The 72,089-nt window shown below is 40.6% G+C and overlaps 1 protein-coding gene and 2 pseudogenes across 1 annotated transcript; 2 read left to right on the top strand and 1 right to left on the bottom strand.

Moving 5' to 3' along the window:
• The first annotated feature begins 8,260 nt into the window (after positions 1–8,260).
• LOC114089843 (vomeronasal type-1 receptor 48-like) lies at positions 8,261–9,213 on the top strand (annotated as a pseudogene).
• Positions 9,214–36,517: 27,304 nt separating this feature from the next.
• On the bottom strand, positions 36,518–37,430 carry LOC139701607 (vomeronasal type-1 receptor 90-like; annotated as a pseudogene).
• Positions 37,431–51,438: 14,008 nt separating this feature from the next.
• Positions 51,439–52,341, top strand: LOC139701606 (vomeronasal type-1 receptor 90-like). The gene has a single exon (XM_071600762.1). The coding sequence runs from the start codon at positions 51,439–51,441 to the stop codon at positions 52,339–52,341; it is 903 nt and encodes a 300-aa protein (XP_071456863.1).
• Positions 52,342–72,089: the final 19,748 nt, after the last annotated feature.

Raw genomic sequence — 72,089 nt, 5'->3', positions numbered from 1 at the left:
ATAATTTCATTTTTTTATTGGTTGTTCAAAACATTACAAAGCTCTTGACATATTATATTTCATACATTAGATTCAAGTAGGTTATTAACTCCCATTTTTACTCCAAATACAGATTGCAGAATCACATCGGTTACACATCCACATTTTTACATAATGCCATATTAGTAACTGTTGTATTCTGCTACCTTTCCTATCTTCTACTATCCCCCCTCCCCTCCCCTCCCATCTTCTCTCTCTACCCCATCTACTGTAATTCATTTCTCTCCTTGTTTTTTTATCCCCATTCCCCTCACAACCTCTTATATGTAATTTTGTATAACAATGAGGGTCTCCTTCCATTTCCATGCAGTTTCCCTTTTCTCTCCCTTTCCCTCCCACCTCATGTCTCTGTTTAATGTTAATCTTTTCCTCTTGCTCTTCCTCCCTCCTCTGTTCTTAGTTGCTCTCAGTATATCAAAGAAGACATTTGGCATTTGTTTTTTAGGGATTGGCTAGCTTCACTTAGCAAAATCTGCTCTAATGCCATCCATTTCCCTGCAAATTCCATGATTTTGTCATTTTTAGTGCTGCGTAATACTCCATTGTGTGTAAATGCCACATTTTTTTTTATCCATTCATCTATTGAAGGGCATCTGGGTTGGTTCCACAGTCTAGCTATTGTGAATTGTGCTGCTATGAACATCAATGTGGCAGTATCCCTGTACGCTCTTTTAAGGTCTTCAGGGAATAGTCTGAGAAGGGCAATAGCTGGGTCAAATGGTGGTTCCATTCCCAGCTTTCCCAGGAATCTCCATACTGCTTTCCCAATTGGCCGCACCAATTTGCAGTCCCACCAGCAGTGTACAAGAGTACACTTTTCCCCACATCCTTGCCAGCACTTGTTGTTGTTTGACTTCATAATGGCTGCCAATCTTACTGGAGTGAGATGGTATCTTAGGGTGGTTTTGATTTGCATTTCTCTGACTACTAGAGATGGTGAGCATTTTTTTCATGTACTTGTTGATTGATTGTATGTCCTCCTCTGTGAAGTGTCTGTTCAGGTCCTTGGCCCATTTGTTGATTGGGTTATTTGTTATCTTATTGTTTAATTTTTTGAGTTCTTTGTATATTCTGGATAATAGGGCTCTATCTGAAGTGTGAGGGATAAAAATTTGGTCCCAGGATGTAGGCTCTCTATTTACCTCTCTTATTGTTTCCCTTGCTGAGAAAAAACTTTTTAGTTTAAGTAAGTCCCTTTTGTTTATTCTTGTTATTAACTCTTGGGCTATGGGTGTCCTATTAAGGAATTTGGAGCCCAACCCCACAGTATGTAGATTGGAGCCAACATTTTCTTCTATCAGACGCTGTGTCTCTGATTTGATATCTAGCTCCTTGATCCATTTTGAGTTAACTTTTGTGCATGGCGAGAGAAAGGGATTCAGTTTCATTTTGTTGCATATGGATTTCCAATTTTCCCAGTACCATTTGTTGAAGATCCTATCCTTCCTCCATTGCATGTTTTTGGCCCCTTTATCAAATATAAGAAAGTTGTAATTTTGTGGATTGGTTTCTGTGTCCTCTATTCTGTACCATTGGTCCACCTGCCTGTTTTGGTACCAGTACCATGCTGTTTTTGTTACTATTGCTTTGTAGTACAGTTTGAACTCTGGTATCGCTATACCTCCAGATTCACACTTCCTGCTTAGAATTGCTTTTGCTATTCTGGGTCTTTTATTTTTCCATATGAATTTCATGATTGCTTTATCTATTTCTACAAGAAATGCCGTTGGGATTTTGATTGGCATTGCATTGAACCTGTAGAGAACTTTGGGTAATATCACCATTTTGATGATGTTAGTTCTGCCTATCCATGAACAGGGTACATTTTTCCATCTTCTAAGATCTTCTTCTATCTCTCTCTTTAGGGTTCTGTAGTTTTCATTATATAAATCTTTCACCTCTTTTGTTAGGTTGATTCCCAAGTATCTTATTTTCTTTGAGGATATTGTGAATGGAGTGGTTTTCCTCATTTCCATTTCAAAAGTTTTGTTGCTGATATACAGGAATGCCTTTGATTTATGCATGTTGATTTTATGTCCTGCCACTTTGCTGAATTCATTTATTAACTCTAGAGTTTCTTTGTAGACCCTTTTGGGTCTGTTAAATATATTATCATGTCATCTGCAAATAGCGATAATTTAAGTTCTTCTTTTCCTATTTTTATGCCTTTAATTTCTTTTGTCTGTCTAATTGCTGTGGCAAGTATTTCAAGAACTAAATTGAATAGAAGTGGTGATAGAGGGCATTCCTGTCTTGTTCCAGATTTTAGAGGGAATGTCTTCAGTTTTTCTCCATTTAGGATGATGCTAGCCTGAGGTTTATCATATATAGCTTTTACAATGTTGAGGTAAGTTCCTGTTATCCCTAGTTTTTCTACTGTTTTGAACATAAAGGAATGCTGTACTTTGTCGAATGCTTTTTCTGCATCTATCGAGATGATCATATGGTTCTTGTCTTTAAGTCTATTGATGTGGTGAATAGCATTTATTGATTTCCGTATATTGAACCAGCCTTGCATCCCAGGGATGAATTCTACTTGATCATTGTGCACAATTTTTTTGATATGCTTTTGTATTCGATTCGCCAGGATTTTATTGAGAATTTTTGCATCCAAGTTCATTAGAGATATTGGTCTGTAGTTTTCTTTCTTTGAAGTGTCTTTGGTTTCGGGATCAGGGTGATGTTGGCCTCCTAGAATGAATTTGGAAGAGCTCCTTCTTTTTCTATTTCTTGAAATAGCTTGAAAAGTATTGATATTAATTCTTCTTTGAAGGTTTTGTAGAACTCCGCTGTATACCCATCCGGTCCAGGGCTTTTTTTGGTTGGTAGTCTTTTGATGGCTTCTTCTATTTCTTCCTTTGTTATTGGTCTGTTTAAATTGTGTGTGTCTTCCTGACTCAATCTGGGCAGATTGTATGACTTAAGAAATTTATCGATATCTTCACTATATTCTATTTTATTGGAATATAATGTTTCAAAATACTCTCTAGTTATCTTCTGTATTTCTGTAGTGTCTGTTGTGATATTGCCTTTTTCATCCCGTATGTTAGTAATTTGAGTTCTCTCTCTTCTTCTCTTCATTAGCATGGCTAAGGGCCTGTCGATCTTATTTATTTTTTCAAAGAACCAACTTTTAGTTTTATCAATTTTTTCAATTTCATTGATTTCTGCTCTAATTTTAATTATTTCTTGTCTTCTACTACATTTGCTGTTGTTTTGCTCTTCCTTTTCTAGGTTTTTGAGGTGTAGTGTGAGTTCATTTATTTGTTGTTTTTTTCTTTTTTTGAGGAAAGAACTCCAAGAAATAAATTTCCCTCTTAAAACTGCTTTCATTGTGTCCCATAGATTCTGGTATGTTGTGTCTGTATTGTCATTTGTCTCTAAGAATTTTTTTTATCTCCTCCTTTATGTCTTCTGTAACCCATTGATCATTCAGTAGCATATTGTTCATTTTCCATGTGATGTAGGATTTTTCCTTCCTTCTTTTATCATTGATTTCCAGTTTCATTCCATTATGATCAGATATGGTGCATGGTATTATCTACATGCCTTTATATTTACTAAGAGTTGCCCTATGGCATAATATATGGTCTATCTTTGAGTAGGATCCATGTGCTGCTGAGAAGAACATGGATCCACTTGATGATGGTTGATATATTCTATATATGTTGGTTAAGTGTAGGTTATTGATTGTGCTGTTGAGTTCTATAGTTTCTTTATTCAGTTTTTGTCTAGAGGATCTGTCTAATGGTGAGAGCGGTGTGTTGAAGTCACCCATAATTATTGTGTTGTAGTCTACTTGACTCTTGAACTTGAGGAGAGTTTGTTTTATGAACGTTGCAGCTCCATTGTTTGGTGCATACAAATTGATAATTGTTATGTCTTGTTGGTGGATGGTTCATTTTAACAGTATATAGTGTCCTTCTTTATCCCTTTTGATTAACTTAGGTTTGAAGTTGATTTTATTCGATATGAGTATGGCTACTTCTGCTTGCTTCCGAGGGCCATGTGAGTGGTATGATTTTTCCCAACCTTTTACCTTCAGCCTGTGTATGTCTTTTCCTATCATATGAGTCTCCTGAAGGCAGCATATTGTTGGATTTGTTTTTTTGATGCAGGTTACTAGCCTATGTCTCTTGATTGGTGAGTTTAGGCCATTAACATTTAAGGTTACAATTGAAATATGATTTGTACTTCCAGTCATGTTTATTTATTTATTTATTTTAGTTTGGCTAGTTTTTACTTTTTGGTTATTTTCCTCCCCCTTTACTGAGATACCTCCGGCTGTTAGTTTTGGGCACTATTTTTCAATTCCTCTTCTTGTAGTATTTTGCTCAAAATGCTTTGCAGTGCTGGTTTTCTGGCTGTCAATTCTTTTAGCTTTTGTTTATCGTGAAAGATTTTAATTTCATTGTCAAATCTGAAGCTTAATTTTGCTGGATACAGTATTCTTTGTTGGAATCCATTATTTTTCAGTGTTTGAAATACATTGTTCCAGGATCTTCTCCCTTTCAAAGTCTGTGATGAAAAATCAGTCGTTAACCTAATTGGTTTACTCCTGAATGTAATCTGCCTCCTTTCTCTTGTAGCTTTTATTATTCTCTCCTTGTTCTGTATGCTGGCTATCTTCATAATTATATGTCTTGGAGTTGGTCTATTATGGTTTTGAATGTTTGGGGTCCTGTAGGCTTCCAGGATTTGGCAATCCATTCCATCTTTCATCTCTGGGAAGTTTTCTAGAATTATTTCATTTAATATGTTGTCCATTCCTTTGGTTTGATTCTCTGTGCCTTCTTCTATCCCAATGACTCTCAGATTTGGTTTTTTTATGACATCCCATATCTCTTGAATAGATTGCTCGTGGGATTTAAGCATCTTTTCTGTGTTGACTATATTCTTTTCAAGTTGATAAACTTTGTCTTCATTATCTTATGTTCTGACTTCTACTTGATCTAGTCTACTTGTAATATTCTCGTTTGAGTTTTTAATTTGGTTTATAGTTTCCTGCATTTCTAGGATTACTGTTTGATTTTTTTTTTAAGATCTCTATCTCCTGGTAAAGCTCGTTCTTTGCCATTTGAATTTGTTTGTTTAATTCATTTTCAAAATATACTTTTATTGCTTGAACTTGCTGCCTCATGTCTTCTCTAATATTCCTTTCCATCTGAGTTAGGTATGCCTTGAGTTCTTTCCCTATCCCTGTTTCTGATGCTTCTAGGTCCTCCTGTAGAATTAAGTTGTCCTGCATTGTTTGTACTCCTTTTTTTCCCTTGTTTTTTCATGATGTTCAAGTTACTTACCAGCTCTATTTGATTGCTGTATTTCTGCTCTCTTCTATAGATTTGTTTTGGTTTTGTATATTTTTGTTGTCTCTCCTTTGTGTTGGTAGACTATGCCTGCTAAAGTGCCTTCCGCTGGGAAGGAATTCTGACGGCCGAGCTCCAGTGACGTCACCTCTCTGGAATGGCGGGCCCCAGGCTCCTTGCCGGGGTATCCGAATGGGGGGGTTTGGACTGGACTGTCTCTGGTTGGTTTCAGCTCCTGGTCGCTAGCGGGTGGGTGGTCTCTAGCCGTCCAGTCACGCGTGCAGCTTGTGGGCTGTCGCCGGGGGGCCGGCGATCTCTAGCCGTCTAGTCGTGCTGTCGTTCACCGGCGGTGGGCAGTCTCCAGCCGCCCAGTCGCGCAGGCAGTGGGTGGGTAATCAGTTGCCGGTGGGCGTGCAGTCTCCAGCCGCCCAGTCACAGGGGCAGCGGGTGGGCTGTTGCCAGCGGGCAGGCAGTCTCCAGCTGCCCAGTCGCGCGGGCAGCGGGTGCGCTGTCACCGGCGGGGCGGGCGATCTCTAGCCGCCCATTCGCGTGGTTGGTCGCCGGCGGGCGGGTGGTCTCCAGCCGCCCAGTCACGCGGGCAACGGGTGGACTGTTGCTGGCGGGCGTGCGGTCTCCAGCCGCCCAGTTGCGAGGGCCTGGCCTCTAGTCCCCTGGTTTCTCCTGCTAGACCAGATTTCCCCTGAGTGATGCCTCTCGGCAGTTCAAACTGTACTGTGGGCCTGCAGTTTGTTGGGTGTGGAGGGTGTCTATTGGGAACCCCGGCACTCTATTGTTTTGATTTTTTCCGCTTGCCCCTCCCCCAGCACTGGCTAGACAGGTTTTGTTTTCTCAGCTGATGAGAGGGGGAGTTGAAAGTCAGGTGTCTCTAGTTTTCCCTGCGTCTTTATGCAGGCTTGCTCTGATAATCCCTCCCCTGGAAAGCCTAGGAAAGATATTATGCGAATTCCCCGCTGTATGGGAAATGAGCTGCGTAACACACACCTGTTTTATTGTTGCAATCTGTCAGAGAGTGGCGGTGGTTACTTCAGCTCTCCAAGATGGTGGCTGCTGGTTCCCTTGGTGGAGTTTCCGTTGTGGGGGATAGAACTGTACCGCTTCCTTCCCCGTCTGAAATCCCGAACTCAGCCCAGGGCTCAGTGGGGGCTCAGCCGGAAGGATTCCACAGAATCCGCAGCAACGTTTCTCCCTGCTTGCTGGTCGCTTCTCGGTGGTGCCCTGCCGTCTGTAGCCGTGGGGCGGGCTGCGTGGATCAGTCAGCCCGGATCTCCAGTTGCACAGTTGGCTCGTGTTTGAGACTCAATTACCAGACCTTGGTGCTGGAAATCCTTCTTCTAGGTTTCGGTGCACCCCCATTTTGCTGTAAGTTCCTAACAAGATAGTTTTTTGTCGTTCTAACTCGTTATTCACCTGCGCAGTGGCGCGGTACACAGGGTGTGATGCACTCTATTCGCGGCCATCTTGGAGTCCCCATGATAACAACTTTAGAAGCCAACACTTCTAGGGAGTTTATTATGTGCCACAAACACTTCCAAGGTTGGTACGCACACTTTATTTATTTCACATATGATACCTAAAGTATTCACATGACTATGTTGATTGCTGAGATGACTGTATCTCAGCATCAGAGAGAGCTCAAGGGGAGGCTACTGTGAATGGAAGATAATACAAGTAAATTCAGCCACAGGAATTCAGAATTTACACCCCGTTTTCTTGTTTATATATCACAGATATTTGGTCTGGCAGGAAATAAACCAGAATTAACATGGTGCTGACATGAAATACCTCTGAGCATGTCTAATCTGTGACACTCTTGGCTTGGGAGGGGCTCATTCCAATTTCCTGCAAGCAACCCCACTCAAATCCTCCTAAAACTGGAGAGCTACTACTGTGTACCTGACAAACAATATCAGCAATGTGAAAATCAAGCAAGACTCTCTCTCGCTCCAGAAAACCTCACACATGTGGTGATAGGAAAGAAACATATTTTAAAATATGTGGTAATGCTTATTATTATTCTTTAAGAGGTACTAAACCCAAGGGTGCTTAACACTGAGCCACGTCATCAGACCTTTTTTTCTTTTTTTTTTTTTAATTTTCAGACAGGGTCTCACTCAGTTGCTTAGGGCCTTGCTAAGTTGCTGAGGCTGGCCTTCAATTTGTCATCCTCCTGCCTCAGTGTCCCACACTGCTGGAATCAGATGAGTGTGCCACCATGACTGGCTGGTAATTCTTTTTTTCTAAAGTTTGTCTTTTGTGGTTGTATATGGACAGAATGCCTTTCTTTTATTTGTTTTTATGTGGTGCTGAGGATTGAACCCAATGACTCACCCATGCTAGTCGAGTGATCTACCTGTAAGCCTAAACCCCAGCTTCATAATTCTTAATACACAAGAAAACTGGCATATTAAGTATGCCATTGTGGAGATCCCAATGGCACATGTAATCTAGCCAAGGCCGGGAGGTGTTGAGATGAGTCAGTGCATGGGGATTGGTTTTGGGGACAGGTTTTCGGGGATGTGAGGTAAAACACGGGGATCACTTATTTTACTATTTTTTGCTTGGGATTGCTTTGTGGGTAAGCACCAAGTTACACTCCGTCTTTTTTACTCTATATTTTGAAACAGGTTCTCCCCATGATGTCAAGACTGGCTTTACCCTTGTAATCCTCCTGCCTCTGCCTCTTAGGTCACTGGGATTTCAGGCAGACACCACTGTGCTCAGCACCAGAATTGAGTTTTCATGTGGCATAAAGATACATTTGGATGAATTTTCTTTTTTTTCCTCATGGCAGTAATTTTCGTTGAGATCCATGAAGATCATATTTCCAAAAAAGACATTTTCTTGTTTTTTTTTTTTCCCTAAGGTGTTAATAATATTTTTCTTTTCCCCATAAGATGGGCAAAGCCCACAAACTGTACAGTAACATTCACATAAGAAACACCGTGTACACTGAAATTGGCATTGGGGTCATAGCCAATGCCCTTCTTCTTCTCGTCCACGTCTCCTTGCACATTACCAGGCACAGACCTAAGCCCACTGACCTGGCCATTGGTCTCTTGGCACTAATTCACCTATCAATGCTGCTCATCAAGGGTTTCATAGATTCAGATATTTATACACCTCAGGGGGAAAGGTGGGGTCATGTGAAATGTAAATTGCTCATCTACCTGTACAGGTTAATGAGGGGCTTCTCCCTCTGCACCACCTGCCTGCTGAGTGTCCTCCAAGCCATCACCCTCAGCCCCAGGGGCTCCTGCTTGGCAAAGTTCAAACATAAATCCTCACATCACAGCCTGTATTTCCTTCTCTTCCTGTGGGTCATCTACTCATCCTTCAGTAGCCACCTCTTCATCTCCATTAATGCTACCCCCAATTTGACCTCAGACAACTTTATGTACGTCATAGAATCTTGCTCTCTTTGGCCCATGACCTCCCTCCTCCAACACACCTTTTCCACCCTGCTGACCTTCAGGGAAGGCTCCCTTAAAGGAATGATGGCCATCACAAATGGATACATGTGGCTCTCTTGTGCAGGCATAATAGGCAGTCCTATAATCTTCATGGCACCAGCCTGTCCCCAATATCATCCCCAGAACTGAGGGCTACGTGGACAATCCTGCTGCTCTTGAGTTGCTTTGTGGTCATGTCCATCTTGGACAGCATTATCTCCTACCCAAGACTCACAGTGAATGGTGATCCAATATTTTACTGTATCCAGATCCTCGTGGCCCATAGCTATGCCTCATTCAGCCCTTTGGTGTTCATTGCTACTGAAAAACGTATTATTAGTATTTTGAGATATATGTGGGGTAAGACACTACATATTTCAATAGTCGGTGATGGATAAATTGTGTTAAGATGAAAAAAATGTGCTGGCTTTCAAATAATTCATCATGGTGGAGGGTGTATGTTCTGTTTTAAATGCAATACAAATTTCTCCTTCTTCTCTCAAAATGATTTATTTGGAAACATGCGTATGGCAAATATATAAAAGAAAGTTAAACCACATGCCTCTCTGAGATATTACCAGGGATTCATTTTTCACATGGTGTCTGCAAGGGACCCTGTGAAGTGAATGTCACTTGTCAGGCCTTGTATATTCCATACTATTTTTTAGATACAATATTTCCAAGGCTTTTCAATAATTTCATTGTCTCAGTTATCTGTATTTTTTCCAAAGTAGATAATGTAAACTTTTACAACCATAAAATATCACCTGATCCAACGCACATACACACACACACACACACACACATACTCACACACATACACACACTCTGTGCAGGGATTCAAAACATTATTTCTATAAAATTGCTCATAAGTCCATGTTTTAAATATTCAAAGGTATAAACAACTCAGTACCTACATCCATAAGAAGATACAAACAATACATAGCTTCTACAGACACTGGAATATTAGGAACTTAGAAAACGGAAGAAGATTTGGGCACACAGTGCATCATACCTGAGGCTTCAAGTTACTCACTGAAGCAAGTGAGTCACAAAAGAACAAATATTATGTAAATTTACTTAAAGGAGGTGGAAGTTGGAGTAGCCAAATTGATAGGGATAGAAAAATAGAATGAAGTTCCAGGGACCCAACAAAGTGGACAGTGGAGAATTTTTATCTCTATTCCAAAAGAAGAAAAATGCAGAAAATTCACAGAGGGGACAGTTGTGCAATAATGTGAACACACAATGCAATGACAGTACACTGAAGGAAGAGTTACAATGTTTATTTTAAATATATCTGGTGTTTGTTTTATATATATATTTCACAATAAACGTGTGTTTAATTGTCATAAACCCGCTGTGGAAAATATTGGTTTGGAAATTAAAAAGTAAGTGGTAAGATTCTCAATGGGCCACAGTGTAATTTGGTGAGCTTTAAAACAGGTATGACTGGTTTGTCCCAGTTATTGGAAGACTCATTTTGAAAAGTGTGAATCCTTAAGTCTCTCCCAGGAAGAGTGTTCTTCCTATGGATTCTGCTAAGTACCCACTCTGTGCTGCTCAGCCTTTCAAAGACTTTAAGCACTGTAGTAGGTAGCTCCAATAGAAGGCTTTCAGGAGAAATGTATATGAAGTCAAAACAACAAATTGAATCGGTAGGTGACCCATGGAAAGTTTCCTAATCATGAGATTAGTATTGCAAAAATTGTGCACTTGTAATATAGTATATTTAAATGAGGGAAATCAACTAAATGTAAAATATTCTGAAAAAATACTGTAGAAAAAAATTGAAGAAGTAAAGGAAGCAGAGGATATGTGTATAGAACTTAAAAAACCCTGAGAACACATAACAGAATATTAAAGAAACCAAAGAATGACAGAAAAGAGACCAATGAGCAAAATGGAGATTTAAGTCATTATCAACACCTGTTAAGTGTGAATTAATAGATCTTCACTATCAAGTGACATAGGGTGTCTTCATAAACACACCCCCCAAAAAAAAAAACACACCCACCCAGTAATCTCTGTGAAATACAAGCCCTGGAGTTGTAAGGACACACAGAGAATAACAGGACAGGAAAATGATGCACCTTGCAAGAAGGAAACAAGCGAGCATGAATAAAGAATCTGGACTTTAGGTCACCCAGGGTCAGAGGAGAAGAAGCCCATCACATACAGGGAAAGAGCATAAGCTCACCAAGAAGGTGTCCTAGTGACAAATGTCTGACATAATGTCAGGAAAAAAATGAATAAAATATGGACAGAATGCAAGATAAATTAACAGCAATATAATAACAGCAAAAAACAATCATCACATCAAGGCGTAAACACTACTGGGACAGACAGGACCTAAGATATATGGAAAAGTTCCAACCAACAGCAGAATACACGACTGTGATGTGCTCAGAGCAGGAGGATAACACCAGGTCACCAAACAAGCCTCCTCCCTCCAAAGAACACTGAGGTCACATCTAGTATCTTTAGAAGCATGGTAGAATTAAAATAAAGAAGGACAACTGAAAAGAACGAATATGGGAGAGTTTAAACAATGCCTTTTAAGCAATAATGCAAAGAAGAACTCAAAAGTGGAATCAGAAAAGCTCTTGAGAAAAACAAGAATCAGAGGATCACACACTAGACCTCGGGGGACCCCATGCAGGGAATGTGAAGAGTTGTAGAGCAACACATTTCATTTTGTGAAAAGAAAACCTTTCCAAATTAGCTACCTAACTGGACCCTTTAAGGAACTGGAGGAACAACATTAAAAACCATTCTCCCAAATCTCCAGAACAAGGGCAAGAATAAAAATGAGAATAGAAATAAATGAAAAGCACTCAGAACAGTAGTAAAGATCAACCCAACAACCCAGGGGTCGTTCCTTGATAAGGAAAACAAAATTGACAATCTTCAATGCAGAATGGCTGAAAGAATGAAAGGGAAGACAAAGAACATCAAAAATGAAATCAGGAGCATTCCAACTGCAACCACTGGTGGCAGGGAGGACCATAGATGAGGGCTGAGAACAACTCCACACACACAAACAATAACCGGATAGAAACAGACAGACCCCTGGACATACACCATCTCCAAAAACTGAGGAATGAAAAAATAACAGACTTGAACTGAACAATATTGATTGAGAAGATGGAACCAGCAGCACACACATCCCCTCCCTCAAAAGAAGAGTCCAGGGACCCAGAACTTCATGGTGGAAGGTACCAAGGTTTTAAAACAGCTAATACCAAAGCCTCTTAATCTCCTCCAAACAAGGGAAGAAGAAGGATCTCCAAACACATTTTATAAGGTTGTGTACACAAATGCAAGCCAAGAAAAGCACAGGCCAAACCTCTCTGGTGAACACAGAGAGAGAATGCTTGAGAAAAATGTGAGCAGATTAGATTTAACATGTTGAAAGCATTATCATACATCACGAAGGCCTGGGATTTATCCATGGGATCCTGGTGGCTCAGATAAACATCCCCCCAACAATACCATTAGAAAATGCAAAAGACTGAGAAATAAACTTGACCAGGGTAGGGAAAGACCTGTGCCCTGAAAAATGATAAAGATGAATGAAATTAAATTAACTATGAGTAAGAGGGGAAAAGCATCATATTTATGGATACGAAGGATCAACATTAAAATGTCCATGTGATCAAATTATACACACATCAGACACAATATCCAATTCCAATCTCAGTGATATGTTTTACAGCAAGAGGCAATAAGAAAGCTAAAATCCATATGAAACCATAAAAATGCCCTAAATAGCTAAAGTAATCTTGATTTTAAAAAAGCTAAGCTAATAGAACCACATTCTGATTTTAAAGTATGTGATAATGTGATAGATTGAAACATGTGGTGGGACTGGGGATGGGTCTTGAAGATGTAGCATTCACCTAGCATGCACAAGGTTATGGGATTCATCACCAACACTTCATTACACACACACACACACACACACACACACACACACACACACAGAGAGAGAGAGAGAGAGAGAGAGAGAGAGAGAGAGAGAGAGAACAATATGGTAGTGGCATAAAAGTAAACATATAAACTAGTAGAACAGTACAGACTGCCTAGAGAAATGTCCAGATACATTCTCATTAAGACATCTTTAGAAGCACTGTCAAATATAGCCAATGTAGTAAGGAGGATCTGTTTAAAAAATACAGGCACAGAATCAAAGAGGACCCTTATCCTACAGCCATACACAAACATTAAACTCAAGACAGATTGAAGATTTACATGTGAGAACTGAATCTATAAATCTGTGAAAATCAAAAGGTTGAAAATCTTTAGGATACCGGAATAGAAAATGATGGCAGCTATTATGAAGACACAACAATAAGTGTTGGTGAGGATGTGGGGGAAAAGGCACACTCATACACTGCTGGTGGGACTGCAAGTTGGTGCAGCCAATATGGAAAGCAGTATGGAGATTCCTTGGAAATCTGGGAATGGAACCACCATTTGACCCAGCTATTCCTCTCCTCAGTCTAATCCCAAAGGACTTAAAAACAGCATACTAAAGGGACACAGCCACATCAATGTTTATAGCAGCACAATTCACAATAGCTAAATTGTGGAACCTACCTAGGTGCCTTTCAGGGGATGAATGGATTAAAAATGTGGCATATATACACAATGGAATATTACTCATCAATAAAAGAGAATGACATCATGGCATTTGCAGGTTAATGGATGGCATTGGAGAAGATAATGCTAAGTGAAGTTAGCCAATCCCAAAAATACATGCCGAATGTTTTCTCTGATACAAGGAGGCTGATTCATAGTGGGGTAGGGAGGGGGAACATGGGAGGAATAGAGGAACTCTAGATAGGGCAGAGGGGTTGGAGGGGAAGGGAGGGGATATGGGATTAGCAAGGATGGTGGAATGTGATGGTTATCATTATCCAAAGTATATGTATGAAGACAAAAATTGGTGTCAAGATATTTTATATAAGAAAATTGTGCTGTATACATGTAATAAGAATTATAATGCATTCAAAAATATTTTTTTTGAATCAATAAAAAATAAAAAAAGAAAAGAAAATGGTTTCTTGTATATTACACCAATAGAACCCACTCAGTCATACACAAGTGGTATGACATAAAATTAAAAACGCTTCTGTACAGATAAACAGTAATCAACAGACAACCCCCAGGGTGGAGAACACATTTTCAAATCACATAATGAAAAGAGGTTAATTTTCAACATTTATTAAAACCTCCTAGAATTTGGTGAAAATGTTCATAACCTTTTTCAAAATAACACAAGACTTGAACAGATACCCCATCCATGGAAAGACACAGATATGACTAAGAAGCAATAAAATGGTGTTCAACATCAACTAGTTCTCAAGGAAATACAAATCAAAACCACCATGAGATTTCCTCTCACATCAGTCTGGATGGCTATGTTGTGTTGTGAAAAGAAAGACGACCATTACTCTCAAATATATGCACTGTTGGGAGTGTATGATGGTTAATTTTCCATAGTGCTGAAACCGGTCTGGGTGGTGCTCCAGCAACAAGGGGCACGTCCTCCCTGTGCTCCAGCCACGCTCTGTGGGTATGCATGCCCATTAGTGGAAGTAAGCATTGCTAGGGGATTTGGTGCTCCCCTGTTGGTGGCAGTCTTGCTCACAGCAGCCAAGATGTGAAGGTACCTGATGCCACTCAAGGACAGATCGTCAGAGAAACTGTGACACCATGCTGAGTCTTTTAACAGCGGCAAATCCTGCCATTTAACCCAGTGTGGAGACTCTGAAGGACATTATGGTAACTGCTGTTGGCCAATTCTATTTATGTTGCATATCTCATTTGTGACCCTGAATTCCATAGTATTTATGTCACCCAATATGCTGTATCTGAAAATGTAACCTTATACTTCTCCCGTTTTTCCCAGTACAGTAAGGGGGCTTGGGATGCTGACTATGTTATGACAATGCATAACCTTACCAAGGCAATTGTCAAAACCAATGACACTAAGGTATCTATCTTGACAACCTCCTCTTTCCTCCAGGGATTGACCGAACATTGGAAAAACCTGATAGCCAAATTAACTAAGCCCTATAATGCTATCACCCTGGCCCTACTGTTTTAATAGTGATAATATTTTCTTGTGTTGTGTGACGCTTATGTAATCCTGTGAAGGCCAGGGAGTGGAAAACAGCAATGCTGGCTGAAATCCTTGCAGCACAGTCAGAGGGGGGAGATGTGGGGACAAGTGCATGGAGTACTGCATACATGGCATATGTTAAGGGCATCTGAGTGGCAGGCCACTTCCCCATGCTAGGCGTGTGAGCGGCAAACCCCTTACCCCATAGGCATAGCCCTGGGTGTGAGGGCATGTATTGCAGCCTTGCACTTGCTCCATGGCCCAATCCTCATCTTCAATTGGTCTCTGCAAGGAGAGTTGGCCAGACATTGTATTGGCTGCCTATAATCTGCTAAGCTACTGCCTGAATGAATATATATATATATATATATATATATATATATATATATATATATATACATACACATACTGTGTAATAAAATCAGACCTGCTTTCTGCTTGGTCTCTGGAGGTCTTGATTAGTGACCTTGCAGCCACTCTCTCCTCTACACCCTGTTCTGTGGACCTCCTCGGTGAACAAGAGAGCCTATACATTCAAAGATGTTCCATCTGCTACTATGACTGCAGCTCACAGTCTCCAGCTCTGTCTCTGTTTTTCTGTTTCCTTTCAAGTGCACTTTCGTGAGATGCTACAGCTTGGATCCTGAAATCTTCAGTATGGAAGTCCTGGTGCACATGAACAGTAACGTCAAAAACTCAGGTGATCCACATAAAAATGGAGTGCGGAAGAGGGTGCCTATCAGACATTGTAGAGAGAGGACCTTCAAAGCCACTGGAGGCACGAGGAGACTCTCCCCAGAATCCAGGCATCACGACATGTGGAATGGGTATGGGCTAATTTGAACTTTGGATGGAAGTGAGAGAACTTGGGGTTTCCACATGATTGGGACAGACTATGTTTTTTTGTCAAAGGAACTTGGAGGAAATTTTGAGCACATCTCTCCCCAGATGGCAGTTATCCAGAACAGAATCCAATCAAGGGAAAGTGAAATGTTCCACTGGGAACTCCATTGTCTTGTGCTCCCCGGTGAGATCCTGTCATCTAACTATAGACACTCAAATGACAGGCTGCAGAGAGATGAGCTCACCCTTTCCTTAAAAGTGTGCAGGTTATTCTCATGTGCACCAAGTGGCCAGCATCCATCCAGCCAGGCTCTTCTCTGCTTCCCTGGATGTAGGCTGTGAGTACATGGGCTTCTAGGATGAGGGAGGAAGGGGCAAACTGGGTCTCCTCCTGAGGGTTTTGGTAGCTTTAGGAGAGCCATCCAGCATTAACCACGGCACTCAGCCAGACAACTGTGCTCTGTGAGATGCAATGAAGGAAATCTTCCTAGAATGTGTCATTTTTCAGTTTTGAGACTTAGAAAATTACTCCTTGTTTTCCTTAAGAAATTTCCACTATTTCAGGTTCCTATTTAATTTTCTCTGGACAGTTGCCTATGCTATTTGTTCTATCTCCTGTTTTCTATGTTATTAATCCTATACAAACAATCAGAGAAGTAGTCATGTTCCATGTCTCCTATTTATTAAGTATGCTCAGCTTTGCTTCTCTCATCTTCCTGAAAAAAATGGAATGCTCCCTGATATGTGACTTTCTAAATTTTGAGAAATTAAAAAGTAATTTTCCATAAACCCAAAAGTAACAGGGATCTCCTTATATTACCACAACCATGTATTGTAATTTCTCATGAAATCTTCCTTGTCCTACATTTCATCTCACAAATTAAAAATGAATGGTGCCTCTCCATATTGTGTGTTCTGCCCAGTAGTCAATTTCGAGTGAGAGGGCAGTGGTCCTCTGTCACCTTCACATGAAAAGACAAGTGAACCTGATAGTGGTTTCCTTTTCCTTGCCCCCCAAAGTTCTGGGAGTATAATTTTCAATAGTTGAGCAGGAAGAACATATGGTCCATCAATCTGTTCTCTTTTTATTATTCATTTTAAAATTCTCCTCCCCATTTCCCTCATAATGGTTTTTTCTGTTAGGCATTTTGTTAGGGAGACTATTTGGAAAAGTTGATCCTCATTCTGTTCAGGTGTCTGTGCTCACATTTATTTTTTAAGTTCATTTTTTCATGCAAATTCAGTTACAGAACAAATGTGAACCTACCCCCTTTTCTTCTTTTTTTAACCAAATTGAACGTGACTCACGTCATTATTGACTTCATCAGGGAAACAGATCCTCCTGCAGGTATGTTTGGGTTTCCCAGTAAGGACAGCTTAGTGTCTGTGATGAAGCTCCTTTGGAGTTTCTTGTCGCTGTTAGAAAAGTAACTTTTCTTATACTGAACCTGAAGACAGATTTCAAGCTATTGTTATTGTGTAGTTGCAGCTGGGAACCCTGAGCTTTACTGAAATCTTTCCAATTTATGGGAACAATGGATGATCATCAACCAGATTTTTCAGCAATGACCGTCATTCATATATCCAAATATTCTACAGGATTTTCTCCTTCATATTCCTGTAGCTTGTACATTTCACAGTGGCTTTTCACACAGCATAGCATCTGGCTGGTAGTGGTTGTGCTCTCCCTGGTGTGCAAACTGTTTCTCCCTAGTGCTCTTCATAATTTCCCAGCTAGAACTGTGATGCAAAGTACAGCTTGCTGCCCAATTTCCCCTCAGTCCCAAACTCACATGAAGCAGGAGCAGCCCCTCTCCCAGAACTCAATTGTTCATCTTTAGTTAACATACAGTAGGTAATGGGAGCAGGGAGGAGGCTTAAGTTCATGGAAAAGACAAATTATGCCCCTCTGTTGCTGCTGCTGCTGTTGTTGTTATTATTATTATTGTTATTATTATTATTTTGGTACCAAGGTTTGAACCCAGGGGTGCTTAACCACTGAGCCACATCGCTAGTCTTTTTAACATTTTATTTAGAGACAGGCTCTTGCTATAAGGCTTAGGTCCTCACTAAGTTGCTGAGGCTAGTCTCAAAAATGCAATTCTCTTGCCTCAGACTCCCATGCTGTGGGGATTACAGATGTGCACCACCATGCCCAACCCATGTTACTTCCCCTGTGATTTATGTCCTCCTCTGTGGACTGTCCAGTATTTTTAAGGATAGTTTGCTTTCTCTTGTTTAAAAAAATGATCGTTTTTGCTTCAAACAGTATGTTTCCAAGTACCATCACTATGTTAAGAGCCTTAGTTGAGGAGGCCCCTTGAACACATTGCAGTGGGGTAAGAAGTTTTCATCTTGTCCCTGAGCCTCTAGTCTCTTCTGTGCTGAGTGCCAGGACTCATGACTGGAAGAGGACATGCCCGGTGATTTATTTTAGCTTGTATTATGAAGGGCTCCTGATCATCAGAATGCTTTATAATATAAAGGAGACATAAACACAGACATAGCTATATACTTACCTTTAGAACAATTACATATCTTATAATATTTAAGTGAATAAGGCCTATGTGTCTGATGCATATGATAAATGAATACATCAGTATGTGATCTAAACTTTGGACAGAAGCTGGGCTCAGTTGTGCATGACTATAATTCCAGGGGCAATGTTGAGGCAGAAGCATAATTTCAAAGCCAGCTTCAGCAGTCTAGAAAGGCCCTAAGCATCTTAGCAAAACCCTCTCTCTAAATTTTACAAAGAGGTGGAGTGGACTGAAAATATTTGTCAGTGATCAGGTACCCCTAGGTACAAACCCCGGAACCAGAAAAAAATATGGACACACCTGGATAAATCTATAAACACCTGATGTATCCTTCTTTTGCACAGTTAGTTTTTGCAGTTAGTGTGTTCACTTACTCTCATATGCACTGGAGAAAGGAGATTTCTTTCTCTTGCTACTATGCTGGAATTTCACTTTCAGAAAAAAATAAGAATTTCTGGTCATTTTAAAGCAACAAAGAACTGAGGTTATAATTTCTGCATGGTACAGGAACTTCATGGCTTCTTCTCATCCATGCTTTCTCCAAAATGTCTACCTTTGCACGAATAGATTTTTAAGTAACACTGAAAATAACTTTATCTAATTCTCAGATGTACAGATGATTAAAATGTTACTATATATTTTATAATGGTAGGTGTTTGAGTGGCCCCATGTTTTCAAATCAATTAAACATAATGAATTAAAGTCTTAATTTTCCAGAAATGGCATAAAAGAATGCAACTTCAGCACTATCAATTTGAATTTTTATTGTAGAATGTTGTAAATAAATGATTATATATGTATAGATATAGACAGGTAGATAGGTGATAGATAGATAGATAGATAGATAGATAGATAGATAGATAGATAGATAGATAGACAGACAGATAGATAGAACCCTAGGAACTCTGAGCTTTACTTAAATCTTTTCAATTCACAGAAACAATGTTTAATATACATATTGTAAAGACATTCTGTAAACATTCACCAGTACATATATTACCTTAAAATAAAAAGGTATATGAGAAGAGATGTGCATCAGTTTTATGTATAAGGACATCATAGAATAACAGGGCCATGTGCCTGTGGTCATCTGTGATCCATGAAACATCTAACAGATGTGCCCTTATGTAAAATACTTCTAGTGTCTTTCCCAAGCTTGTCCTTGGAGCAGACCAAATATGCTAATGAGTGAAAAAATAAAATTGTAATTTTGCCTGTTCATCCCATTTCAGAATAATTGAACTTTTTACCTTAATTTTTTTATAGAATTGTCCTTTCAGTCAATTACTGCATGTCCTCACTCATGTAGGGAATGTAAACCTGTTGCCCACAAAGCAGTGCAGCTCAGCAGAATCTGGGAAGGGGTAGGGGAAGGAGGGTTCAGAGGGTGAGGGGCATCTGGGCACAGCTGCAGGGCTAGAGGTCAGCAGTTCTCATGTCTATAGCTCAATGTGGTCGCCAGAGTCTGCATCAGGTGATTACATGTGACCAAATAAGGTTTTGAGACTCTGCACACTTAGAAATCATACAATTTGAGAAAATCAAAATGTTAATTCCCCCATGTGTTCAGCAAGCAATGTCAACATGTATTGACTTCTAATACGAGACTCCCTAAGTCCAGATATTATGTCAGCTAAAAGTTAAAATTAAAAAAACATAGATCTGCATTTCAATGTTTAATGGAAACCTGTACTTTATACTCTGAATTCTCACGTGGCACCAAAAATGTGCACACATCTTTAAGATGTCCGCTTTTTAGCACTTTTGGTTTTTGTACCAGGGATTGAACCCAGGGCTCTTTACCAATGAGGTACATCCCTAGCCCAATTTTAATTTATTATTTTGAGACAGAGTCTCACCAATTTGCTAACTGGCATTGAACTTGACATCCTCCTGTCTCTGCCTCCTGAGTAGCTGGGATTTCCTTAGTGTCTCTTACATCCATAGCTCATGAACTAATTTAGCTTTAAGACTTTGTATTCAGGTGTTATTATGGCTCAGTATGTGAAAACACAAATTAAATCTCATTTATTACTTATAGGAGATGCTTGGGTTAAAGTAAATATATATGTTTTCCAGGAAAATATTCTGCCAGTAAGTCATTATAAAATTCTCTAGAATCAGAGCTGGAGATGTAGTTCAGTAGTAGAAAATGTATCTGGTATTTGTGAGGCATCAATATAATAAACCCAAGTATCAATTTTACATGTGGACCCCTTGAGTCAGGAGAAATGCCATTACATTCTTGAGGGAAGACAGAAAACTTTGACTCCAAAAAGACTCATATTTCAAAGTTAGGTTGGATACTTACACTGTAATAAATTCCTCTAGTGGAGTGAATGTGTATCTATTTTAATTATGGTTTTCTTTACCATGATGATTCCACGTATTTAAGGTGGTTTTTTAAATTGTGTGTTTTTTTTTTTTGGTACTGGGGCTTGAACTCAGGGACATTGAACAAGCAAGCCCCATCCCTAGCCCTATTTTATTTATAGACAGGGCCTCACTGAGTTGCTAAGTGTATCACAATTGCTGAGGCTGGCACTGAACTCACAATCCTCAGCCTCCAAAATTGCTGGATTACAGGAGTGTGACACCATGCCTGGCTACCCATATTTAAGTAGATAAATATTTAAATGTGTTTCTGCTAGTATTTGACACTGGACTTGGATCACATAGGTCAAATTGTGATTCGATAACAAAAATTCTTAACATAGGTAGCTGTATAGGGGTATCAAATAGTCCTAAAATCCACTCAGTTTTCTCTGAACAGAGATTCCCAACAGATTGTAATTCTGGTAATTTTTTAGCCTCTCTGAGTTGGTGATAGAGATGATCAACTATTAGTTTATTCCTATGAATGAGGATCTGCAGAAGTCTAAGAAAAAAGAACAATTCCACAGAGATCCTTCTGTACAGCAAGCCTTCCCTGTATGGCAAACGTGCTTTATCCTGTTTCATGCACAGGATCTCATGTACATAAACGATGAGGTTTTGTTCAGCTTATAGATGAGTCGAGCCCAGAGCCCAGGCTCATGGGATTCTCAAAGTTGAATACTTATCCTTTAAGTGGAAGATTATATAGGTATATTCAAGTCGTCTGACTTCAGAGGTTTCAATACTTAGCATTTTCTCTGTGAATATATTAACAAAATCACATGTCTTCATGAACAAACCAAAATAAAGGTAACAGGAAGCTAACATAAATATGCATGGCCTAAGATATTGAGTCTCTTTGCTTAGGATGGTTTTCTTTCTAATCAAACACCCGTAATTTCAATTGACCCAAAAGTACATAGTCCTTACTACAGGAGGGACACATACTCCACCCTTGCAGTCAGATATCTCCAAGAATAATTCAAGGTTGCATCAGGGAAAGATTTTCTATAACATTGGAGCTTGTGAGTGAGAAATATAGGACAGATATGATCATTTTAATGCTCAGGAAATCCTTTTGTACTTTGCATAAAATGTAATCCAGCCACGATTGGGAAATAATGGGAAAAGAGAGAGGAAAGAATGGTTTCCAGGGTGTGTCAGCAAAACTCCAGTTAGAGGGGAAAAGGGGGCAATGAGATAGGCCAACAAATTTCCCTCCTGGCAACAGTGTTGGCTGAGATGGATGAAAATTAATATTTGTGATAATGAATTTTCTTACTTTTCTCCTAAGACATGAACTACATAAATCTTACCCCAAAAGATGAGACAAAACCACATGGTGCATGGCATTATTAACCTAAGAAGCACCTTTTACTCTGAAGTGGGAATTGGGATCTTGGCCAACACCATCCTCTTTCTGTTCCAAGTCATCAAGTTCCTGTGTGACAAGAGGCTCAAGAACACAGACTGTATCATCGGACTCTTGGCCCTAACCCACCTCCTGATGCTCCTCACCATGGGGCTCATAGCTGCAGACACTTTTACATCTCAGATGGGGCTTTGGGGTGATGTCACATGTAAATCTTTTGCCTACTTGTACAAATTGATGAGGGGGCCTGTCCATTTCTGCCACCTGCCTGCTGAGTGTCCTGCAGGCCCTCACCCTCAGCCCCAGAAGCTCCTTCTTGACAAAGTTTAACCCTAAGTCCCTACAGGACAGTCTGAGATCTCGTCTCTTCCTGTGGGTCTTCTATATGTCCTTCAGTGCCCACTTCTTAATCTCTGCTATTGACAACTCCACTGTGACCTCACAGGGCCTTATATTCCTCAGTGACTCCTGCACTATCTTACCCATGAGCTACATTCTCAGGCATTTGTTTACCGTCCTGGGTGCATTATGGGATGTCTTCCTTATAGGGCTCATGGCCCTCTCCAGTGGGTACATGGTGACCCTGTTGCATAAGCATAAGAGGCAGTTCCAGCACCTTCATGGCGCCAGCCTCTCTCCAAAAGCCTCCCTAGAACAGAGGGCCACCAGGGCCATCCTGGAGCTCATGGGATGTTTTGTGCTCATGTACTGTTTGGACTGTATCGTGTCCTCCTCAAGAACCATGTGGAACAATGATCCTGTGTGCCGTTCTTTCCAGATTATGGTGTCCAATGGCTATGCCACAATCAGTCCTTTGGTTTTCATCTGCACAGCAAGACAAAGTGTTGCCTTTTTGAAATGTTTGTGGGGGAAGGACACTCAATGTTGAATCATTGCCTGATGGGTCAGTTCTCGACCTGAGCCACTGCACTGCCGTGCATCAATGCATCATGGCAGAGTGAGTTTGCTCTCTGTGTTGGATGAATGCATAAAGTGGTTCTTAAAAATGATTACATTGAGCTTGAAAATGACAAAAACATGACAGATTCTTGTTCATATGGCTCTAACAAAGCTAATAACTTTATATCTCTGATTGATGTGTGAAAGGAACCCTAGGAGGTAAATATCACTTTCTTTTTCTGAATCAGTCCATACAATTATAGGTATGTGAGAGATTGGAGTGATTTTAATAAATCAAGAGTCTCAGAAATCTCCTTTATGCCTAATAGATTGTAAACATCCCTTATCATGAACTGCCATCTCATCCATCAATTGAACTTTTATGAATATAACAAAAAACCGGATATAGGGACAACAACTATTATTTAAACACCATTGCTCAAGATACCATATTTATAATAGTCAGTGATAGAGACAGTCTGATATTCTCAAGCATATGAATGTATGAAGATATGGTCTGGATATATCATGGAGTTCTACTCAACATTAAATAGGAAAAAGATTCTGATGCATAGGAATCCACAGATGAGTCTTGAATTTATTATGTCAAGAGGGTACATGGCGACCCCCTTGCATAGGCATCAGAATCAAAATTGTATACATCTACACACAGGGGGTGGAATATTCAGTAGTACAATATGCAAAGACAAAATATTGCATTAAATCTTAAACATAGCATAAAATAGGAAGGTGATGCTGATGTATAAGAAACACAGATGAATCTTGAAATCATTCAGTCAAGTTACCATCACTCACAAAAGAATCAACGTGGTGTAAATCTACCTGTAAAAGATGGAAATTTTGGGTCATATAATTTATAAATTCAGAATGTAATATAGCATTTTCCAGCAGTTGAGGAAGGTGTGCCCTGGGGAATTTTTATTTAATGAATACAGATGTAAGGATGATGAAGCACACAAGTCACACAGGGAGAACTTCCTGTATAGGTTATCTTTTCAGGATTGTTCTAATTTTTAAAATGCAGATCCTCATTTATGTCAGTTGGTAGAATTCTTAGGATTGTTTTAATATCTGAGCACCTTCTGTCACTAAGTCAGAGAGCTGAAAAAAATTTACCAGAATAGCACAGTACACTGGAAATCTCTGTTTGGAAAAAAATGGTGGAGTTTACGACGATTTGAATTTTTCTATATAGTTACATATTTTATATATTTTGATTATCATGTCATAATCTGGCCTATTCATACAACTTCTATTATAAAATATTAGAAAGCACACATGTTTTTCATTGTTTTCTATTTATATTTATGGAATTCTTATGATAAACCAAACCATAAATTAAAATGGATCTGGGTACACTCCACTATAAGCATTTAATTAAAGGATAAGTATCCAAACTAATCTTGAAATATGAGTCTTCTTGAAGTCCAGATTTTTCTTCCATATTTCAAGAAGCAGTGATATTTCTCCAAGCTCAAGAGGTCTACGTATAAAATTGATCCTCAAGGTTTTGTTTTGCAATTCTGGATCTCAAGCCCCGGACCCCATACATGCTAGGTAATTCTCTACTACTGAGCTACATCCACAACCCCTGTTTGAGAAAAATTTGTAATAACTTACTGTCAGAATATTTTTCTGGAAAACATGCATTGACTTTCATGCAAGCCTCTCATATATGTACTAGTTAAGATTTAATTTTTGTTTGTACATACTGAATCAGAATATCATCTAAAAAGCAAAGTCTTAAAGCTAAATTAGTTCATGGGCATATAGATGTGAAAGATAAGATGCTAAGAAATTCCCAGTGACTCAGGAGGCTGAATCAAGAAGACCACAATTTTGAGGCCAGTCTCATCAACTAACGTGACCCTAAGTAACTTAGAGAGACCCTGTCTCAAAATTTTAATGAAAGAGCTGAGAACATAGCTCAGTCACATAGTGCCCCTGGGTTCAGTCCCAGGTATGAAAAAGAAAAAAATTGCTAAGGAAATCTGACATGTGAAAGATTTGAGAATATAGGGTAAAACCTTTAAGAATTCAGAACTCAAGTAGATATTTGCTTAAAAGTTTAAATGCAGGATTTTTAAAATTTTAACCTTTAATTGAAGTAAATCTTGACTTGTATCTGGAGTACACTATTAAAAATCTATACCTGTTTAAATTGTTTTATGATCACATTATGGTAATTAACCTGTTTATTTTCTCAAATTGTATCATTTCTCAGTAATAAGGAGGCTCAGAACTCTTCCCCTCTACTGAGTTGCTTTTATACATAAAATGTCATACAGCCTTTCATATATACTTGTTTGAATTACTAATTCAAATGATGCTTTAAAGAATAATGTTGTATCTGTGTATTTATAGTCAACATATAAACATTTATGTATAACATTTTAACATGAAAATGTACAATAATTGTTGTGAAATTGCTATCTCTTATGCCATAATTGGAAAATGGAGAGTTTTCTTTCATTGCATTTAATTCAATTTAAAAGTTGAGGTACCCAAATACAGCCTTGTAAAACTCTTACAGCACATGCTACAATAACCTGTAAATCTATGCATCAGATGGAATTATATTCATGTTACTTAAAATAATGTAGTCATGGGAATATAAAATTTTTGGATAAAGCAGGGATGAGAAGAAGACATGAATTTTCAATGCTATTCAGAAATTAAGACCTCAGTTCATTGTTGCTTTAAAATGATTGGTAAATCCTGAAAGAAAGAACAATGCTTGTTGTTGGAGAAAATGCCCGTTTATTGAGGAACAACTCTGCATATTTATAGAGCCAGGGGGTGGATTGACAATTATGACAGTTTAATGGTTGAAGGCTTTGACAGTTGGCTTGGGGTGCTTTCTTTTTGGTGGGTAAGGATCATGTGAGTCAGCATGGCTAGTCTGATTCGTGGGTAAGGATCATGTGAGCCAGCAGGGCTAGTCTGATTGGTGGGTAAGGATCATGTGAGCCAGCAGGGCTCACCATTGAACCGCTCTTCTCTGGGGATGGGGATGTTAGTCTTTGGAGCAAGGGCCACTCCCAACAAGTCCTATTTATATGAAGGTAAAATTCTACAATAGCAGCAAGAAAAATGAGTCACCTTTCTCCAGAGCATAAACAAGAGTGAGAGGACATTTGTAACTACAAAACCTAACTCTGTAGAACAGGTGACACACGTCTGGAGTTATCCAGCTGGGTCCAACATTTTTTGGTGGAGGATGTGTACCCAGGGGTGTGTGTCCACTGAACCACATTCTAAGTCACCCCCACCTTTTTTTTTTAAATTAAGAGACAGGATCATGCTAAGTTGCTTAGGGCCCTGCTGCATTGCTGAGGCTGGCTTTGAAATCATGATCCTCCTGCCTCAGCCTCCCATGCTGCTGGGATTTCAGGCGTGTACCACCACACCCAGCTTCTCTCCAAATTTTCTATCACACACTAATGTATCCGTTCAACAAACCCATCAAATACATGCAACTTACTCACTGAAATATTACATGTTAGTATTTTAAAGATAGGTATGTAGCTATGTCTGGGTTAATATCTCATTTTTATTAGAAACCATTCTGGTGAATAGGAGCCTTGAATAAAATCAAGCTAAAAGAAATTGTCAGGCATGTCACCTCCCAGCCATGACCCTGCCACTCACACTTGTCTACCAAACAGGAGTCTAGAGCCTCAGGGACAAGATGAAATCTCCCTTCTCTCACAAAAGGGTGATCAAGGAGGATCCTTAACTATGGCTCTTAGCACTGCAATGGTCCTTGGAAAACATACAGTTACAAAAGCAAAAAATATCACATTTTATAAAGTAGAGAAAGCAAACATTCTCAAAAATACTGGACCTTCCACAGACAGTGACATAAATCATAGGAAAACTAACCTGTCCAGGTATGGGGATGTGTGTTTGTGATTGCAGCATTTGGGAGGCTGAGGCTAGAGGATCATAAGTGCAAAGCAAGCCTCAGCAACTTAGCGAGGCCCTAAAAATTTTAGCAAAATCTTCTCTCTAAATAAGACAAAAAAGCCCTGAGGATGTGGTTCAGTGGTTAAGCACGCAGGATTCAATCCCTGGTACCAAAATAATAATACTTTGCTGTGTCATTGTCATTTAGTTAAAAATGACAATGTTAAAACTTGCCTCTGCTCCAATCACCTTCTGTATCCTAAGGTAAAAATGAAAGAAAGAGATCCTGAAGGTGAGATTGGTCCTGTTGTATGAATCTTTGTTCTTAGAAGAAATTAGGCAACAAGCTCTACTTTGTGGCACAGTTCTAGCTGGGAAACTCTGAAGAGCACTAGAAATAGCTTGCACCTCAGGGAGGGCACAGCACCACCCACCAGGTGCTCAGCAGTGTGCACAGGCTCTGTGTGAATAAATAATAGCTTTTTGAACACAGAGACGGAGAAGTGGGCGCTGATCTACAAGCTCCAGGAATATGGAGGATTAAAAAACCTGGAGAAATTTGGGTGAATAAATAACAGCTATTCCTGAAAAATCTTGCTGACAATCATCCATTGTTTCCATAAATTGGAAGATTTTAAGTCCAGCTCGGGGTTCACACTTCTGGCTAGACCCTAAGAATATTTGAAAATGTGTTTTCAGAAGCTGTAGAAAAAATTTACACTTCTAACAACAAGAAACTGCAAAGGAGGTGATCCAACATGGCGGCCGGCAAGGAAGCAGCACTTTCAGTATCTCCACATTAACCGGATCAGAAACACCCATTAAAACAGCTACATTCTACCTACTGAGGAACTTCTAGCAAAATTCCGCTGAAAGGACACCTGCCAGGAAGTAGTAAGTTATATTAGAGGTGACAGTTGGCCCCAGACAAGTGAATCTTGGCCGGCCACGCGGGCGCAGAAGTCCAATCCCGCAGCCACCGCCCAACCGGCTCTGCAAGCAGCCACCGGCGGCCCGGGGCAGCGGGAAGGGTCCCCGCCTGGCCTGGCAGACGGCTCCCGCCATCCTGGCTCTCCTGGCGGCCCCGCTCGCTCGGTGATCGGCCACCCCGCCCGCCCGGCTCTTAGCCACGAGGCCACTGCCTACCGGGTTCTACAAGCGGCCCCCAGCGGCCGGCGCGGTGAGAAGGGTCCCTGCCTGGCCTGGCAAACGGCCTGCGCCCTCCTGGCTCTGCTAACGGCCCAGCCCACCCGGCAAATGGCCCCCCCACCTGCCCTCCCGGCTCTGTTGGCGGCCCCGCCCCCGGCCAGCGCAGGCTCAGCTCTGCAGGCGGCCCCCAGCGGCCCTGCACTTCGAGAAGGGTCCCCGCCCGGCAGACGGCCTGTGCCCTCCCAGCTCGGCTAACGGCCCCGCCCCCACTGCGAACGGCCCCGCCCACCCGGCAAACGGCTCCCCCCCCCTGAGACGACGTGAAGGAAATCTAACCAAGCCTTTATGAAATAGCGAACTGGGAACTAAAACCAGAGATTGGGTCAGACCAGAGACAAGCCAGTTCCACCCCTCCCTTCGGACACTCCAGCAAGGAGGCAGGGGCCCGCCATTGCAGAGAGGGGAAGTCACCAAAGTTCGGCCAAAGAGATTCCTTCTCAGCGGAATCTACTTTAGCAGGTGTGTGACTCCCACCCGCATCAGATACAAACAACCGGGAAACTTCAAAATCTCTCCGTGGGCGTGACCATAAGGGCCAAAGGACTCTCGACCCCCAACTCCCAATACTGCCAGTGACGTGGGTGTGACTGTAGGGGCTGAGGGAAGCAGAGAAGACTCCCCACCCCCAACTCCCCCAACCGCCAACTGAGAGGGCGTGACAGTAGGGGCGGAGGGAAACAGAGGACACTCCAGACCCCCAACTCCTCCTACTGCCAGTGGAGTGGTCGTGATTGTAGGGGCTGAGGGAAGCAGATGGGATCCTCGAACCCCAACTCCCATTATCACCAGTGGCGACACCAATGGTCTTAGCTGCCAGACTCCGAAGGTGTGCCCACCAAAGGGGTCAGGAAAAATTAAACTACTGACTCCCAGAACACAGCTCCACAGCACTGGGGCTTAGATGAATGACAGAGAGAGTGCTCAGTCATTAGGGAAATAGAGCACCCAGAGGGGCTGAAAGTGTAACCAAATCCTTGGAGAACCTCCTCTGGTGCACAGGACCTGGCTGGCTGGCAGGAGGAAGGGGAGGAGGGGCCGTAGAAGTGAAACGGCTCTGGACCAACAGGATTGAGAGACTCCCAGGAGCCGCCTTACAGGGATTGCTGTTGACACATTGAGGGCAAATCTCAGCCCGGAGGGCACAGCTTTGCCTACGGGAAGAGAAGAAAATGGATCTCTAAGACCTAATTTTATTTCTTATTTTATTTTATCTTTTCTCTCCCTTTTTCCCTCTTTCTCTCCCCTTCTAAGTTTTATTGTTCTTTCCATTCTCCTCTATGCTATCTAACTCCCCCTCCTTCTTACTTTTCAAGAGCACCTTCCTTTCCCTTCCCCCCAACTTTCATCCCAAGCATTAGTCCTCCATTTCGTGTAACTGTCTAAATGCAAACAGGTGAATGTTTTGAGGCCGTCTATAGTGCTCCTAAATACCTAGCTACTACCAACACCCTGATCCAATTGACAGTTAGCATCCCCCTTCAGTAGAGCAATCTTCTAAAGTAGCCAAGACATACTAACCCGTATACCTTCATAGCACCCAACATAAAGTCCAAAGAACAAAAAACAAATCACTATATGCATACAAAATCCGGAAGCCCTTTATAAATTGAATGAATCAGCTCTAAAGTACAATAAAGCCCAACATCTATAGGCATAATCTCCCACCACAAAGGAGAAACAACAGATATAAACAAAGCCAAAACAAATGTATAGGAGAAAGCAGTTACAAAGCAGTCAAACAGAGCTGGAAAGTAACGTGAACAACATGAAAAAACCAGGGGAAAAAGGAGTACAGATAATGCAGGACAACTTAAATCTACAGGAGGACCTAGAAGCATCAGAAACATGGACAGGGAAAGAAATCAAGGCATACCTAACTCAGATGGAACGGAATTTTAGAGAAGACATGAGACAGCAAATCCAAGAATTGAAAGTATATTTTGAAAACCAACTAAACAAACAAATACAAACTGCAAAGAACGAGTTTTACCAGGAGATAGAGATCTTAAAAAAAAAACCAAACAGTGATTTTAGAAATGCAAGAAACCATAAACCAGATTAAAAATGCTAACGAGAATATTACAAATAGACTAGATCAAGTAGAAGTCAGAACATCAGATAATGAAGACAAAGTTTATCAACTTGAAAAGAATATAGTCAATACTGAAAAGATGCTTAAATCTCACTAGCAATCTATCCAAGAGATATGGGATTTCATCAAAAAACCAAATTTGAGAGTCATTGGGATAGAAGAAGGCACAGAGATTCAAGCCAAAGGAATGGACAACCTATTGAATGAAATAATCCTAGAAAACTTCCCAGAGATGAAAGATGGAATGGATTGCCAAATCCTGGAAGCCTACAGGACCCCAAACATCCAAAACTGTAATAGGCCAACTCCAAGACATATAATTATGAAGATAGCCAGCATACAGAACAAGGAGAGAATATTAAAAGCTACGAGGGAAAGGAGGCAGATTACATTCAGGGGTAAACCAATTAGGTTAACGGCTGATTTTTCATCACAGACTTTGAAAGGGAGAAGATCCTGGAACAATGTATTTCAAATGCTGAAAAATAATGGATTCCAACCAAGAATACTGTATGCAGCAAAATTAAGCTTCAGATTTGACAATGAAATTAAAATCTTTCACAATAAACAAAAGCTAAAAGATTTCGCAGCCAGAAAACCAGCACTGCAAAGCATTTTGGGCAAAATTCTACAAGAAGAGGAATGGAAAAACAGTGCCCAAAACCAACAGCGGGAGGTATCTCAGTAAAGGGGGAGGAAAACAACCAAAAAGTAAAAACTAGCCAAACTAAAATAAATAAATAAATAAACATGACTGGAAGTACAAATCATATTTCAATTGTAACCTTAAATGTTAATGGACTAAACTCACCAATCAAGAGACACGGGCTGGTAACCTGGATCAAAAAAACAAATCCAACAATATGCTGCCTTCAGGAGACTCATATGATAGGAAAAGACATACACAGGCTGAAGGTGAAAGGTTGGGAAAAATCATACCACTCACATGGCCCTCGGAAGCAAGCAGGAATGGCCATACTCATATCGAATAAACTCAACTTCAAACCTAAGTTAATCAAAAGGGATAAAGAAGGACACTATATCCTGTTAAAAGGAACTATTCACCAACAAGACATAACAATTATCAATTTATATGCACCAAATAATGGTGCAGCAACATTCATAAAACAAACTCTCCTCAAGTTCAAAAGTCAAATTGACCACAACACAATAATTATGGGTGACTTCAACACACCGCTCTCACCATTAGACAGATCCTCCAGACAAAAGCTGAATAAAGAAACTATAGAACTCAATGACACAATCAATAACCTAGACTTAACCGACATATATAGAATATATCAACCATCATCAAGTGGATACACTTTCTTCTCAGCAGCACATGGATCATACTCAAAGATAGATCATATATTATGCCATAGGGCAACTCTTAGTAAATATAAAGGAGTGGAGATAATACCTTGCACCATATCTGATCATAATGGAATGAAACTGGAAATCAATGAAAAAAGAAGGAAGGAAAAATCCTGCATCACCTGGAAAATGAACAATATGTTACTGAATGATAAATTGGTTACAGAAGACATAAAGGAGGAAATCAAAAAATTCTTGGAGATAAATGAAAATACAGACACAACATATCGGAATCTATGGGACACAATGAAAGCAGTTTTAAGAGGGAAATTCATTTCCTGGAGTTCATTCCTCAAAAAAAGAAAAAAACAACAAATAAACGAACTCATACTACATCTCAAAACCCTAGAAAAGGAAGAGCAAAACAACAGCAAATATAGCAGAAGACAAGAAATAATTAAAATCAGAGCGGAAATCAACGAAATTGAAACAAAAAACCATTGAAAAAATTGATAAAACTAAAAGTTGGTTCTTTGAAAAAATAAATAAGATCGACAGACCCTTAGCCATGCTAACGAAGAGAAGAAGAGAGAAAACTCAAATCACTAACATATGGGATGAAAAAGGCAATATCACAACAGACACTACAGAAATACAGAAGATAATTAGAAAGTATTTTGAAACCCTATATTCTAATAAAATAGAAGACAGTGAAGACATCGATAAATTTCTTAAGTCATATGAGCTGCCCAGATTGAGTCAGGAAGACACACACAATTTAAACAGACCAATAACAAAGGAAGAAATAGAAGAAGCCATCAAAAGACTACCAACCAAAAAAAGCCCTGGACCAGATGGGTATACAGCGGAGTTTTACAAAACCTTCAAAGAAGAATTAATACCAATACTTTTCAAGCTATTTCAAAAATAGAAAAAGAAGGAGCTCTTCCAAATTCATTCTATGAGGCCAACATCACCCTGATCCTGAAACCAGACAAAGACACTTCAAAGAAAGAAAACTACAGACCAATATCTCTAATGAACATAGATGCAAAAATTCTCAATAAAATCCTGGCGAATCGAATACAAAAGCATATCAAAAAAATGGTGCACCATGATCAAGTAGGATTCATCCCTGGGATGCAAGGTTGGTTCAATATACGGAAATCAATCAATATTATTCACCACATCAATAGACTTAAAGATAAGAACCATATGATCATCTCGATAGATGCAGAAAAAGCATTTGACAAAGTACAGCATCCTTTTATGTTCAAAACACTAGAAAAACTGGTTATAACAGGAACTTACCTCAACATTGTAAAAGCAATATTTGCTAAGCCTCAGGCTAGCATCATTCTAAATGGAGAAAAACTGAAGGCATTCCCGCTAAAATCTGGAACAAGACAGGGATGCCCTCTCTCACCACTTCTATTTAATTTAGTCCTTGAAATACTAGCCAGAGCAATTAGACAGACAAGAGAAATTAAAGGCATAAAAATAGGAAAAGAAGAACTTAAAATATCACTATTTGCGGACAATATGATCCTATACTTAGAAGACCCAAAAGGGTCTACAAAGAAACTATTAGAACTGATAAATGAATTTAGCAAAGTGGCAGGATATAAAATCAACACGCATAAATCAAAGGCATTCCTGTATATCAGTAACAAAACTTCTGAAATGGAAATGAGGAAAACCACCCCATTCACAATATCCTCAAAAAAAAATAAAATACTTGGGAATCAACCTAACAAAAGAGGTGAAAGATTTATACAATTAAAATTACAGAACCCTAAAGAGAGAGATAGAAGAAGATCTTAGAAGATGGAAAAATGTACCCTGTTCATGGATAGGCAGAACCAACATCATCAAAATGGTGATATTACCCAAAGTTCTCTACAGGTTCAACGCAATGCCAATCAAAATCCCAACGGCATTTCTTGTAGAAATAGATAAAGCAATCATGAAATTCATATGGAAAAACAAAAGACCCAGAATAGCAAAAGCAATTCTAAGCAGGAAGTGTGAATCGGGAGGTATAGCGATACCAGATTTCAAACTGTACTACAGAGCAATAGTAACAAAAACAGCATGGTACTGGTACCAAAACAGGCAGGTGGATCAATGGTACAGAATAGAGGACACAGAGACCAATCCACAAAATTACAACTTTCTTATATTTGATAAAGGCGCTAAAAGCATGCAATGGAGAAAGGATAGCATCTTCAACAAATGGTGCTGGGAAAACTGGAAATCCATATGCAACAAAATGAAGCTGAACCCCTTTCTCTCGCCATGCACAAAAGTAAATTCAAAATGGATCAAGGACCTAGATATCAAATCAGAGACTCTGCACCTGATAGAAGAAAAAGTTGGCTTCAATCTACACATTGTGGGGTCGGGCTCCAAATTCCTTAATAGGACGCCCATAGCACAAAAGTTAATAACTAGAATCAACAAATGGGACTTACTCAAACTAAAAAGTTTTTTCTCAGCAAGAGAAACAATAAGAGAGGTAAATAGGGAACCTACATCCTGGGAACAAATCTTTACTCCTCACACTTCAGATAGAGCCCTAATATCCAAAATATACAAAGAACTCAAAAAATTAAACAACAAGATAACAAACAACCCTATCAACAAATGGGCGAAGGACCTGAACAGACACTTCTCAGAGGAGGACATACAATCTATCAATAAGTACATGAAAAAATGCTCACCATCTCTAGCTGTCAGAGAAATGCAAATCAAAACCACCCTAAGATACCATCTCACTCCAGTAAGATTGGCAGCCATTATGAAGTCAAGCAACAATAAGTGCTGGCGAGGATGTGGGGAAAAGGGTACACTTGTACATTGCTGGTGGAACTGCAAACTGGTGCAGCCAATATGGAAAGCAGTATGGAGATTCCTAGGAAAGCTGGGAATGGAACCACCATTTGACCCAGCTATCGCCCTTCTCGGTCTATTCCCTGAGGACCTTAAAAGAGCATACTATAGGGATACTGCCACATCAATGATCATGGCAGCACAATTCACAATAGCTAGACTTTGGAATCAACCCAGATGCCCTTCAATAGATGAATGGATTAAAAAACTGTGGCATTTATACACAATGGAGTATTACGCAGCACTAAAAAATGACAAAATCATGGATTTTGCAGGGAAATGGATGGCATTAGAGCAGATTATGCTAAGTGAAGCTAGCCAATCCTTAAAAAACAAATGCCAAATGTCTTATTTGATATAAAGAGAGCAACTAAGATCAGAACAGGGAAGAAGAGCATGAGGAAAAGATTAACATTAAACAGAGACGAGTGGGGGGAGAGAAAGGGAGAGAGAAGGGAAACTATGGAAATGGAAGGAGACCCTCATTGTTACACAAAATTACATATAAGAGTTTGTGAGGGGAAAGGGGAAAAAAAAAAACAAGGGAGAGAATTAAACAACAGCAGATGGGGTAGAGAGGGAAGATGAGAGGGAAGGGGAGGGGGGATAGTAGGGGATAGGAAAGGTAGCAGAATACAACAGTCACTAATATGGTATTACGTAAAAATGTGGATGTGTAACCGATGTGATTCTGCAACTTGTATTTGGGGTAAAAAATGGGAGTTCATAACCCACTTGAATCAAATGTATGGAAGATGATATGTCATGAGCTGTGTAATGTTTTGAACAACCAATAAAAAAAAGGAAAAAAAAAAAAAGAAACTGCAAAGGAGCTTTACCACAAAGCTGTCAGGACTGGGAAATGCATACCTTCAGGAGAATCTGTGTCCCTGATGAACTCAATAAAGACATGAGTCAAGTCCAATTTGTTTAAAGGTGAAAAACATAACATGGTGCACATTTTTTTTCTCTGTAACTGCATTTGCATGAAAAGATGTCATTAAAAAAAATAAGCATGAGCCTACAGACCTGAATGGGATGAGGCTCAACTTCTCTAAATAGTCTTCCTAACAAAATGTCTCTCAGACCATTCATTATTAGGAAAATGGAAAGGAGAATTTTTAAATGACAAATAAAAAGAGACCAAATGAATGGACACCTATGTTCCTCCAGCCCAGCTGTTGGAACTTGTATTTCCAGGTCTTTGGTAGCAAACCACCAGGATCACTTGTCCTTTGATGTGAAGGTGACCCAGGACCACTGCCCTCTCACTTGGGATTTGCTGGTGGGCAGACTATGGATGGCACACTGTGGATGGCACTGTGCATTTTGAACCTGTGAGATTAAATGTGGGGCCAGGAAGATTTCATGAGAAGTACTACTGATGCTTGTGGTGTAGGGAGGTGACCCCCTTTATTCATCTGTGTGTTGGTGGGCACCTGGGCTTAGGGACTCTTAGCTGTTTTCAATGGTGATATGAAAAATGCGGTCGTGCAGAATCACTCTGGTGCAGATTTTATTTCCTCTGGATGTGGGATATCTGGATCCTTCGGTGGATCTATTTATGTTTCTTGAGAAGACTCCAAATTGATCTTTATTATTACTGCACTAATTTACCTTCCCACAATAAATGAGCTTTTTCCCTTCCCATTCTCACCAGCATTTAATTTTGCCTTTTTGTGACTAACTCACTATTCAACTGGGGACCAGGGAACAATGATTTGCATTTCCCTGATTAATAATTTGAACATTTAAAAACTACCTGCTGGCTCTCCTGATCCTGCACCCCTGGGTCCATCGATTGGAAGAATTACTATTGCTAAGAATCCAACTCCCAAGAAGACTGGGGGACTCCTGTCCCAAAGGCTGTCAACTTGGGGTTTGAAACCACGTAAAAATAAAATCCAGATATTGTGTCCACCTAAAATTAAAAAATAAATTTTTTAAAACAATTAAAAAAAATAAAATACCCCACTTCCTGTATTCCTTCAACACAGAGAGCACACACACCAACCACTCCACGGTTCATTGGCACAAAGCTGGGCGGTGGCTCATGCAGGGGGCTGAACAATCATGCAGTGATTAAGCATTGACGATTCTTCTGTCACAAGCCATTCAAAAGGGTGACACTTTGTTTTTCAGTGCAGATGAAAACCAAAGGACTGACGGTAGCATAGCCGTTGGCCACCATCATCTGGATACAGCGACAAACAGGGTCGTTTTACCGCATGGTTCTTAAGGAGGAGATGATGCAATCCAAACAGTACATGAGCACGAAGAAACCCAGGAGCAGCAGGATGGTCCTAGTGGCCCTGTTCTGGGGAGGCTTTTGGAGATGGGTTGGTGCCGTGAAGGTGTTGACACTGCCTCTTATGCCTGCACAGGAGGGCCACCATGTACCCCCTGGAGAGGGCCATGAGCCCTATAAGGCAGACATCCCGAAATTCACCCAGGACAGTAAATAAATGCCTGAGGAAGTGGCTCCTCTGGAGCATAGTGCAGGAGTCACTGAGGAACATTAGATTGGGTGATGTCCCATTGAAGTCGTCGACCACAGAGACAGAGAAGTGGGCACTGAAGGACATATAGAAGACTCACAGGAAGAGAAGGGACCTCAGGCTGTCCTGTGGGGACTTAGGCTTGAACTTTGCCAAGGGGGAGCTTCTGGAGTTGAAGGTGATGGCCTGCAGGACACTCAGCAGGCAGGTGGCAGAAATGGACAGGCCCCTCATCAACCTGTACCAGTTGGTGACTGATTTGCATCTGATGTCACCCCAAAGCCCCTGTTGAGGTGACAAAGTATCTGCAGCTAGGAACCCCATGGTGAGCAGCATCAGTAGGTGGGTCAGGGCCAAGAGACCAATGATCCAGTCCATGCTCTTGAGCCTCTTGTCACAGAGGAACTTGATGACATGGAACAGAAAGAGGAGGGTGTTGGCCACGATCCCAATTCCCACTTCAGAGTAAAAGGTGCTTCTTAGGTTAGCAACACCATTCAGCTCGGGGTGTTTTCCCATCTTTGGGGGCAAGGCTCATGGAGCACATGCCTTAGGAGAAAAGGAAGAAATTCATTATCATAATTGTTCATCCATCTCAGTCAACACTGTTGCTACGAGGAAAATTTCTGGAGTCCCAAATGTCCCTTTCTCCCTCCAATATGCAAATTTCCATAGCAGCCTCTGGAAGCCATTCCTCCTCCTCTCTCTTCCCTTCATTGTCCAATCATGCCTGGATTCTATTTGATGCAAATTACAAAACTTTCTTTTTGACATTAAAAAATGACCATATATCCTAGAAATTGTTCCCCATGATTATCTTGAGTTTTTCATGGGGATATCTTATTGCAAGGGAGATTTCTTGTTCTCTTTTCATCCATCCTCATCCAGGAACATGGCATGTACAATAAACTGTACAATATTTGGTAAATTAAAGTCATATATGTTGCATTGGAAAGAAGATCCTCCAAAGCAAAGAGTCAGTCTCTTGTACGACCCAGATTCACATTAGCTTTCTGTTGCCTTCATTCTGGTTGGTTTAGGAACAAGGTGATTTTCTTAGCACATCCTCCCAGAAAATACCAAGAATTGCACACTCTGAAGTCAGATGGCTTGCAAGGGTCAATAAGATCTGCCCTTGAATGGGTGAGTATCCGACCTTGAGAAGCCCAGGAGCCTGAGCTCATGTCACCTGTAAACGGCAGCCAGACTCATCGTGTGAATCCTGGAGATTGAGTGGCTGCAAGTGTGCAAATCCGGGAGGGCTTCCTGCCACCAGTGGTCCCTGTGGAATGGCTCTGTTTTTTAAAATGGACCCTCACCCGTGTCACTCGGTCGACTTCACAGAGTTCTCTTAATAATGGATCACCTCTATCACCCACTCAGAGAGGCTGAAAAATCTCCAGAATGTCCGAGTCTGTTGGCAATCTTGGTCCAGAGACAGGTGATGGAATTTTAGGACTATTTGAATCCCACTATACACCTGCATAATTTTAATATTTTTCTTATCAGAAGTTTGCCTATGTGAGCCAAGTCCAGTTATTAAATATTAAGCAAGAACACACTTGGATATTTTTTTACTAGTTCAATATGTGGAATCTCTGTGGTCCATAGAACCATAATTCACACAGTTTCAGGTTCACTGCATTTTAAGGTAATAATTAAGAATAAGGATCCAACCTAACCTGGACGTCTGGGCCTTCAGAGTCCAGGTTTTCCTCCTTACTTCCAGAGATCACGGGCATTTCTCTGGACTCAAGAGGTCCATGTATAAAATTGATACTGGATTTTTTTTCTTGCAATGCTGAGGATCAAGCACATGACCCCACACCTGGCAGGTAAGTTCTCTACCACTGAGCCCCACCCCACCCCATATTCTAGAATATTTGTATTGACTTACTGGCAGAGTATTTTCCTGGACAACGTATTTCCTTTCATCCAAGCTTCTCCCATATGTAATGACTGAGATTTAATGTGTGTTTTCACATTTGGAACCACAATATCACCTGAAAAGCAAAATCTTAAGGTTAAAGCAGCTCATGAGCTTATACCTGTGAACAGTGGATACTAAGGAATCCCCACCAGATCATGAGGCTTGGACAGAAGGGTCCTGAATTCAAGGCAGCCTCAGAAACTCAGTGAGTCCCTATGCAACTGAGCAAGAACCTGCCTCTCAATAAAATATAAGAAGGGCTGAGAATGTAGATCAGAGTTTAAGCATCTCTAGGCTCAATCCCTGATATAATAATAATAATAATAATAATAATAATAATAATAATAATAATAGTTTCAAAGGAGCATACCTTGGTTCCTCATGGCCCTCTAGTTAACCCTCCCCAATGGCCTTCTGGATACTACGGTAAAGAGGGACAAATGAGATCGGGGAGGGGTACTGGTCCTGCTTTATTTGGGTTTGGGACTGAGGGGAAATTGGGCAGCAAACTCTAATTTGTGGCACACTTCTATCTTGAAAATTATGGAGAGCACTAGGGAGAAACAGCTTGCACATCAGGGAGGGCACAGATATCACCCACCAGGTGACCTGCTGTGGGCAGAGCCTCTGAGAAATACACAAGCTTCATGGATGTGGAATAGAAAAACCTGGAGAAGACTTGGGTACATGAATGAGAACTACTCCTGAAAAACCTGCCAGAAAATAATCCATTGTTTCTGTAAATTGGAAGGATTAAAGGACAGGTCAGAGTTGCCAATGGCAGTAAGACACTAACAGTATTTTTCAAGTCTGTCTTGAGCAACCTAAGAAGAAAAAATTACTTTTCTAACATCAACCAGGAACTCCAAAGGAGCTTCATCAGGACACTGAACCGTCATTACTGAGAGACCAACATGTACCTGCAGGAGAAGGTCTCCATGATTAACTGACTCATGACATGAGTCAAGTCCAAGATGCTTAAGGAAGAAGAAAATTAGATTAGCTCCCATTTTCTCTGTAAATGCATTTGCATGAAAAGATGTATTTAAAAAAAATCAAAACCTGAGCATTCATACCTGCACAGTATGAGCTCCAACATCTCCAAGTCTTCTTTCTAATAGTATTTATTAGATTCTCTTCAGATACATTCAATATAAGGGAATTGGGAAGAAGAATAATGTAAATGAATAATGAAAAGAGAAAATATGAATGGCCATAAATATTCTTCCAACAAAAGTGTTGCAAATTACATTCCAGGGTCTTTTGGAGCAAGGAAAGGTGTTCACCATCAGATTCACTTATCTTTTTAATATTTCATGTGAAAGGGACGTCAGGGTCACAGCCTCTCCCTTGAAATTTGATAATGCGCAGAACATATGCTTTGGACGGGGCACCATTGATTTTCAATTTAATTAACTGTAGGACCAGAAAGATTTTAAGAAAATCTAAAAATAAATGCTTGTAGCCATTTTCCCTCTCAAATGTAACAGAGGACATAGCATAGGAAGGCTTCTTTCAGTGCATTTTACAGAGGACTATTGTCTGGTGGAGTATAGTGGTTAGAGCTGGATGTCTCTTCTCAAGCAACCAGAAACTGCACTAAGAGACCCAATTTGCCCCCTTCCCTTATCCTCCCAGAAGCCCATGCACCTCCTCCCTACATCTGTGCAGCTGAGAGGCACCTACCTTGATGGATGGACGCCAGGCACTTGGTGCACCTGAGAACAGCCTGCCTAATTTTAAGGAAAGGGGTGTTGTGAGCTCATCTCTCTGCAGCCTGTCATTTTAGCATCCTTAGTAAGGTGACAGGATCCCTCTGGGGAGCACAGGACTGTGGAGTCCCCAGAGGAACATTTCACTTGCACCTTGATTGGATCCTATTCTGGATAATAACCATCTGGGGAGACGGGTTCTCCAATTTTCTCTTAAGTTCCCTTGACAAAAAATAGTTTGTGCCGACACAACTTTTCTCCACTGGATCAAAAGTTCAAATGAGCCCACAGCCATTCCACAGGTTATGATGCCTGGATTCTGAGGATAGAGAGAGTCTTGGTTTCCCCTGTGGCTCAGAAATTCCCCTCACTGCAGTGTCTGATGGGCCCCCTCTTTCTCACTCCATTCTTGTGTGGATCACCTGGTTTCTTAATGTTACTGCCCAGGTACTTCATGATTTCCATCCTGAAAATTTCTGTGCATCCCATGAAAGTGCACATGGAACAAAACAGAGAAACAGAGCCAGATTTGGAGGCTGGGATTGACGTCCGATGGAAGGGAAGCCGAATGTATGTGATGCTCAGGCAGAGTCTGAGCCTGACTCCTCCCTGCTGGGGACCTGAGTGATCAACCCTCATCCTCATGATTGGAGAAATTAAAGGCATGATTTTTTTTTTCCATGAAAGGAACAATAAAAATCTGTTTTCTTCCTAAGCAATTTATACAGAATTATATAAAGATTTATGAGATTTGGTATAAAATGGAAATTCAGGACTACAAGCCTTTGAAATGTAATGTTAGGTTATTCACTGGGTGATTTCTATTCTTTGGATAAAGGAGCAATAAACTTTCCTCTTAGAACTGCCTGCATAGTGTCCAAGAGAGGTGGATATGTTGTGTCAATATTCTCATGTGCCCCTAAGAATTTTTTAATTCATTTCTGATTTCTTCTGATATCCATTGGTCATTCCATAGTATGTTATTTAGACTCTAAGTGTGAGAGTAATTTCAATTTTTATTTTATTGTTGATTTCTTTTAAAATAGTTTTTAGTAGTAGCTGGAAACAATACATTTATTTATTTATATGTGGTGCTGAGAATCGAACCCAGGGCCTCACACATGCTAGGCGAGCGCTCTACAGCTGAGCCCCAACCCCAGCCCTTTATTGTTGATTTCTAAATTTATTCCACTGGGATCTGATAGGATGCAAGGTATTATCCCTATGGTTTGGTGTTTACTAAGAGTTGCTTTGTGGCCTAAGATATGGTCCCTTTTAGAGAAGCATCTGTGCTGCTGAGAAGAAAGTGCATTCCATCATTGATGCATAAAATGCTCTGTATGTCTGTTATGTCCAAGTGAATGATTGGATCATGTAGTTCTCTATGTTCTTTGTTGAGTTGTTTGGCGGATCTGAGCATCAGGAGAGCGGTGTGTGAAAGTGACCCAGTATTATTCTGTTGTGACGGATATCATTGTTGAAGTGGAGAAGGGTTTGTTTGATGTATGCACACGCTCCATTGTTTGGGCATAAATGTTCAATATTTATGTTTTGTTGATCTCTAATTTTTCTCAACCATCTGAAATGTCCTTCTGTGTCCTTTCTGAATGAACTTTGGCTTGAAGTCCATTTTATCTGGTATGAGGATTGAGGATGCCCCCCCTCCCCCCCGCTTACTTACGTATGAGACTCATGTAAGTGATGATTTTAGCTCATTTACATTCAAATTATCCTTGAGACATGATTTGCATTTCCAGTCATTTTGGTTTATTATTTGTTTTTAAGTTGAGTTGGTTTCTCCTTTGATTTTTTTTCTTCATTTAGTATAGTTTTTCCCTTTGCTGGTCTTGACTTATATTTTTCATTTCTTCTTCATGAAACATTTTATCGAGTATATTTTGTTCAACAGGCTTTCTCCTTGTGAATTCTTTTCAACTTTGTTTATGATGAAAGGTTTTTATTTCATTGTCAATTCTGAGGTTTTATTTTTCAGGGGTATAGTATTCTTGGCTGGCATTCATTTTCATTCAGAGATCAGTATGTATTATTCCAAGAAATCCTAGTTTTCAGATTCTTGGTTGAAAAAAATCAGCTGAGATCCAGATAGGTTTCCCCTCTAAGTGTGTCCCATTATTTTCTCTGAAAAGCCTTTAAAATTCTATTCTTATTTTTATATTAGGCATTTTCATAATCGTGCGTCTTGGTGTGGGTATGTTTTAATTTTGCATATTTGGGGTTCTGTGCATCTCTTGTATGATTTTCTTTTTTATTTATTTTGTTTATTCATTTTTATGTGGTGCTGAGGATCGAACCCAGTGCCTCACAGGTGCAACACAAGCGCTCTATCACTGAGCCACAACCCCAGCCCCTCTTGTATTTGATTTTCCATTTCATTCTTTAGGCTTGGGAAATTTTCTGATATTATTTCATTGAAAAACCGTGGATTGTTTTGGTTTCTATCTCCAGGGCTTCATCTATCCCAATACATCTTGATTTGGGTCTTTTCATGTTATCCCATATTTCTTGGAAGTTCTGTTCATGTCTCTTAACATCTTTTCTCCTTCAATTTCTTCCTTTTTTAAAATATTTATTCTTAAGTTTTAGGTGGACACAATATCTTTATTTTACATTTATGTGGTGCTGAGGATCGAACCCAGTGCCTAGTGCATGCTAGGTGAGTGCTCTACCACTGATCAACAACCCCAGCCCCTCTCCTTCCATTTCAAGGTTATATATATTGTCTTCTTTTCCTGAAACTCTGTCATCCAAGAGATCCATTCTGCTGGTGGTGCTTCCCCATGAATTTTCAAGTTGGCTCATTGATCCCTTCATTTTGAGGATTTTGGATTGATTTTTCTTGAGGATGTCTACCTCCTTATTAAAGGGATCATTCACTTTTTTGTATTTTCTCTGATTTTATTTCTTACATCACATTTTATCTTGCAGACCAATGTTACCATGAATCTTTCTGGGTTCCATCTCTGACCCTTTGTCCACATGGTATCCATGGAGTCTGTTGCTGAGTTATTCTGTGCTGTTGGGGATGGTTTATTCCCTTGCAGGTTCATACTGTTTGGTGGTCTCCCCATCTCTCTGGATATATCAGAAGCCATAGGATTCCTACCTAATGATCTCACAGTGCCTCTGTGTTCCAGTACCTCACAGACTGGGTGAGGGGAGCCCCGTGGTGGCACCAATGTATATGGACAATATACCACAGAGGGCTAGGTACACAGTTCCTAGGTGATATCTACAGTGTCAATTGTTGTAATGTCCAGGAAGCAGGTTGAGCCATCTCCATCAGTTAAAAAAAGTAAAATAATCCTGAATTAGGTGTGGCCTAGATAAAGACTAGAAATGAGGAAAGAAAAACAAGGGTGTATATGTATAGGACTTCTTGAGTCACTTAGTACACAAATAATATACAAAAAAAGAAAAAGCAAAATAAAAAATCAAAACAAAATAACAACAGCCAAATAAAAGGTGAGAAATCTTGGTGAAATGTTAATGAATTAAGGAGTCCTTTTCACCATGGTGGATAAGATAATCAGTGAGCATGGGATTGTCCCTTCTTGGGTGATGGACATGGGTGGGCTGGGGGCTGTGGCTGGGTGGTGACTCAGCTGGCTATGTCCAGTGGGCCTGGCTGGCCTGGGCTTGTGGATCAGGGCTGGTTGATGGGCCTGGCTGGCCATTGATGAAGCAGGGGACTAAGAAGGGCTGGGCAGACCAGGTAGCAAAGTGGTGGCCAGGCAGCCTGGGTGCTGGGCTGGTGGCGAATCTCTAAGCCTAGTAGGAAGATCAGTGGTCTAGATAGGGGACCTGGGTGTTAGGGGACTTGAATATGGGTGGCCAAGGGGCTTGGTTGTGTGCTGGACTGATGCTAGATCTGGTGTTCACCATGGGCCTGGGGAACTGGTGTGTGATGGACCAGGTGGGATAGGTGAGTGCTAGTAGCCTGTTGTGTATCAGAAACTCGGCAGCTGCTAGACCTGTGGGTTCTAAGGTCCCAGGGAGCTTGGAGGGCTCTGGGGACCGGGTAGGTGCTGGGGCCCAGCAGGCCTGAGTGGGCCCAAGGAACTCAGATGGTGCTGGACTGGCAGTCTCTGGGGCCCATTGGTCTGACTGCTATGGCTGGCCTTGTTATTCTTTGTGAACCACAGGAACTCACAGGGTTGGGGAGAGTTGGGTGTCTCTCTAACATCTCTAACTTGTGTCCTTCTGGACAAAATTCTCTCAGTTTCTGATTTTCCATGGTTTTTTAGGCTAGTAAAGCCTTTGCTAGGCTCATGTAGGTTCATGTGGACCTTGCTGTGGATTCACAGGACTGGGTTTCCAATTCCCATTGGTTTCTCCGCGGTCAGTCACAATACGGGTCCTAGGTTGGCTGACCAGGGATTATTGATAAACTCAGGCGACTTCTTTTTAGATCCATTTATTGAGCCAATGAGTCTTTGATTCTCCAGGGCAAACTGACTACCAACTCATGAGTTTTCTCTCTCCACTTTGGGGAGAAGCTGTATCCCGTTGCTCCAGTTCTGGGTTGCTGAGCTCGGGGACAAGCTGCCTCACTCGAATCTGCAATCTTGTCCTCTCATCAAACTTATTTATTTTTTCAAAGTACCAACTTTTCCCTGGGTCTATTTCTTCTTATTTTTTATGCAGCACCTGGAGCACCCCCGGGGTAATCCTGCATGCTAGGCACGGGCTGGGCCACAGAGTCTATCCCTGGCCCCTGCTGCCCAAGTCTTGCAGTTTCTCCTGGGAAAACACCTGGCAGGTCCTATCCTGCAATTTGGTGACATTAAAACCTTGGTATTGCATACCTGGTTGAGGAAAAACCACCATTAGCTGGCTGCTGTGTTGGACAGATTTGCCTCTGGGGTCCTGTCATGGGTAGAAGTTTCTGGATCCTTTTTGTGGGTACCACTGAATGTGTCTTCCTGTTTGTTGCTCAGTATGTCTTTTAGCAACCACACACAAAAAATGTGCCACCCCCCTGGTTAAAGAACGTAAGGAAAGCCGTGGGTGGGGGACCCACTATGTCATGGCCTGGGTGAGCCCCACTCTGTGGACACCTGGGTTCTGGATGGCATTCTTCGTTAAGGCCATAAACTCAATGTTCTGTATTTAGTTTCACTAGATATTTAAATTGTCTTGAGCATGTAATTTTCCTTTTAAAAGCTTCTTTGAATAGACAGAATGATGTGTCACTGTATGGTTCCTTCCTAATCCACATCATAAAATAGAGAACGTCGAGAGTGGTTCATCCTGTCTCATGTCACTGCTTTCAAAGAATGTCCAGAGAGCCCCCTGGTTCCATACAAGTGGCCCATGAAGGTTAATTTGTCTTTCTTCTTGCCCTGGATGGAGAGTCTCCTTCCTCACACAGAGAATGAGAAGATTTCTGATTCTTATAGGAGATGTGTGTCCCCTCTCAGGAACCCGTGGTCATCCAACAGGAGAGGCTGTACCTTGAAATGCATTTAGTGACACTAGCTATTCCTGGAGAATGAAAACAAATTGACTTTATTAAGATTGTTGTTTTGCTTCCTTTGCTCACGGCCAACATAGACACTTGAGTGTCTTTCTTAACTTGAAACAGAAGTGCAAACCTGAAGCCGGGTTTGCGAATCCTAGGAGACACAATACCCCAAACCACGTGGTCACGGTGAGAGTGGACCAGGGACAATGGTCTCACATTTTAGGGAGAGGACCCTCGGACTCCTCGGGGAACCCACAGGAGGTGCCAGTAACCACTGTCTCCAGAGTAGAAACACTGCAATATATAAAGTGTGTTTGCACTAATTTGAACATAGGTTAAAAAAAAGGAGAGAATGAGTGTGGTCTGCATGATTGGGAAACTTCAGAGCCTCATGCAGGTGTGTCCAGGGAACTGAGAGAAAACTTTTGAGGTCAACTGTCCCCAGGTTGCTACTGTACATCAGAGACTAAAGTAAGAGTCAGGTGACATGTTCCCCTGGGGGAAGCCACGGTTCTGTGATCTCCAGTGGGATCTTGTCACCTTCTTGCAGAAGCTAAAATTAAAGTCTACAGAGAGGTGAGTTAAAGTCATCCTTTCCTTAAAAAGGGTGCAGGATCCACTCAGGTCCCCTGACTCCCCATGCGACCTGCCCAGGTAAGTGCCTTTCTCTTCCTGAGATGCAGCACCAGTGTGTGAGTGGGCTTCTGTGACTGTGATGAAGGATCAAAAGAGCCAAATTGTATGCTAGGTCCTTTGGTAGCTCTGAATTATGTATCCACACTCAAGAGCTCAGAGGATTCTTCTCTCTAGACTTGCAAAGGGAAATTTTCTTTGTAACAGTTTTGTTTTTTCAGGGTGCTGCTGGGGATTGAACCCAGGACCTTGTGCATGCCAGGCAAGCACTCTATCAAAAGAGCTATGTCCCCAGCTCCTCTTTGTAATAGATTTAGCCCTTTAATTTGGTGACTTGTGAACATTTGTTAATTTTTAAATTAAAAACAAACTTATTTCAAGTAAATCATTTTATGTTCCCATCTGTTTCCGTAGTGAGTTTAATTTATGGCTCTCCCAGTTCTCAGAGTGTGTATTATTTAGTTGTCTTGTTATTTTCTGCTTCAACCTCATGAGTTCCTAATAATATTTACCAAGGAAGAGATAAGTTCTAACCCAAGAATTTTATTTTACTTATTTGATTTTCCTTCTCTTGTCTCCATAAGTCCATTCAAAATATTTTTTCAGTGTTTACTTCTCTGACCTGAGATCATGAGAAAGAATCATATACACTAAAATGATTTTCAATTACTCAGAAGGAGCTGCTGTTGTTTCACATTGCATAATTATGAAGAGAGGTCAAACTCATATTTCTAGAAAACGTCTAATAGCATTTTCTTATACAGATGTATTTTGTTTCAGTTTTGATCTCACAAAAGTAAACCAGTGGTGGTCTGGTTATGGGGACGTCTCAAGCTGGATCAGAGACCAGGAGCTGCCATTGCTTAATTTTACAACCAAGTGGGGAGAGTAGTGACCGCCCCTTCATGGCTTCCAAAGGGTCCCATGGTGTCCTCTCTCCAAAGAGAAAGGAGAAGTTAGTGGAGAGGTGATGGTGAACTTGTTTTGTGTGATGACAAGAAATGACATCTGTTCTTTCATGTACCCAAAGTACATCACTAAATGAGGATGCAAATCACATTTACATTTATTTACATGACAGTGTCCATAGTACATCTGAGAAAGCAGCTATGTCCCCCTCCCTCCCTCCAGCCCATGTCTCTCCACACTCAGGCCCCAGAAGCCCAAGGTGCTGTGGGTCTGCTTTCCTCACCGTTGACCGGGGTGCACCAACTTTAGGATTGTTCCCTAGTCTCTGGCCCCTGGGTGATGGCATGTGTCTCTGTGCTGTCCACGACTTGGACAGTGGCAGAATGTAAAATATTTAAGTGATGGCTCCTTGGTCAGGGCAGGAAAGGGCGTCTCCACTGGGTTACAGTTCCCTGGAAAGGACCTCGCACCCTCAGCTCTAAGGACCCTGGGGATAATTTTTTTAAAAACTAGATTTCCATTCTCATTTGTTCTTCACTTAGGTTTCTCCTCTAATCTGCCCACTTAGACTGGGCCCTCCCTCACTGGGACCTGGCTCTGAACTTCTTTTCCACATTATTCTCTTTGGACTTAGGTCATCGTATTCAGAACCTCCAGTCTGAGGAGAGCTTGTTTCCACCAGGGTTGAAGTCATGACCTGGGGCTCAGCCCATCAGGGCTGCCAGGAGCTGCTGCAGCCCCTATCTCCCCAGAGTTGAGGAGGGGTTCTGGGATCATCCTAGTGATGGACAGGCTTCTGTCTGCACCCTGATCTCATGGTCCGACTAGTCCTGGCAGGTGTGAGTGGGGTGAGGCACAGCTGGGAGGGGACAGGCTCAGAGGATTCCTTTTAACTTGCTTTTATGAAATGTCCACATTTTCAGGATATTTTCTAATAAAACTGATAAATTAGCACAGAAGTAGCAACATTGCATTCTTTATAAAACATCTACCTGTGAACCATGGAGGGCCCTGTGGCTCTCACTGATGCACACGTGTGTGACCTGCACAGTGTGCACACAGCCAGCTGCTTCTCTGCCTGCTGTGTCCTGGGGCTGCAGGGAGCCAATGCCTGTGACATGGGACCAGTGACAGCATCTAACTCTGCCACTTCCCATGATCAGCACTTTAGTAAAATGATAAGGTTTTTCAGCTGTAACCAGGAAATTTCTTCTATAGAAAAAAGAGTCATTTTTCAGTTGTTTTCAGGCAGTGCTCCCCGGGAAAACCCAGTTCTCTACCTGTGTTTGCAAGTCCATGGCCCCTCCTGGCTCTGTCCCTCCCTCCCATGACAATGCAGGCAGGGTGGCCATCCCCCCCTGGCAGCGCTGAAACCAGAGTCCTGTGCCCTCTGTCCACAGATAACTCAGAGGGACTCCTCCTCCCGTTTTCCAGTGCTGTGCATTTTACTTTCTTAATTTAGTTCAAAGAGAAACCTGCATTGCAAAACCCAACAGAAGAGACTCAGAGTTATTTTATTTCCCATCATTTGTAAAGGGCACCTTCACATGGTATATACCGAGTTTATGCTGTTGTAAAGGACTTTGGGGATCAAAGTTTCTGTGTCTGTCTCATAACTTACTGCCAGGGTGCACAGAGGAATATATGGAATCTACTCACAGCTTCCCAAAAGACAGAGAAGTCACAGGGGACTGTGCCTATTAATAATAATCTGTGACTCTTGGAATGTGGAGACTCCTAGACCCTATATTAGCATTTTTCTTTTGTTTTCTTGAGCACACCAAGGGAGGGAATCTTTTTTGCTGAAGGTGTGAGTGGAGAAAAAAAGTTCTTAATCATTTATTTATTTTTTTTATATTTTCAATTTATTTAAATTGGGCATTTTTCTTCCTTTTTCATTAATAAATTTAATAGCAATTCTTGTAAAAATTATTTCAGGTAAATTATTAGTTTTGAAAATCCAGAAAATCAACAAATATTTTAGCATATATTTTAAAATGGTGTATGCTCTAATACTGTTTTTAAGTGGTTTTCAAGGTTTTAGAGATAAAAAGATCTAAAAACATTGAAACAATTAAAGAACTGTATAACATCATGTAATCAATCCACCCAAAGAGAATAAAAGACCATATTAGGTAAATCATGTACGAATATCTAACTTTAGCAAATAGATGGTCATTCTAAACTACTCCATACCTTTGTTTTCTTTTTTTTTATTGTTGGTTGTTCAAAACGTTACATAGTTCTTGATATATCATCTTTCACACTTTGCTTCAAGTGGGTTATGAACTCCCATTTTTAGCCCATATACAGATTGCAGAATCACATCAATTACACATCCATTGATTTACATATTGCCATACTAGTGACTGTCGTGTTCTGCTACCTTTCCTATCCTCTACTATCCCCCCTCCCCTCCCCTCCCCTCTTCTCTCTCTACCCCCTCTACTGACCTTCATTTCTCCCCCTTGTATTATTTTTCCCTTTCCCCTCATTTCCTCTTGTATGTTATTTTGTATAACCCTGAGGGTCTCCTTCCATTTCCATGCAATTTCCCTTTTCTCTCCCTTTCCCTCCCACCTCTCATCTCTGTTTAATGTTAATCTTCTTCTCATGCTCTTCGTCCCTACTCTGTTCTTAGTTACTCTCCTTATATCAAAGAAGACATTTGCAATTTTCTAGGTAGAGGTGAAAAATAATTTATTCTCTTACCCGCTTGTTTTTCTGATGACAAAATGTGGGGCTAGGTTGCTAGTCTCGTTGTCAATGTGACATACATCACAGCTCTACAACAGAATTAAAACTGAAATAAATAAACTTCATTCATTTTATAGGGAGATATTCCACGAGGGTGTTGTCATCCAATTGTCTAGTCCAATTTTTCCTCTGTCTTCTGGGGAGAAATATTATTGCTTACTTAAAGAAGACAGGAAAGCTGGCTCACTATGTGAACTCCTTCCTCAGGGTGAGGTGGGATTCCTGTCTCTTAATGAAATCCCCCAAAGTACTTAAATTTTACTGGTGTTGTGGTGCCGGCCTGTAATCCCAGAGGTATGGGGAGCTGATTTAGGAGGGTTGCAGGTTCAAGACCAGCTTCATCAACTTAGTGAGGTCCTATGCAACTTAGAGACACCCTGGGTCAAAATAAAAATAAAAAGGGTTGGGGGTGTGGTTCATGTTGGGTTCCATGTCTGGTTAAAACAAACAAAACAAAACAAACAAAAAAAAACCCCACACACTGAAAATTTTCCATGTGCCAAAGAATGGACAGAAAATAAATTTTGCAATATGATCCTGCTAATAACTGATGGTTCTGCTCACTTAGATGTGATTTTTCTGGCATAATCAAATATATGTAAAATATTATAAGTGGTTAAGCAAACCTGGGTTCAATATCTAGTACCAAAAAATTACATATTAATCAACAAATGCAAGAAGTCAGATTTAAGAGCCAACATTTTGATATCTGGTCTGTAAGCTGGTGACCAACAACCCAGAATAGAGGACACTGGAGGTACAGAGCTGTATACGAGGCTGTCCCTTTGACACCCTTTACTTGAGAGTTCTCTGTGGACGTCCCTGTAATCTGTCGTACTGGAGTCCCCTTCAAATGCCACATACTCAGCTTTTGGTCAGGTGGCTGCAGGTGCCCAGGCAGATCCATGGTGGCCCTGGCCATGATGCTGTGCCTGAGCGCTGAGAGGTCTGGGGAGGGGGTGTCAAGGGACCCACATGTTTTGAAGCAGGCAATCTTGGGGGTCGGGATGTTGAAGCTGGTGATGATGGTGAGGAGGAGTTGATTGACCTTCCTTTTATTCTAAGGCGTTGACCATCTGCTTCTTCTCCCCAGAAAAAACGATGACCCAAAGCAGCACACTTTACATTTTTCTTGCTGTAAGAAATGCCTTTTGTCTCCAAATTGTCATCGGGATCGCAGCCAACATCTTCCTGCTCCTCTTCCACATCCTCACATTCCTTCTCCAGCGCAGGACCAGGCCCACGGACGTGGCCATCGCTCACCTGGCCCTGATTCACCTGCTGATGCTCATAATCAGGGGGCACCTGGACCTAGGCATTTTGGGGGTTCAGGACTTTTGGAACGACTTCACATGTAAAGCTGTCATCTACCTGTACAGGCTGATGAGGAGCCTGTCGGTCAGCACCACCTGCCTGCTGAGTGTCCTGCAGGCCACCACCCTCAGCCCCAGAAGGTCCTTTCTGGCCAAGTCCAAGCACACGTCCCCACAGTGCAGTGTGTGCACCTTGCTCACTCTCTGGGTGTTCAACGTGTTCTTCAATGTCCGCGTCTTGGTCTCCATGGGAGGCCCCTCCAATGACACAGCAGCTTTCCGGTTTGTCTCTGAGTCCTGCACTGTCACCCCCAGGGTTCGCCACTTCAGGACCTTCTTCTCCCTGATGGGAATCCTCCGGGATATCTTCCTCATGGGGCTCATGGCCCTCTCCAGTGGGTACATGGTGACCCTCCTGTGCAGGCATAAGAGGCAGTGCCAGCACCTCCACAGCACCAGCCTGTCCCCGAAAGCCTCCCCAGAACTGAGTGCCACCAGGACCATCCTGCTGCTCATGGGACTCTTTGTGCTCATGTACTTTGTGGACTGTGTGTTCTCCTCCTCTTCGGGACAGATGCACAGGGAGGATCCCACTCGCCTGGGGGTCCAGATGCTGGCAGGCAATGGCTATGCCACCCTCAGTGCCTTGATACTCATCTGTGCTGATCAACAGACACTCGGGTTCTTCTAGTGCATATTAGAAAAGGAGAGGAAATATTTATGCCAGGCTGGGCGACCTGTCATTTAGTCGTCCCACATCATTTATTTCTAAATGTCCACAAACGTTTTTATGTTGAAAAACAAAACAAAACAAAACAGAATGACGTTGATGGAGGTGTAACCTAAACATTTGCTCTTTGTGAAGATGCTAAATCAACCTGGGCACAATTGTCATCCCAGCAAAATGGGAGGCTGAGGTGGGAGGATCACAAATTCAAGGCAAGCCTCAGCACCTAATCCAGATGGTAAGCAACGTAGCAAGACCCTGTCTGAAAATAAAATATGGAAATGGCTGGGTTGTGGCTCAGTATTTAAGTGCCTCTGGGTTAAATTCCTAGTACCAAAAAGAAATGCTGGATCTCAAATGGGCTGTTTTGTTACTGTGCCTGCCCAAGGCAGATACCTTGCATGGTCCAATTAACACTGCAGATTCTGTCATCAAAATCATACCTGTATTATCCATGTACTTTTTCAACTTCATTTTGTATTTTAATTTTGGCCTATATTATTTTGTTTTCATCTGAATTATAAACCCACTGTGAGGGTAGAAAAGGAAACAGTAGCCAATCTTAGCCTGGCCCCTGCACAAGGATTCAAATTTATAAAGCACGCCACAATAATTAAAAAAAAAAAAAAAGAGTAACAGGTACTATCTGCACGCACATTTTACATATGTATTCACCATTAATTACCATAGTAATGTTGAGAGGGCAGAGTCTCACTGAGTTGCTTTATGCCTTGCTAAGATGCTGAGGCTGGCTTTTGAACCCATGATCCTCCTGCCTCAGCCTCCCATGCTTCTGGGATTACAGGTGTTTTCCACCACACCCACCAATGACCTTTAAATTAAGTGGCACACAGGAGTCACAGCAAGTGCTACATAGAGCTCGGAGCTAAAATGCCAACCCCAGTCCCTTCCATCACTAAAGCACAGTGGGATGGCAGGTTTTAACCTGTTGTGACATAGTCTTAACTCAAGAAGTCTGGCTGCTGGATTGAACTCAAGGTGAATGTGAAAGCGGTTCAGCATTTGTCAACCTAAGGACAGCCCAAGACACCACCTTCCTCCACCTAGTATGTGAAGATTCCAGCTGCATTTCTGGGGGTACTGTGGGGGCCTCCCATGGTAACTGGTCCCCAAGAATCAAGGAGGCTGCCATTCCTCCTGACTCTCAAAATGTCCACTCTAACCAGAGGAAGAATGTCCTACATGGGGGGCCTCTATCTTGCAAGTTACCAACCCTGTGCCAGAAGATATTCAGATATTGTTTTCTGCTTCTCAGGAGGAAATCTTGCTCTGTTGCAGAGACTGGTCTTGAACCCCTGAGCTCCAGGGATCCTCCTCCCTCAGCCTCCTGAGTAGCAGGACCCACAGCTGGACCTGCTGGGCCCAGCTCAAACATTATAGCAGATTCAAAGTCGTGCTTAGCCTACGGTATTGCCTGCCCCTCCAGCAGTGTCTTCTGAACTCACACCACGGGCTGTGACCCTGCACTCCTGGGGCACTGGTGCATTCTCTCCTGGGCTGGGGATCTAGCTCAGTTAGTAGGGTGCTTGCTTTGCATGCACAAGGCCCTGGGTTCAGTCCCCAGCAACACACACACAGCTCTTTCCTTTTTAGCAATTGGGATAGCCATTCTGGTGATTAGGGGCACTTGGTAAGGTCCTTCCATCTCAGTAGAAGCTTGTCTTTGTTAGAGGTCTTGATTAAATCCACGATGCCACACTGTATGGGATGGATCGTGAACTCGAGGGGAGGTGTCTGAGCCCGAGTTCATAATGACCTTTTTAATTTTCCTAAATCTATATCTATCTGACAGCTGAGGGACTTAACATTTTTAGAGCCTGTGATCAGAGCTGCATTCCTAAAGCAGTAGATCCAGCTATTCCAAAACAAGCCAGGAGGGGAACTCCAATGGGGGCAGCCCATTTGGGTTGATAAATCAGTGGGCCCTGGCCTTCTAATAAGTCCAGATGTTCCTTTCTTTTTACTCCATCAAAATAGTAGGTTCCATAGTTCAGAGTTATTGACAGTTTGGAGATTTAGGCAAGGAGTATGAAGTGGGACCCGGGAAGCACAATTTTTGGTGAACAGGGAGTTGTCCCACTTATAAGTTGGGTTGTGGAAGCAAGTGTTTCTTTCTGGGAGATCACCCAGGGTGATCTTGGGAGTAGTTTTCCATGTACATCTTCCTGAGCCAGACATATTGGTGAACATCTATATTGACCATAATTTTTCTCTTATGTTAGGGACTCCTACTGCTGTAAGGGAAAAGGGCGATGACCCTTCTTGCTTTGACCTGAGAGGGGTTGATGTGCAGTGGGCAAGCAGTTTGGAATCCCCTTTTTAGAAACTGAGTGGGTTAAGAAGTCCATGGTAAAAATCTGGTTCAGGAAGACCAGGATGTAAATTCACCTGGGGTGGGCACCTCTATGAGAGAGACAAAAAGACATGAGTAGTGAAAAAAGATTAATACAAAATAGCAGTTGTAGCATCTGGAAACTGTCCATGAATATCATGAAAATGACAGAAATTAAAAATTCTTTACCAGGAGGCAGAAGACCTGAGAAATTGTCCCCATACCAAGGCCTATCAAAGCCTAATGAGGCCCTTTTTTAGGGAACATAAATCTTTAACATTGTCAGAATTATCAGGAATGTAGACACAGCATTTAGTTACGTTAGTTAATGTCATCTGTTTTTTGTAAAAATACCTTTTGGCATGACCTCTGTGTTCAGTAAAGATCTCTTTGTTACTTGGGGCCAGATAATCATATTACTAAACATTGATTACATCTACCTGTGAAGGAGGTTAGGAAGATCTGTAGGCCTTAAACTGACTAAAAATTTCTGGCAGTGTTTATTGATATTTACCAGGTATTTTTGCCTAAAAATCTTTCTTCTGTTGTCTTTAGTCTTTTTTTTTTTTTTTGGGGGGGGGGATAACACTAGTGTATATCTTAAGTTCCAATAAATAACTGTTGTTTCTTTTTAAATGCCCAGGAATGGCTGTGCTTTGGTTTTTAAGTGGTTTTGCTAGGTGTTGAAGACCAAGCTGGTCCAACTGACCTTGTTCCTGTCTATTCGTAAGAGTCAGCTGAGTTTCTTTGGAGGACAATCTTGGGGAACTTGTGAGCAGCATTTTAGCTCTGCTAGTATCATCTGTGTTAGGATGGGTCAAGGTCTTGCTGACCATGTGGCTTCCCTTGGAAGCATCAGGCATGTCTCCCTTTTTAATGACTCTCCTCTTTTGCAGCATGCACACTGATTGGCTTTCTGTTCTCCAGGGGTCTCATTAATCTCCCTTATTGGGAGGTCAGGTGGCCCAGAGTTGTAAAGCTTTTCCCCCTGTCCTGGGTTCAGGCTGACTCAGAGGGCAAGAGCCAAATATTGGTTTTCTTGGTCCTTTTATTTTAACCTAAATTTTTAAGCCTTGGCTTAAACATCCATCAAGTCAGTCTTATCAGCCTTAAACTAAGAATACTGGGCTTTAACATTAATGTTTATAACTTTACAGTTAATATTTTTGTTTTTTAAGTTGTACCTAACACAATACCTTTATCTTATCCATTGACTTATGTGATGTTGAGGACAGAACCCAGTGCCTCCCACATGCAGGGCAACCATCCTACTGGTGAGCCACGACACCCGCCCCTGTTACAGTTAACTTAATCCCTTCTAATTCTTATCTGTCTATAGATGATGGCTCAATATCTCAAATTAATTTAGGTTGTGTGTTCATGAAATATTACCTCTGTAAAACCTTAACAGTCAACAGTTATTATTAGTTGGGGAGCAGGCTGAACAAATGTGAGCTTTGCTTGTTTGTCTGAAGCTGAACACTCAACCCCCACCCAACTGGTGCAGTAGAAATCCACATCTGACCCCTGTCCTGTATGCCTGAAGGTGGAAGATGACACCTTAGCAACTACTGTGTGACACAGTCACTGCATGCCAACAAGGCAGCTTGCAGACCCAGAGAACCCATTAGATTTTGGCTATAAAAACTCTCTTGCCAGGTCTCTCTCTCTCTCTCTCTCTCTCTCTCTCTCTCTCTCTCTCTCTCTCTCTCTCTCTCTCTCTCTCCCTCCCTCCCTCCCTCCCTCCCTCCCCCTCCCTCTCTCCCTCCCTCTGTTAATCAGGCACTGCCACAATAAAGGTCTCTTGGTTGCTCGGAGTGTCCTGGTCAGTTTCCTTTCAGTTATAATGAAAATACACAGTGAAATTAAAAATAGTATGAACATAGTTAGCTTGTATATAATTTTAAAACTTGGCTGAGTTATAGCTTATATTTTCTATTTGAGATCACAGTCATCTTTATTATTAAAAATCAATTTTTTGAATATAAGTGTAAATCAACCAAAGTCTAGCCTACCTTGAAGTCATTGTGATGAGCTGTAGGTGGGAGGCAGAGCCTTATCTCAGGTAAGGCAGGGGTCTTCACAGATCCTAGGCAAAGTGTTGTGGTTCTGAAGCTGATCTTGGTCTCTTTTTAAATATCATTTTATAAAGTTTACATATGTTGTTTCCTGACTCTCTATGAATGTCAGCTAGCACAATATGACATACATCTGAGACATTAATTAAGGAAAGGCTGAGCGCTCTTTGCTTTTATGTGGAAAAGTGGCAAAAATATTTTGTAATATTAACCTTTAATATCTTTTAATATCTATTAATATATATTAACTTTTAATATCTTTCATTATCTTTTAAGATACCTTTAAATTTTTATATCTTTGTGTAAAAGGTAACATAAGATTTGGTTACAAAACATCAAATAACATATTTTATTGGGGATTTATTTATATTATCCTTATAAGTTTTAATTACCATTACAGACAATTTTAGTTTGGAGAACACCAGCTTGATAAAATGTTACTTTAAACCTTTCACCTTAAAAACTTTTATACCTGAAAGATATGAGCACATTTAATCTGTAAAGAAGAGTAATGTACCACAATTTTATTGATGTTTTTATATTAACCAAGGTTAGCTTTTAAACAAATCAAGACTCTGTAATGTAGGACAATACTTTAAAATAACAGTTGCTGTTTAACCACAGATGTAGAAACCTTAATTTTTCCAAGATTACTTGCTCTAGGGGATAAAACTTAACACACAATGTAACTTATATTTTTAGAAGTTTCTGTCATTTGAACATATAAATATATCAGAACATTAATATTTGTCTTTAGAGAACAACCTTGAATAGTTTTAAGTATTTGTTTACGTATAGTAACCAGCTTAGTTACATATGAACCTTTTAATATTTATCTCTTATTTGTAGATCTTTATATTACTTAATTAGACCCTTTTGTTTACTTAGATGTATTATAATTATACTTTACTACATAAAGATTTTTTACCTGGAAATATTTTTTCCTAAATATATTTTTTACATTTAGAACCATTTAATCATTTTAATCTACTGATCCTTCTTTTTATTTGTACCTTGAAATAACCCTTATAAATTTCTGAATTTAGATAAATTAATCTATTTTAATAAGATAAAATATATTTTTTTTTATTTACAGTACTTTAATTGAAATTCAGTTGAAACCTCTTGATTCCTTGTATGTAGAATTATACCTGTTGGAATTTTTAATTTATTTTAACCTTGTTTTTATGATAAAACAAAATAATTTAAATTTTTTTAGTTTACCAATTTATGGAAACACCAACATTGTTTACATATTTTTCCTTATGATATTTAAGGAGTTAAGAGTACTTGATATTACATTTAACAGTTAGCATTTTAACTTTGTAAACCAATTAGATTTCTCTAACAAACACATCCATGATTAAAAAACAAGGTATCTGACAAGTACATTGAATAGTAATAGTAATATTTTTTCCTGTTAAAGAAAAATCTTAGAGACAATGGATGTCAGACACTTTATAGACATTAACATTTTAACAGCTGTTTAACCATCTAGAAACGAAACTGTGCATCAGTAACCTTAAAGACATTTGTACTTTTATTTTTCCAATTTAAATTCAACCTTTTAAACATATTAACCAAAGGTATTTGGATTCAGTTTTTAAACATTTTAATTTATGAGCTCATATGTCAATTTTTTGTACCAAATATATTCATTGGTGCACCCACACAAAGCAAACAAAAGCCTGGTAGCTTATTTTTTAAAACCTATTAGATTGAGAGTTAACCCTTGTAAGTTGGCCTTAGAATAAAGCAGAGTGTAATCAGAAAACCATGTCAACCTAGGCATATTGGATCAAAATCATGAATTTAACAAATATAGAATTTTAAAAGTTTTTCTGACCTTTTCTACTAGGGATTGAACCTAGGGCACTTAACCACTGAGCCACAGTCCCAGATCTTTTTATTTATTTATTTTTTATTTAGAGACAGGGTCTCACTGAGTTGCTTACGGCCTTGCTAACTTGCTGAGGCTGGCCTCCAACTTGCGATCTTCCCAACATAGCCTCCTGAACCACTGGGATTCTAGGTGTGTGCTGCTGTGCCTGGCTCCTTCAGGGGGTTTTACCTGGGTTTTCTTAGAGTTCCAGGGATGACCTCTGTATTGAGACACTGTGCTCTTAGGTGATGTGCAGGTAACTTCTGTCATTATCAGCTGGATCCTTTTCTCTGTTCTTGCTTTCCTTGCTGTGTAGAAGCTCTTGGTTTGATGAAGTTTCACTTGCCTGTTTATGCTTCTGTACTGTGTCATAGTGTCATAGCTAAGGGACCATTTCCTAAAGCAATGTTGTCAAACTTTTCTCTTGAATTTTCTTTATGTATTTTACTCACCAAGTTATTCTTTTCTTCTTTCATTTTAGAGAGAAACATCATAACTTGACCTGCTAATCAGTACAGCATAATATTAGGATCCATGTCACACTCTGTAGGGATCCAACTACAATCAAGATGATAATCAGGATTTTCCTCTAGGAATTTTACAGATTCAAGTCTCACCATTCACTTTTTTCCTTTTAGAGTTGATCTTTGGTATGGTATGGTGTGAGATAGGCTTTGATTTCTGTCTTCTGCCTGTGGATATCAAGTGTCCTCAGCACCATTTGTTAGAGACTGTCCTTTCTCTATTATGGATCCACTGGTCAAAGCTGAGCATGCAGCAAGCCCTTCGGGCTCACCCTGGCATTGGTCTGTACATTGCCTACTGTTTTAGCACCACAGTGTTTTAATTCCTATAGGTTTGTAATTTTTGGATTCTTTGGTTTGTTTTTTGCATTTGTTGTAGTTAGTTAGAGTTGACAGTAAAACGCATTGACACATCATATATAAATGGAGTATAACTTCCCATCCTCCTGGCTATACAGGATGTGGAATTACCACAGTCATGTGATCATATGTGTATGTGGGGTAGTAATGTCTGACTCGTTCCACTCTCCTTCCCCCCTCCCACCCCCTCCCTCCACTGCCCTCTCTCTAATCCAAAGAACCTCCATTCCCCCCTAGTGACTCCCTTGTGAATTAGCATCTGCATATCGGAGGACGTTTTCTCATATATTTGTTGATGGGTTGTGTTTCTTCCTTTGTGAAGTGTCTGCTCAGTTCCTTTGCCCATTTATTGATTGGCTTTTTTTGGTGTTAAAGATTTTTGAGTTCTTTATAGATTCTTGAGATCAATGCTCTGAGGTGCATGTGGTAAACAGTTTCTCCCATTCTGTAGGCTCTCTCCATGTGACTGATTGCTTCATTTGCTGAGAGGAAGCTTTTTCCTTTGAATTCATCTCATTTATTGATTCTTGACTTTGTTTTTTTTTTGTGTGTGTGCTTTAGGGGTCTTGTTAAGGAAGTCAGCTCCTAAGCCAACACGGTGGAGATTTGGGGCTAATTTCTTCTTCCATTAGGTTCAGGGTCTCTGCTCTAGTGCTAAAGTCCTTGATTCACTTTGAGTTGAGTTTTGTGCAGGGTGAGAGGGAGGGGTTTAATTTCACTTTGCTGCAGATGGATTTCCTGGTTTCCCAGCACCATTTGTTGAAGAGGCTCTTTGTTCCCATGTATTTCTGGTGCCTTTGTCTAGTGTGAGAGAACTGTGTCTATGTGGGTTTCTCTGTGTCTTCTATCCTGTTTTGTTGGTCTGTCTGTCTGTCTTCATGCCACAACCATGCCATTTTTGTTACTGTAGCACTGTGGTGTGATTCAAGGACGGGTATTATGATGCCTCCTTTGACTCCATTATTGGTAAGAATTGCTTTTGATGTTCGGGACCAACATCATTATTTTGCCAAATGAATTTCATGACATCTTTTTCTTGTTCTATGCAGAACATCATTGGTGTTTTAATAGGAATTTCATTCAATCTGTACAGTGCTTTTGGCAGTAGGGCCATTGTCACAATGGCCCAAGAATAATTCTGCCCACCCAAGAACGTGGGAGATGGCTCGGTCTTCAATGGCCTTCCTCAGTTTCTCTCCTTACTGTTCTGTTGTTTGACTGTGGAGGTATCTCACATCTTTGGTTGAATTATTTTGCAAATATTTTATTTTTCTTTCTGAGGCTATTGTGATCGGGGTAGTTTCCCCAATTTCTCTTTCAGAGGATTCATCAGAGATCTTTGGGAACACATTGGATTTATGGGTCTTGATTTTATATCATGCCATTTTGCTGAATTCACTTATGAGTTCTAGAAGGTTTCCAGTGGATTTTTTTTTTTTAGATTCCAGATATAGAATCATGTTGTCAGCAAATAGTGATAGTTTGCGTTCTTCTTTTCCTATTTGTATCCCTTTAATTTCCTTCTCTCTAACTGCTCTGGCTAGTGTTTTAAGGATGATGTGGAATTGAAATGATGAAAGAGGACATACCTGTCTGGCTCTAGGTTTTAGAGGGAATGCTTTCAATTTTTCTCCATTTGGAATGATGCTGGCCATGGGTTTGGCATAGATGGCTCTAAGAGATTTGAGGTATGTTCCTACTATCCCTAGTTTTCCTAATGTTTTAAGCATGGATTTTGTTAAATGCTTTTTCTGCATCTATCAAGATAATCATATGACTCTTATCTTCAAGTTCATTTGTATGATAAATTATGTTTTTTTTGATTTCCATTTCCATTTCCATTTCAGGGTGATACTAGCTTCATAGAATGAGTTTGAAAGGGTTCCTCTTTTTCTATTTCATAAAATAATTTGAGAAATTTGGTGTTAGTTCTGCTTTGAAGGTCTCATAGACCTTGGCTGACAATCTCTCTAGTCCTGGGCTTTTCTTAGTTGTAGGCTTTTGATGGCATCTTGCATTTCATTACTTTAACCTGATGGGTTTAAACCATGTATGTCCTCTGGATTCAGTTTGGGGAGGTCACACGTCTCTAGTAATTGGTCAATGTCTTCACGATTTTGCATATTACTGGAGTATAAACTTTCAAAACAGTTTCTCATTACCTTCTGTATTTCACTAGTGTCCACCATGATATTTCCTTTTGCATCATGAATTTTAGTAATTTTCTCCCTCATTCTCTTTGTGGGTAATGGTTTCTCAATTTCATTAATTTTTTCAAAGAACCAAAGTTTTATTTTGTCAATTTTATTTGTTTTCAAATTGATCGATTTCTTACAATTCCATAATGACGTGTGGTGTCTGCCATATCTCCATAGGCGTAGTTGGCATCTACCTTTTGTTGAATTGTCTTTTAATATTTTTTATTCATTTAAAAATAATTTTATTCAGGTGAAACTGATAAGAATAAAGCAACATATTTAATGATCAGTTTGTTGGGTCTGCCACATACATACACCCATGGAACCATCACCTCAATAAAGACTGTGAAGACTAATTCAGTCTCGAAGGTTCCTGGAGCCCCTTGATCATTCCTCCCTTTCCCCCATCCTCTGTCCAGAAATGACTCTGGTCTGGAGTTTATTTTCAAAGACTGATAAGTCCACCAGAGCTCTGCTCTGCATGGTGGGTGACCCTGGGACAATCAGTTTGGTTTCCAGCCCTTGTTTGTTCTCCATAAAGTCAGGATTCCTCCTATAGGACCCAAGACCACTGGGAAAATTAGGATCAAGGTTTAGGAAGAAGCTAGAGCCACACCTGACTCGGCAGAGTAAGTTCTCAGTTCCTGGAAGCCTAACAACTCTGTCGGTGGTCCAGAGTATGGTTGGGGTCTGCAGCACCACAGTGCCTTCCTGTCACCAGAGTTTATATATGCCGTCATTCAGCAGAATCCCAGCATTTTCAGTTTTTTTTTTTTCAAATGAGATTCATTTCTCCTGATAGTGTACATTTGAAAATCAGATCTACTGATATTTGAAATGGTGCAATGTTATTAGAAACTTTCCTGGTTCCCCAGCTTTTAATAACCACCAAAGAAAACCAGGTGTCCCTCAGGCACACGGTCACTCTCTTGCCCTCCCAGGCCTTGGACACCAACTTCTGCTCTGTGACTCTGGGGTTTCCATATTCTGCATACTTCCTAAGAGTGGAGTATACATATATCTGTGATTTAAACAAATTTATTGATTTTTTAAAAATACATGACTGTGGAATGCATTACAATTCTCATTACACATATACAGCACAATTATTCACATACAGAAAAAGTATGTTGACACCAATTTGTGTCTTCATACGTTTACTTTGGATGATGATGTCCATCACATTCCACCATCCTTGCTAATCCCCTGTCCCCTCCCCCCTCCCTCTCCTCTGCCCTATCTAGAGTTTGTCTATTCCTCCCATGCTCTTCCTCCCTACCCGACTGAGTCAGCCTCCTTATATGAGAGAAAACATTCATCATTTGATTTTTTTTGCAATTAGCTAACTTCACTTAGCATTATTTTCTATATACACAATGAAATTTTACTCAGCAATCTGTGATGTTTTTCTCTGATTTTTTTAGCTGAATACTTTTGGGATTTATCCATATTGTTACATGTATCATTTCTCTTTATGGCAGAGTGATATTCTATATCTATAAATTATAATATATATATGCTTGCATGTTTGTGTATATGGATATATAGTGTGCCTGTTCATACACACATCTCTATCCCCACTGCATTTGTTTATCCATTTTTTTTCTTTTTCCTGTAGTTGCTGTGGATTGAACCCATGGCCTGGACCATGCTACACAATATCTATTCTTTTCTTGATGGACATTTAGGGTTATGGCACTGCCTGTTTGAGAGCCATGTTGTACTCTTCTTTTTAAAATAGTATATTTTCAGACAGAATAAGGAGCAATGTGGCTCTAATAGAACATCTTTAAAAGAAGTTTTCATAAAACAAGAAGAAAGAAAAGAAGATGAGAATGTAAAATTCCGTGGATGTACCTAAAGACACCGATGCAGATATCAAGTAAAACCATACACAAGGTCATTTGTAGACACATAGATAACCTTACCAGACAGAAATTCTGGTGTGCTTGCTGAAATCATTTCAGAAAGAAGTTTGTGTGGATAGAGGGATTTGTAAGCGAGAGTGGAGGAGCTGCTTTAGATACGTCTTGTCAGCATCTGAGCTTTGTTTCTTCACTGGGCTCCTACAATGTTCAGGATCTGCGTGTCCACCCTGAGCAGTACCAGGGGACTGAGCATGCCGGAACCGCTGGCCACCACATTGTGGATGCTCCCGAGCACAGGGTCGTTTCTCCTCATCCCGCTGATGAGCAGGGAGAGTGCAGAGTCTGCACAGTCCAGGGCGGCAAAGCAGCGGAGCAGCTGCAGTATGCTGCCAGTGGCCCTGTGCTCAGGGGAGGTCTGGGGAGACAGCCGTGGAGGGACAGGAAGAGCTGCTGATGTCTGTGCAGGAGGGTGGCCGTGTACCCACTGGACACGGCCATGAGGCCCACAAAGAAGATGTCTCTGAGCGTTACCAGGAGGAGAAAAACACCCCTGTACCTCAGCAGAAAGGAGCAGTGGCTGTTGATAAAGAGAAGACCAGGCTGCATGGCATTGAGGGTGGCCACCCTGCAGAGCAGCTGGTCTCTGGTAATGGACATGGTGAGGACCCACAGGAACAGACATGCCCCCAGGATGGGGTTTGCAGATTTGACTTTGAAGTTGGCCAGCAAGGAGCCACTGGGGCTGATGGAGCACACTCAGGACACAAGTGGTGCTGAGGGACAGTCCCCTCATGACCTTGTGCAGGAATACCAGCATTTTGCATTTGACATCACTCGGAATGTCCTGCACTTCCCAGATGTCTGTGGATACCAAAAGGGCCACAGTGAGGAGCAGGACAATATGTGTCAGAGCCAGGTGGGCTATGGGGAGGTCCCTGAGCCTGGGTTTGAGGCCCCTGAGGATGGCAGCCAGGTAGAGGCAATCAGACAGGTGTTGGCAGAGATCCTGGCCCCACCCTGCAGGTAGAAGGCACTTCTCGTGACCCTGAGTCTGGAATCTCGGTCCATCTTCATGGGGATGTTGAAGTAAATGACATGTTTCTTCAGAGAGAACCAGAAGTGTTTGACAGCAGCAGAATTTTGCATTATGTCACATTTTACAGTCACTAGAATCATCATTTACTAAAAACATTCTTTGGAAGTAGGATAGCCTCATATTTCCACTATCATTTTAAATTCAAGGGATGGCGTGTGGCTCAGGGGCAGAATGATGGTCCAGCCTGCAGGAAAGCTAGTCCATCCCAACACAGAACAAGGAGAAAAGTCAATTAAAAATAATTAACTAATTTTAGCTTGTGCACCACTCCTTGAGATCAATGATTTTGTAGAAACCCCTCACCTCAGGGAGGTAGTGATGCCTTCCCCTCTGTCTGGCGGACCTACTGCATTTTCCTTTAGATTATAAATTCCATCACCTCCTTTTAATCCCTTCCTTCCCAGTTCCTAAGATGTGGTCCTCTTTGTCCTGGGAACAGTGTCTCTGAAACACTGCTCCTATGGAGACATTGCCCAGGTAAAGCTGTAGACCCCCAGATTGGAGTTGGAAATGGATCCTCTAGGAGGACAACCTCTCCTGCTCTCTCTTTATAGAGTGCACAATTGGGAGGAATTGTGTACTTATGTGTACTGCCCCTCCATAGCTTCCCCTAATCCAGTCACCGTCACTTACCCTCAGGGTCAGCCATGTAGCCCCATGTGAGTAATTTAAACTCTGTTTGGATCCTGAGTAAAAGAGGGGGAAGGTAGCATTTGTGCCCTGGCCCTTTTGGTGTGAGCCAAATTGGTGAGAGTCAGTCCTGTGACAGGTGAATCCTACCCAAGGTGTGGGTGTGTTTTGTAAAGTAGGATCAGGAGATGTGGAAACAGGAGTAGTGCTGGCACTCACCCCTTGCTGACATTAGCTGGAGATCCAGCCCAGGGTCATTTGTAGAAAGCAACAAAGGGGATATTTTTTCAGGAAGAGAACTGGGGCCTGTACCCAGGGGTGCCTTACCACTGAGCTACATCCCCAACCCCCAGCCCTTTTTATTTATTTTTTAATATGGGGACAGTTTCTCTCTGAGGGTCTTAGGACCTCACTAAGTTGTTGAGGCTGGCCTTGAACTTGGCATCCTCCTGTCTGAGACTCCCAGGTTCCTGGATCTGTGGTCACATGTATGCCTGGCACATGGAGAGTTTAGCCAACAGTTTACCTGTTTGCTTGCTTCTCCTTGGATAAAAGAAGAGGTCTCAAACACACTCTTTGTAAATTCAATAAAACTTTCAATTTCAAGGGAAATTAAGTATTTCAAAACTAAGCTCCAGGCACTGGTAACAGGACCAATAAAATTCACCCATCACATTCTAATTGGCCTGTCCGTCTCCAAGGAGGAAAAGGGAGTGTCTGCAATGAGCAAGGTGAAGTCCAGCTGCACGTCTTCCATTTGAGTTGTTCCTGTTTAGAAGATGCTGGAACATTCCTTAGCTCAGAAACCTCTAGATGCATATTCATTCAGACCCCAAAGTACACCTGAATGCTGGGAGCAGACCCCTGAGCCATTATTTGTCCATCAGGGAATATGCCCTTGTTTCCCAAGCTTCTGCCATCCTGCTTCCAATACCTGCATCCAGACATTTGGGAACAAGATGGGAAAGATCTCCATTATTGTCTAATTGCCATCTATTTTCCTTTAAAATTACATGAATTCCTGGAGGTTATTCTCCATAATTTACCTTGATGAATGTGCAAATGTAAATTCTGTGATCATTCAGTGACTGGATAGAAACTGTACTTGGACTATATTTTTATGAAGATCATTTTCATTTCCAAACATCATTAATCAAGATTAGCATGACAAGAACACAAAAAAACTTTAGAAAATGAAATATGTCTCATGGAAGATAAAATAAGCTTCCTGTAGATTACTGTAAGCTGCTCTTCTTTGCCACAGAAACTTCAGTGAAATTACAGTAAAGATGTGGTTTATTTCCAGAGGCACCAGTAAATCTAACAGAAGCAGAATATGTCTTACTCTTTCAGAAATCACACGTTTGCAAAAATTCTTGTCTAAAATTCTCTGTGCTGTCTCAGGGATTGGGCATTAGTAAAGAATAAAGCTAACAGATCAGCAGGGAGATGGCAAGGACTCTAGGAATTTTTAGGAATCAAGGAACAATGTGTGTTAACATAGAAGGACATGAACTATAGCCAGATCAGGGGCCTGGGGTTCTCTATAATAATATTACTTTGCTCAGTTGTGTATTTTCTATTTTTATCACAAATTTGTATTTATTCTAGTATTTTTTTAGTTATAGATGGACACAAAACGTTTATTTTTATGTGGTGCTGAGGATCGAGCCCAGTGCCTCACATGTGCCAGGCGAGTGCCCTGCACCTGGGCCCTGGCCCCTGCCCCTGAGCCCCAGCCCGTTCTTCTTGTATTTTTAAATCTCCTTTCATCCCTGGGATATATATATATATATATATATATATATATATATATATATATATATATATATATATATATATATATATATACATACATACACACACACACACATACATACATACATATATTTAAATTCAATTAATTTACATGAAAGAATGGCCTTTTCTAGAAAATTCTGGGGTTAAATTCTGCCCTCTCTCCATGGTTTGCATTAGTAAAGACTCTAAATCTAAACATAAACTCGGTGAACCTCAGAGTTTCAGAAACACAATAGGTGTCAAGGAACAGCGTTTCCAACATGAGGAGGTCCTAACTGTCATCAGATGAATGTCCCTGGGCTCTGTGTACTAATACCACTACAGAGAGATCAGCTGTGAAAACATTGTATATTTTATTTGGTAACAAAATTTATTCTATCTGTCTATCTCTGTGCATCCTTAGGGTTTCCCTTTTTAATTTTGTGAAGTATTTTAATCGGTAGCAAACTCTTGAATCACACCTCTTTTTACTTTTTGGGGTATTGTTTTTTACTGATTATTTTTAGTTATTTATAACATTAGGATATAGTTTGACAGAATCACCAAAGCATGAAATATAGTTTGTTCTAGTTCAGTCCCCAGCATTCCCCTCTCACTTCCCTTCCCTTAACTCTATGTATCCCTCTGCAATTTATTTATACTTTTTGTAAATATGTATTTTTTTAGTTGTAGGTGGACATGTCCCTTTATTTTTAAGTGGTGCTGAGGTTGGAACTTGGGCCTCACCCGTGCTAGGTGAGTGCTCTGTCCCTGAGCCCCAGCCCCAGCCCTCTTCCCTTTTTTCTTTGAGGACATTTTCAAAATGCATTAACATTGTCTAAATTTAAAATAACAACTATGTGATAGTGAAGAAGAAATAATTAATCATTCACATGTAGTAAACTTGGGTACATTTAAAACAATTAAATTTCGTCAACTTGTTGTAAGTTTCTATTATGACTAATATTAGATAGGATTTTTAGTTTGCATGTCTGAGCTTTTGAGCCAAAATGATAGGTTTTGAAACACTTTAAGTCCTAGAGATTATTGAAGAGCTAGATCTATGGATCTCCTGAATTATTACTCCTCGTGCACACTTATACTAATTTACTCATAAACAATAATACTGGTAATATTATAAATCATACTAATGCTATGAAATAAAGCTGATGCCATAACATTTCAAGTAAATAGCAATTCTATAAGTACCTGGGTTTCAGTTATAATGTGGCAAAAGTCAGACTCCAAAATGCCTTCCTGCGGCACCTCCCTGCCTCCCCTGCCTCTTGTGCATTCAGACATGGAGCTGAGCCTCCAGGAGGAGGTTATATGGGACTGAAGGCCTGAGCTCACCCCTCAGTGGACTGGTAACCTTGGTGTTCTGGTGAAGCCTGACAGGACCTGTTTTGCAGTAGGCAGGGATGGTGTCCCCAAAGGCAAGGTCAATTCCTCTCCTGTCCTCAGACAATGGTAAACAAGAAGGGTCTGGAGGGAAACTTCTTGAGTGAGTCTGTAATCATCCAAGGTCAGAGGAGCCTGGGTTGCTTTCTCAGTTCCAATCATAACGAACCAACCTCAGGCCTCTCACATTGAGGCACAGTGTAAGTGTGGCTTGAGATAAAATATCAACCTATGTGATGTGACCTGTGGATGACAACACATGGAGGAAGTGTGTCTCAGGACTGCTGACTGACAGCAGCTCAGAGCAGTGACACCCACTCCCAATGCATATGCTTCCCAACCCCTTGGATCTCCACATTGGTCCTGAGAGGAAATTGTGGAGAGTAAACTGGCTCACTCCGAAAAGAGCCCACTGACTTCCGTATGCCCCTGGGCACCAATCTATCTGTCTTGGAACCCTTGGATCCTTCTTCCTTCCTTTTCTTGCCTGCCTCCCTCCCTCCCTCCCATCTCTCTCTCTCTCTCTCTCTCTCTCTCTCTCTCTCTCTCTATATATATATATATATATATATATATATATATATATATATATATATATATATATCCTTGATCCTAATTCAACTTTGAATTGAGTTTGTGCATTGTGAGAGATAGGGACTTAATCTCACTTTGCTGCATACGGATTTCCAGTTTTCCCAGAACCATTTGTTGAAGAGGCTATCTTTTCTCCAGTGTGTTTTTGGTGCCTTTGTCTAGTATGAGATAACTGTATTTATGTGGGTTATTCTCTGTGTTCTCTATTCTGTACCATTGGTATATATGTCTATTTTGGTGCCACTACTATGTCATTTTGTTACTATTGCTCTGAAGTATATTTTAAGGTCTGGTATAGTGATGCCCCCAGCCTCCCTCTTCTTCCTAAGTATTGCTTTGGCTATTCTGGGTCTCTTAATTTTTCCAGGATTAATTTCATGAGTCTTTTTTCTATTTCCATGAGGAATGTCATTGGGATTTTGATTGGAAGTGCAGTAAATCTGTAAAGTGGTTTTGGTAGTATGGTCATTTTGACAATATTAATTCTGCCTTTCCAAGAACAAGGTAGATCTTCCCATCTTCAAAGATCTTCTTTGATTTCTGTCTTTAGCATTCTGTAGTTTTCATTGTAGAGGTCTGTCACCTCTTTCATTACATTGATTCCCAATTTTTTGAGGATATTGTAAATGGGGTAGTTCTCCTAGTTTCCCTTTCAGAGGACTTGTCACTGATGTACAGATTCCCTGTGATTTATGGGTGCTGATTTTATATCCTGCTACTTTGCTGAATTCATTTACTAGTTCTAGTGGTTTTCTGGTGGAATTTTTTTTTTGATCTTCTAGGTATAGAATCATATCATCAGCAAATAGTTGATAATTTGAGTTCTTCTTTTCCTGTTTGTATTCTTTTAATTTCTTTTGACTAATTTTTCTGTCCGGTGTTTCAAGAACTATGTTAAATAGAAATGGTGAAAGAGGGCATCTCTATGTTCCAATTTTTAGAGGGAATGCCTTTAATGTTTCTCCATTTAGAATGATTTTGGCCTGGAGCTTAGTTTAGATAGCCTTTATGATGTTGAGATGTGTTCCTGTTATCCCTAGTTTTTCTAGTGTTTTTAACATGAAGGGGTGCTGTATTTTCTTGAATGCTTTTTCTGCATCTGTTAAGATGATAATATGATTCTTTAAGTTTATTGATATGATGAATTACCTTTATTGATTTCTGTATGTTGAACCAACCTTGCATCCCTGGGATGAATCCCACTTGATCTTGATACACAATTTTTAATATGTTTTTTGTATTCAATTTGCCAGAATTTTATTCAGAATTTTCGCATCTATGTTCATTAGAGATATTGCTCTGAAGGATTCTTTCTTTGATGTGTCTTTGCTGATTTTAGAATCAGGGAGATTTTCACCTCATAGAATGAGTTTGGAAGTGCTCCCTCTTTTTCTATTTCATGGAATAATTTCAGGAGTATTAGTGTTAGTTCTTCTTTAAAGGTCTTCTATCCATTGAGTCCTGGGCTTTCTTTGGTTGGTAGGTTTTTGATGGTGTCTTCTATTTCATTGCTTGAAAATGATTTGTGTAACTTGTGTATATAATCATGACTCAGTTTGGGTAATTTTATATGATTCTAGAGACTTGTTGATGTCTTCAATGTTTTCTATTTTATTGGAGTACTAATTTTCAAAATAATTTCTAATTATTGTCTGTATTTCTATAGTGTTCATGGTGATATTTCCTTTTTCATCATGGATTTTAGTAATTTGAGTTTTTATATCCTTCTCTAAATTAGCATGGATAAAGGTTTATCAAATGTATTTATTTTTTTTTTCAGAGAGCCAGCTTTTCATTTTGTAAAATTTAATTTTTTTTTCATTTTTAAAAAAAAACAAATAGCTGAATGCATTAGAATTCTTACTATACATATACAGCACAATATTTCATATCTCTGTTTGTATATAAGTAGGTTGACCCCAATTCATGTCTTCATACATATACTTTAGATAATGATGTCCATCACATTCCACCATCCTTGCTAATCCCCTGCCCCCTCCCTTCCCACCCCTCTGCCCTATCTAGAATTCATCTATTCCTCCCAACTCCACTATAGTCAGCCTCCTTATATCAGAGAAAACATTAGGCATTTGATTTTGGGAATTGGCTAACTTCACTTAGCATTATCTTCTCCAATGCCTTTCATTTATCTGCAAATGCCATGATTTTATTCTCTTTTAATGCTGAATAATATTCCATTGTGTATAAATGCCACATTTTTATCCACTCATCCACTGAAGGGCATCTAGTTTGGCTCCACAGTTTAGCTATTGGGAATTGTGCTGCTATAAACATTGATGTGGCTGTGTCCCTATAGTATTCTGTTTTTAAGTCCTTTGGATAAAGACCGGGGAGTGGGATAGCTGGGTCAAATGGTGGTTCCATTCCTAGTTGTTTTGTCAATTTTTACATTGCTTCTTTTGTTTCAATTTCATTGATCTAAGCTCTGATTTTAATTGTTTTCTGTTTTTTACTGCTTTTGGTGTTGATTCATTTTTTCCCTAGGGCTTTGAGATGTAATTTTAGGTCATTTGACTTTTTCTTTTTTTTAAGGAATGAACTTCATGCAATGAACATTCTTCTTAGTAATGCCTTCATAGTGTCCCAGAGATTTTGACATGTTGTTTCTGTATTCTCATTCACCTCTAAGAATTTTTTAATCTCCTCTTCGATGTTTTCTGCAACCCATTGTTCATTCACTAGCATATTATTTAGTCTCCAGGTGTTGGAGTAGCTTCTATTTTTATCATTGATTTGTAATTTCATTCCACTATGATCTGATAGAATGCAGGGTAGTATCCTTACTTTTCTGTATTTGCTTAGAGTTGCTTTTTGGCATAACATATGGTCTATTTTAGAGAAGGATCCATTTGCTGCTGAGAAGAAAGTGTATTCACCTGTTGAAGGATGAAATAGTCTATGTATGTCAGTTAAATCTAAGTTATTGAT

This window comes from Marmota flaviventris, chromosome 13 (genome assembly GCF_047511675.1).
Source record: "Marmota flaviventris isolate mMarFla1 chromosome 13, mMarFla1.hap1, whole genome shotgun sequence".
Lineage (NCBI taxonomy): Eukaryota > Metazoa > Chordata > Mammalia > Rodentia > Sciuridae > Marmota > Marmota flaviventris.
The sequence above is the reverse complement of the archived record's forward strand: the minus strand, read 5'-3'. Positions and strand labels throughout refer to the sequence as shown.

Bases quoted from the DNA above. Each gene is read 5' to 3' on its own strand.
- LOC139701606 (XM_071600762.1), top strand. From the start codon at position 51,439: ATGACCCAAAGCAGCACACTTTACATTTTTCTTGCTGTAAGAAATGCC.